The 72089-nt window shown below is 35.8% G+C and overlaps 2 protein-coding genes across 4 annotated transcripts; both read right to left on the bottom strand.

Annotated features, from left to right (window-relative positions):
• Positions 1 to 22567: 22567 nt before the first annotated feature.
• On the bottom strand, positions 22568 to 40904 carry LOC121323958 (neuronal vesicle trafficking-associated protein 2-like). Its single transcript, XM_041265305.1, has 5 exons — positions 40730 to 40904; positions 39611 to 39772; positions 38241 to 38360; positions 24510 to 24620; positions 22568 to 23760 (listed from the first exon to the last, which is right to left on the bottom strand). The coding sequence occupies exons 2-5, from the start codon at positions 39737 to 39739 to the stop codon at positions 23569 to 23571; spliced, it is 552 nt and encodes a 183-aa protein (XP_041121239.1). The 5' UTR covers positions 39740 to 39772; positions 40730 to 40904; the 3' UTR covers positions 22568 to 23568.
• Positions 40905 to 50790: 9886 nt separating this feature from the next.
• On the bottom strand, positions 50791 to 70272 carry LOC121324240 (cytoplasmic polyadenylation element-binding protein 4-like). Of its 3 annotated transcripts, XM_041265908.1 has the most exons (11): positions 69656 to 70272; positions 68091 to 69278; positions 59314 to 59404; positions 57470 to 57520; positions 55957 to 55980; positions 54836 to 55006; positions 54431 to 54520; positions 54175 to 54293; positions 53775 to 53889; positions 51364 to 51545; positions 50791 to 51075 (listed from the first exon to the last, which is right to left on the bottom strand). In XM_041265908.1, exons 2-11 carry the CDS (start codon positions 69213 to 69215, stop codon positions 50848 to 50850), a joined length of 2196 nt encoding a protein of 731 aa, XP_041121842.1. In that variant the 5' UTR covers positions 69216 to 69278; positions 69656 to 70272; the 3' UTR covers positions 50791 to 50847. The 3 variants fall into 3 exon arrangements, with proteins under 3 accessions (XP_041121842.1, XP_041121843.1, XP_041121844.1); XM_041265909.1 differs by lacking the exon at positions 55957 to 55980; XM_041265910.1 differs by lacking the exons at positions 55957 to 55980; positions 57470 to 57520.
• Positions 70273 to 72089: the final 1817 nt, after the last annotated feature.

The following is a 72089-nucleotide window of genomic DNA, read 5'->3' as shown; positions in this document are numbered from 1 at the left end:
AGAGTGTACATTTGCACAATCATTTTGTGGAACTGCCTGTTGTACTATTCCATCAAGATTGCCCGCTTGTGTATAGCTCTGTCCAACCTTTTGCATCACCCAATAGAATGAACTAGTCAGATCATCATGGTAGGTATTCTTGCATGGGGTTGGAAGTTTAATGTTCCTATCATGCACACCCACATGCTCTCAGTTCAGTCTGGGAAGAGAATCAAACATTTCTGTGAACTATTGTATTCCACCAAGCTATTGAAAACTTTATCTTCAAAAGGGATCGGATCAGACTGATGGCCAACACATTGAAATCACTAGAATTTAAACCTAAAACCCAGAGGTAAATATGTAATCCCCCACCACCTCAGGTTAACTACAAATTGACTATGAACTGATACTATGATATATCTATATATATATATATATATATATATATATATATATATATATATATATATATATATATATAACACACACACACACACAACAATGGCTTGCATTAATATTTGGTAGAGCAACCTTTCGCTGCAATAACAGCTTTAAGTCTTTTGGGGTAAGTATGTACCAGCTTTCAGATTTTGGTCCATTTTTCTTGGAAGATTTGCTCCAGGTTGTTCAGGTTGGTTGGACGACGCTTGTGGACCGCAATTTTCAAATAGTGCTACAGATTCTTAATGGAATTGAGATCAGGACTTTGACTGGACCACTGTAGGACATTCACCTTTTTGTCCTTGAGCCACTCCAATGTTGCTTTGGCCTTGTGCTTGGGATCATTGTCCTGCTGAAAGGTGAATTTCCTCCCAAGCTACAGTTTTTTAGCGGACAGAAGCAGATTCTCTTGCAGTATTTTCCTGTATTTTGCTCCATTCATTCTTCCTTCAATTGTAACAAGATGCCTAGTCCCTGCTGATGAGAAGCATCCCCACAGCATGATGTTGCCACCACCATACTTCACTGTAGGGATGGTGTGTCTTGAGGCATGGACAGTGTTAGGTTTGCGCCACACATAGTGCTTTGAGTTTTGGCCAAAAAGCTCTATCTTGGTCTCATCTGACCACAAAACCTTTTCCCACATCGCAGCTGGGTCACTCTCATGCTTTCTGGCAAACCGCAGACGTGCTTTCAGATGGTACTTTTTGAGTAACGGCTTCTTTCTTGCCACCCTCCCATACAGGCCAGTGTTATGCAGAGCTCTTGATATGGTTGACTGGTGCACCATTACTCCACGCCCAGCCACTGAACTCTGTAGCTCCTTCAAAGTGATTGTTGGCCTCTCTGTGGCTTCTCTCACAAGTCTCCTTCTTGTTTGAGTGCTGAGTTTTGAGGGACGACCTTTTTTTGTCAGTGCCTGGGTGGTGTGATGCAGCTTCCACTTCCTGATTATTGATCCAACTGTGCTCACTGGGATATCCAAACACTTGGATATTATTTTGTACCCTTTCGCTAATCTATGCATTTGTATTACTTTATCTCTAACTTCTGTAGAATGCTCTTTGGTTTTCATTTTCCTTCAGATTCACAGCCTTACCAATAATCCTTCAACAGTGGGGTTTTATTCAGAAAATATGACAGCAACTTTAATAGTTCACAGGTGGAGGCCAATGGTAAGGTAATTGTGTCCTCGTTAGGGCAATTTCTTTCATTGGTGCAAACTGGGAGCTTCCACAGCACAGGGGTTGAATACTTAGGCAAGCAAGATATTCCAGTTTTTTATTTTTCTTAAAAATATTTCCCAACATAAAATGTACCATTTGTAATTCAGTAATATGAGAGAATTGGTCAGGGGTCTGAATACTTTTGCAAGCCACTATATATATATATATATATATATATATATATATATATATATATATATATATATATATATATATATATATATATATATATATATATATATATGATGCTTCTCCAAACACAGGCTGTTATATGTAAGCCATCTAAGAAAGCTTTGTGGAAAACTAACTAACTAGTGTTTACTGAACAGTCAGGCTCATTGTGCAGCATCTGTGTGCTTGGATAGTGTGGTCACTAAGCAAGGTAAATGTTGACATCTCTACACTTTAATTTGAGGATGGTGAGAGGCATTCTGGAACAAAACTGCAGGCAGGCTTCCCTGTTGTTCTAGTCATTTGGTCCTCCTTCTCACCTGCCTCTGCTCTGCAGCTAGGCCCACTGCAGATGGCTGGTTGCCAGGCAACCTGCAGGCCTCACTGTTTCTCTGTAGTGTTGAAATATTACACTTACATGTTACAAGTCCACCAGTCATGTTGCTACAGCTTAAATAAATCCATATTTATTAGAAATCTATGAGTTTTAAAATAATGACTTATTATACTGTACAGGAAAGCCTTGATAAAAACAAAGCCTAATGAAACAGGAAAAGAGATATATACTGTATGGAAATATATATTCTTAGCTTCAGAAGAGCATGGTAAACTATAACTTTAACATGGTAAATAATACTAGAAAAAGCCATCTGTTTGTAATAATATTGTAATTACACATGTAGTCATGTTTATGCTGTTGTCACTATTATTACCACAAAAAGTACATCATCATTTTTAAATTAATAGCCGTAACACTTTACATTAAGATTTCTAATTACTGTGTGTTTACATTGTAGTTATGTAGTTTTAATGTACTTAATGTGTAAATTCTTTTGTACAAATATGACCTGGTACATGTGATTACTTAAATAAAAAGATTCATCTCGATTTTTAACCAGAACTATTCATTTATTTCCCAGATACAAAAAAAAAAAAGGCTATTGTTTCACATGTCCATTTCGAGTAATATCCTGTTAGTGGTATATAAAAAATGTCTTTTAAGTTCACTGCACAAAATATATTAATGTAACAGTTTCATTAACTGTTAAGGTTTCTGGCTCATTAAAGGAATTGTTAAATGATTTAACAGAGTCATCATGGCAGCTTTTATAATCAGCTTGTGCAGTGTCAAGGAATAACACCGATCCTCATGATGCTTAGCTGTCGTTCATACAAATTGCCTGCGTTTGTGACAAATGTCAGCCTCTGTTTGATTTACCACTTGTTAGGGTTTTGTTTTTTAATTGAATTAAAGGATTTTGAAATACCCCATGAAAGCCAAGGAAAGGAGCTTTACACCCAAGAAGAGGCACTTTTAATGAGACAAAGAGACGCCCAATCCCATTGCCAGCCTGGATCAGCTGCGTTTATAAGAATGCTCATTGGCTGGACTGCTTATCTTCTGTTTCTAGACTCACAGCATATTTAATAATCTATTTTTCAGTGGGAGAACATCAGAATGCAATGTCTTGAATTATATAGCAACTAAAAATCAAAATGCACTTTACTTGTGAATCAAAATAATGACAATTTCAAAGCCAGTCTGAAGGATTTTTCAGGAATCCTCATGGGAGGAAAAGGTCACTGTGCTTATCCCTGTGAATGATGAACCGAAAGCTATGCTTCCAGTTCCTTCAATCCATCAGCATTCAAATGAGTTAGGTTGGAAACGATGGGGTGCCATGTGTAAAAAAAAAAAAAAGTTAATATTTTAACATGTCTTTTTTTCCAGATTTAGCTTAAATCTTGTATTTCTTCCCAGATTTATAAATATTGTGAATACACACACACACACACACACACACACACACACACACACACACACACACATATTAAAATATGTACATTAAGATATAATTTATAAATCTAGTTACCATATTTAACATTTAGCCAGCAGTGTAGTGCTATATTATGAAGAGAGGTGTCGCTGTTATCTAACTTCTTTCTTCTATATGGGTCTAAAAATAAAAACTGTTCCAATTATTACATCTAAATTTAAAACGCTGACACCTCAGCACAGTTAATACAGGATCCCTTCACCTCGCTACATTATTCACACTTGTTGTTTCTGATCAGGCACGCCATATAACTTTGTTCATTATTTATCTCTCAAGGGCTTCTTACGATTATTGTATTCTTTGTTTATTTGTATGGGTTATACACATGCCAGTTAAATATTTAGCTAAAAGTTAAATCTTGTTAAGAGATTTAAGATTTAGTTAAATATTTAGTTAAATGTTAACTCTCGTTAACTAACAGACGTTAGTTCCACAAAATGTGGCAGAGAATACAACAGATTGTTTACTTTTAATTGCGCTGGAGGTAACTGAGGTTAACAATATGAATTTTAAACAGAAAACATAATTGTACACTCACCAAACATGTTTTCAAAACACCTTTGTACTGGCAAATATACATTAAAAAAAAATTAAATATGAAATAACTAAATGATTCTTTGGGAGGCAACAAAGCATTTTCAGGTGACATCAATAAATAATGAAATATTGAAGTAAATCTGTGAAATGCCCTTAATTACAGAACAAATCAAATTAACTTTTGTTATGTGAATTATCGAATTAAAAAATAACAATGTATGTGTGACAGAAATAATTCTGGTTAGAAATCTCCGACCTGTGAGGGCATAAAATAGCGAAAGGAAAAGTCCTAAAACGGGCTGGCATGACAATTAATTTCCAGGGTCGGGAAGTCGGTCAGCCTGGATGAAGGCAAGACTCCGTTGCAGGAACGTATTGACCTGGAGGGTAAACGAGGTAGCAGCTGCAAGTAATAAAAGCAGCTGCAATCGTTTGCCAAGGGGTCATGTGTGATAGCATGAAGGGGCTGGAGAATCAGTAATCTTTTCCTTCGCTTGGGTTTGCACTTTAACCTGGAAGGACTGAGAGAGCTGCAGTAGTGACTGCCGGAGAAATAAAAAGATAAAAGGAAAACAATATTTGTGAGTGTTGTGTTTATTTGTATTGTCTGTTAGTAAAATTGTCTGTGTTTATTGAACCACCAGACAGCTAAACCTTATCCGGAGCTGTTGCCTTGGACCAGCACAAGTCGGATCATCACTGCACAAATAGTCATGAAATAACATTGTTTATCACCTACCACGAGCACGACCGCATGCACCCAGGACTGGTGACCATGTGCCATATTATTGTGGGACAGATAAGGCCGTGATTATTGTTTAGGACTGTAACCCTGTTTTTTTTTTTTTTATCTCCATGCAATATACACCGTTCTATATTGCCGGTATTTATTAATTGCTCACCAGATCCGGATTATAATTAAAACCCTTTCCTACCAAATTACAATTGTTTGTGGTTACTCCTGTACCACATCACCTTTACGCCTGTTCACAATCACCAGCCACTTTGCCAGAGTGTGTGATTGTATTTGAAAATCTGCATAAACAAAGCCATGCTTGTTTACTTGTTGTGCTTTGTTTGTTGTTGTTTTTTTTTTTTTTTTCTGAGCTGTTAATACATAGTTATCAGTGTCACCGGTGTTCGTTATTAACTGTTCACCATGACAATAATGAACAATCCCTGTATTAATTTAAACCGCAGATCTCCACAAATATTACCCTGCAACTATTCATAGGATCTGTAACCTTCCCCTTTATTTTTTTGTTTTGTTTTGGAAGGCCCATTTGAAAGATTCTACTCTTTTTTTTTTTTCCTTGTGTTGCAGACAGTGTTAGTGTCCAAGTATTTTGTGCTTGCTTCTAGAAAAAAGATAGCTGCTCACAGAAGATTTCGGATTCTTCTTTCATCATGCTGTACATGGATGAGAGAGACAGGGAAATCAGAATTAGCATATTTTAACTCCAAAGGAAAGAAGGTATTGAGCTATCCAACAGACGATGTTTATACTGTAGACAATGTACACAAGGCCATACTTGGAGCTTAGTCCAAAGAATTATCAGGGGTACAAACTGAGGCCCTGTCCACACTGTGCCTTTAAAGCATATTAGTTGCCTTTAAACTGTCTTAAAAGTGCTAAGTATGATTAGCGTCCACACTAGACAAAGTTTAATACCATACTTGAGACCACCTCAGGGGTAGTTAAATCAGTAAGTATTTAAATCTGGACCATTTATGGAAAGAGTTGTTGATAAGAATGTGATAATGCCACTGATAATCGAAATACAGATGAAAGGTGCTGTTTGTGAAAGCTGATTTTTCAATAATCTGTTTAATATTGTTTTCTTGAGTTATAGGTTAGTAATAGAGGAAGTTGCAATTCATGCCATTATATAAGTCTCATTTCAAGAATAGCTCAGTGAGAATAAAAGTTAGAGCAGCGTGATGAATGAAAATATGGTTCATTGCAGAAATTATGTAAAATGTCAACACATTTTAAAATACCACAGACAAAACAGAAGCCTCATTTCGATGCTCAAGTTTGAGGTTTTGTAACATTAATGCTGTGTTTTCATTTTTCTGTCCACTGGAGTAAACAAGGAACATTGTGATTGTTTAGACGAGCAATTTTGTATTAAGCTGAACAATTTTTCAAGGCACAGTCTGTTTGCCTCCTAGCAAATGTACTCACTAACACATTTCAACTAGCATCCTTGGAAGATATCTCTCTTTATCAAGTCTGGAAGATACTTTGCTTTCTAGCCTTGGGTTCAAACTGCCATGTCTCACTTCTTGCAGGATAATTATTTATTCATTTGAAGGACTGTTTTTGATACAATGATGTGGACGCCCTCGAGTTGGTGTCAAAAGGGGACACAATCACAGAATGTGTATTTTTTTCCTTCCTCTCAATCCATTCTGTTGCATTTTCTTTCTTTTAGCAGTGACCACGCATATACTCCAGGTTTCATTTTACTATGCTTTCATTTACAAATTCTCTTTCCTACCATTAAACTCACTTGCACTTGTGTATCAATGTAAAGTAAAAAGGTATGCCTTGTTCCTGTGATTTCCACAGCAATGTAATACATTTAAACTAGATTGCAGCTTTACTGTAGTGTGTGCTTATGTGGGTGCATGTCATTTACATAGATTATCATATCAGATGTTCTATTATTTTTCAGAAACCCGACTAGTATACAGGAATATTGAGGCATAGCGAATCAGAATGATTCAGTCGGTAACTAAGAATGCCATGTGTGATTATATGTGTTCCTTTGTAATTCGGGGACTTTGTACAGCACACTTGTAATGGTGTACGATCATTAAAAAAGACATTCTAAAATGAATAATTATTTTACTGTATTCTTCCTACAGACACAGACATAACAAGAGAGAATCATTGACTCATATTGTTCTTGTGAGTTCACTGAGCAAATTTTCTACACCAAAATTGTTTCTTTGATGTGCCTAGGGCAGTGATACTCAATTCTGGCACCCGAGATCCATACCAGTCCAGGTTTTTACTCCAAGCCGGTTCTAAAATAGTTCATACTAATTTAGGACATGTTTGGAATAAAGACCAGGACTGGAATAGAGTCGAGTTTAATGTGCTAATTCACTAACTTCTTGTGTCTTTGAGATCTGGAAGCCTAGGTTCAATCTGGCTCTGATAACAAGGTAAATTAATTTGGTATCAGTCTCTCTTTAACGCTCACTTGCAGAGCTGTTAAGGGAAGCTCCTGGGGTGCCTATCAGCTTGTTTATGACTGTGCCCAGTCACCTGTCACTGTGGTAAATTCATGAATAAATTCATTAAAAGAAAAGTCCTGTGCCCCAGGGCTGGGCTGCATCATTATTCCCTGTGCCAGTCTCACCTGACGATGTTCTCAAGAATTATTCATTTGAATCGGGTGTAAGGCTGAGTTATTATCTGCGTAGCCTAATCCTGAAAAATGAGTTCTAATTTAAATTCACAGCCAAGCAGTGTTTGTTTTAACAAAGGCCTTATTTGATGTGAGTTCAATGCATGCAAAGTAGTTTTGTATTCTCACAGCGTTTTTCAAGTATGAGCTATGAGTATTAATCAAATTCATACTTTATTTATTTGAAATCACACTTAATGATTTATTTTTCTGTGCATTTTCACACAGCATTAATTTAATTATTGGAGTGACTTACTACACGATAATAACTACTAATAATAAATAAACTTATAAATATTGAAAAAAAATTGAACTTGTCAAGAATAATAATGTTGCTTACATGAAAAAGGCTTCAGTGGTTTATGAATTAGACACATGTATTTCTAAAAGTATCATTAATTTGATTTTCTTTGGTAACATAATTTTTCTGACTTGATTTGTATGTGTGTAAGTCTTGTGTATATTAATGTGTTCAGTTCAATGGCTGCTGGGAATTTTGCTTTTTTTATGGTCAATAAGCATTAAACAACTCACTTCAAAGCTTTTTAACCAGAGAATTGCAATCTTGAGCTGAGAGACCTCAGATCTTCAAAAAAAAAAAAAAAAATCTCTGTTGAATTTTTTTTTTTATTCCCATTACAAAAACAGCGATAAGATAATAATATATTTTGGTTGCCCATTCTGACAGCCATGTATTTGTCATGGACAGAGGTTGAATGCTGGACAATGATGACAACGTCCCAGATATCTCAGATTGAGTACCGTAGATCAATTACACACACAGAGAACTCTTGAAGAGTGACTCAAAAATAGTACAGTCCCACTGTATGGGCACCTTTGGAGGCGATTTCTCAGACGAACCACAAACACCTTCCAGCTTGAGCTTGAGGCTCATTGGCAGGGCAATGTGAAGGGGCTTACTGCTGCTAATCAAAAGAGAATTTCAGCCTCCCGAGCCATCAGTCAAGTACTAAAGTTTTACATTTTAGAAAAAAAACAAACAAACAAAAAAAAAAAACCCTGCAATATCTATCCACCTTGTTGTTACATTATAGATAATCTCATGCTAAGGATCTGAGTACCAGGGACTAAAGCCTACAGTTTGCTATTTTTAGCAGTATCCTCGAAACATCAGGAACTTAGAGATTCCAAAACATGAAAGATATACATATCATGAAAGATAACATATCTGAAAGATTTGGTTAGATCTGGTTTCATTACTGTTATTAGTACATACAGTTCTCTGATTCCCACTGAAAGGAATTATTTTTAATATGTTACAGTCATTAGGTATATTTTACCAACCTTTAAAAAGAGAAAGCAATCTACATTAATAGGGCAGCAAATGTGATATTATCAATCAATATTACAAAAAACACACTCATTCTGATCAGTATACTGTACATGCATTATTATTCTGCAGGTACAAATGATCTAGAAAAAAATCAGCTTGGACTGTACAGAAACACAATATTGACTTTTCCAATACAATAATGGAAAAACAATTACAATGAGCATGTATGGTGACTGCATTATTGACAAGAGATAACATGAATGGTTTTATAAATCACAGTGCAGCACACATTTAAACTAAATATTGTCAAGGCCCAAAAAGTATGTACTTGGGAAATAGATTACAGTTGCATTAATATTCTTCAGAAGCAATTAATTTCTTTCCAAGCTATATACAGACAGTACATGGTTGCTACACAGTAATGTTCTTACTTATAACAAGGTCTCTCACTCTTTTGAGCCCTCAGTAATCAATACATGAATGAATCCATTAATGAATGCCAAGAAAACGAGGCAGGGTAGGTGGTGGGACAGCCTGTTCGAAAGTCATTTTTGTGTATTCTTATTTTTTATAGGTGTCAAACAAATTGTATGAAGCATATTCAGTGTTTTGCCACTTTAGAGTATGTTTGGATTGGATACTATGTAACTACTGTCATATTTTAATCAGACCAGAGCTTACTGTACCAGCCAAAGATTTCAGTCAAGATTGTTCCATATGGCCTCAACTGGATAGACATCCAGCTGTTGTCCATGGTGAGGTTGAGTGGCAGTCATAACTGAATATCAAGGCAGGCCTGAATCCCAAGCGCTACCAGATGGTTCATACTTTAATTCTGCTCACTGCATCTTCTGATTATGACAACAATGATTAATACTTCCATTAACTACACATGTCTGACCAGAAATTGATTACTAAGGGGGATGGGTACTGACAAGATGACGACCCACCTTATCTATGATTCCGCTGGGCTTTGGCTTACATGTATAATACATTACAATGCATGAGGAGTATTCTGCCCTAGATTCTCAAAGTGGTTAATAAGAAATGAAGTTTTCTTCTAGCAACTGGAACTCCCTGCTGACAAACAGCAACTGTAGCTAAAAAAAAAAACAAGCAGTGGTTTCATTAGGTGTCAGATGAGGAGGTAGGTGGGATGCTTGGTTGTGGATGGGAATTTTACACAAAATCTATTGCTTTCTGCTCTTCACCTAACTTGACTTTGTATCAGGTACCACTGCAATAGTGAGTTACAGTTTTACACTGGCTTTTTTCACCACTAAAAAAAAGCTTACATTAGCATTAGTTTGTGCTAACCCTGCATGAGTATAATATAGTTATACAAGAACAGCAAAGACAATATATATAGGAGCTCTTTGTTTCGTACCTATTAACAACCTCTCTTCTGATTGCTTCCTTCGTTCTTTAGGTCTGGTTTAAGTCATGTATGCAGCAAAGAACAATACTGAAAACAAAAAGGTTGCATAGCCTTTACTGGGTCAGGCATTCTCTTAATAAAATGCAATTTCCCAGTGCAATAGCACTACCAGAAGGTATACATTAAAACCTATGAAAATTCATTCAGGCCGAAAATGCCACATGAACCTGACCTTGTCTAAATTCAAAATTCGTGTTCCTTTATTCTAAAGAATTCTCCTGGTAATTTCCATTGAAGGTCTCACTAGAATGTTTCATACTGACTATAAAAAATATTGCAAACGAGTGCTGCAGCAAGACTGATCTTGTAAATTAATATGCATGGGGAATTATTCTCAGTGCTCAGTAATTAACAGACATACCTCTGCATACAAATTGTTCTATTATGGCAAACATGTTCACATTTTGCAGTTTAGCTTCTGAACTATACCAAAATAAATTGAAGCATTCTTATCAATACAAAATTACAATTTTAAGCATATTACACAGTACAGTGTATCAGCATCACACTTGGCTGATAATTAATATGTAAACTTTTAATTGTAATGTTTCACCATCAGATAAAAGAGGCAAGACTTAATAATAATAATAATATAATAATAATAATAATAATAATAATAATAATAATAATAATAATAATAATCTTTATTTTTATATAGCAACTTTCATAGTGGACCACCATCACAAAGCGCTTTACAAGATACGAGACTAGGGTGTGAGAACTGTGCATCAGCTGCAGAGTCACTTACAACAACGACTCACCCGAAAGACAGAGCACAATCTGTATTCATTGAAGCTCATTTGAAACACTACTCAGCAATACATAAACAACCTCTTCAGTAATAGCCTAGACATTAATAATAATAATTTTAAAAATGGTTAGGTAACATAAATCATGTAAAACTGACCATTAAATAAAATGCTGGGGGGTCTCTGAAGCCCTTTTAAACTACTGCCTTTTTATTATTTTAGTATCCATCAAAAGGGCATTTACAGTTATCACTTACAGCATATCTAATATTGTTTTATTATTGTTTGGGGGTCTGTATTGTGTTATTGCAACATATTATTTGTTACATTTTCAATATTTTAAGATCATTTATGTATTGTTTTTTACACTTATGGATAGGTTACTTTTCCTTTGCTGTATGGATTAATATGAACACATAGACAGGGTAATTTAAGTTATATTTATTTTTAAGAAATATTTGTGTTGCATTATATTACATGTACTTACAGTAAGCATTAATGGCCATTTAATTTTGGTAATAATTTATTTACGTGGCATATTCTATAACAATTACACTGTTGTTGGGCTGGCTACACATACAGTGTACTTTCATCTTGCACTCCCTGTAGTTACTACTTACATCTGCAATTACACAATTATGTTTTTGCTTTCAAATTCTTGTTATTCACCAAAAGGGTCAATATTTTTTTTTTTTTAACCAGTAGCATCAATACTGGATTCCATTATTGCAAATGAATAGAAATCTTCTATTGCTTCAAGTGATGTTACACGACATGGCTTTGTGTCTTACTTATTTGAGCTCTTCATCAGTCTCTACCCCCACCCCTCCACCCCCACCTGGTTTTGTAAAAATGATGGTGTGAAAAACAGATGGTTCCTGATGCAGAGAGTCAAATCAATCTTATACAAATTTACTGGTAAAATCCCCCAAGTGCTCATAAATTAGCTACTCAAAATGAGTGCTGTTCTATTGTCTACTGTGTTGAGATATAGCTTCTTTTCATTGTTCTTGGTAATAATATCTCAAAAACATAGCTCTAGTCTCTTCTAAACTGACATATTTCATTTACTCAGGACTGAGGTGTGGTGATTGTTGTCAACATCCTTTTGATGTTTGAATTGTGTAGACAGTTTGTTGATAACACTATGTAACATAATTTTTGTTCCTGGATAGTAAGTGTTATTTACTAATTGCTTATGCCTCAAAAGAATAGAAAATGGCTATTATTCCCCACAAACTTTGCTTTTGTGACCAGGACAGTGATATTTTGAAATGTACCTATTTACAATGAGAAAACGGGAGAATTTGTGTCTTTTCAAAACATCAAAAGCTCGGCATTGGACTTGGTGAGACCAAGATCTCTAATCAAGTCATTGAGGTCTTTTTGGTTGGGGTAGTATGGGTTTCTCTCCTCAGCTCCACCTCTGAAATTGTCATCTGGATCTACAACGTCTTCCTCGCTCTTTGACTTGCTGCTCTCTTCTAAAGATGGCCGCTCTTTCTCCGGAGGAGAGGCTACGGGGAGCTCATGGCAGTGTGGCACCAGGGTGATGGATGAAGGAAGGTCCGGATACGTGATAGCAGGTGCATTCTTGCCAGTCCGACGTTTGGAAGGGTCCACCATGCAGAAGTAGCAGTTGCTTGAGTGGTCAGTGGGTTCCCGCCAAATTCTTGGGAAAGTGAACTTCAGGGCTCTCTTTTCCCCTCTGTACCATCCTACAAAAATACATTTATTTCACCCACGACTAATGTGTAAGAGATTCTTGCAACATTTTTCATATGTGATATATTTTTTCAATAACGTTGAAAATTGTAAAACATTTTAAAATTAAAAACTTTTACAATTTTAAAAATTTTAACAAATTTTATAACATAAAATTCCGAGCAACAATTGTCCATCTTACCTTCCAGAGTTTTTTTGCAGTGCTCGCAGGTGAAATGAGGTGCCCAGGGTTTGTCTTGATCCCCGACAGGCATGCCAAAATATGCCTTGTAGGCCTCAGACATCTTAGCAGATGCTTCCACGGAGTACTTTTTCGCTCTTGTCTTGATAAATTGGCAGACATAGCAAAATGCGTCTGCCGGATGCTTGCAGCCTCTTGATGCCATCTCAGAAAAATGCAGCTATGTATCCACTTAGGCAGTTGGAACTAAACTTAACTGGTGGGCTTAAGGCCCCTGTATTTATACTACTATTTACATTACTGGAAAGTTCTAGAAAGTTCTAGAAGTTACTCCAAGTTTACTCAGCACTGAATCTATCTGGAATGTTCTGGAAAATAGGTACATTTCAAAATACCACTGTCCTGGTCACAAAAGCAAAGTTTGTGGGGACTAATAGCCATTTTCTATACTTTTGAGGCACAAGCAATTAGGAAATAACACTTACTACCCAGGAACAAAAAAAAAAAATAAAAAATTAAAATGTTACACGGTGTAATCTGACAGATGTGTGCGTCAGCAGCATCAATGTTGATAGACGATGTCCCCAGGTAAAAACAGTAAAAGTAATTTGCTTCAAATGAATTCTAAAATCATCATGACTGACAGGTGAGTTAATCAGAGCCTAAACAAACTAAGAAAACATTTCACTTTACCTCCATAACATGCTGCACGGAACTTCAGAATAATATTCTGAAAATATTTCCAGAAACAGAGACAATCTAGTTCTGTTTGTGTGCTCTGTTTTCTTAAATGCCCAAAATATGCCTCCCATTAATATTCTGTAGTTATGTTCACAGGCTCCGACTCTGTGGGTGCTCCAGGGCTCAAGAACCCATAAGGAACAATAAACGGTGCTCAGCACCCACCCTATGGCATCTTTTGTTTTATTAGATAAAGGTGATTAATGATCTGTCATGTTAAAAATATTGCCCTGAAATCAAACTTTAAAAAGATAGCTAGAATTAAAAGGTCCTGCATAGAGCATTTCTCAGTCCGTCAAACTGCAGTGTGGAGAGAACTACTGCAGCTGTCAAAAAGCTGAGCAACTAATGGAGTTTTATGCAAATTACTTTGATGTGCAGAAATGAAAACTGCATTCAGACGAGTTTTTGGATATAATTCAGCAGAAAACATTTCAAAGCACATACTGGCAGAAGCAAAAGTCGATGCCTATGGTTATGTTCAAAGTTTTTTGTTCTAATTATATATTACTTCTGAAGACATACACAAATACACATTTCAAACTGTGGCCTTTTTTTAAATTAAAGTAGCATTAGATAGTCCATGCTCAGTGCAAATTGAGGGCCTGTGAAACCAAACATGAGAGATGCATCGACTTCATGGGCTAAGCTAGCCAGCTAGCTTCAACCATTGCAATGTAATTTTTTAGAAGCAAATTGAAGGTGACTTCTGGCTGGAAATGTGCTTGTTCAAGTCCATATAGAATGTGTTAATAGACTTCAATACCAATTGGTTCTTTAATTTACCAAATTTGAGTGGCACACCTATTAGACAGACAAATGCATGTCATAAAAAAGAATCTTTATGCACTGCATGAGTTTTAAAAAAACGAGCCTGCTTCATTTTGCAACATTGTACAGCTATTTTATCATGTATACTTGCATGCCTTTTTTATGGCATAGAATAAAGCAAAGAAGCTGTGAAAAGAGATTAATTATTGCTTATTCTACAAATATATTCTAAAATGGCCTGGACACATGTGTTGGTACCCTTTAGAAAAGATAATAAATAATTGGATTATAGTGATATTTCAAACTAGTTAGTTTCTTCAATTAGTATCACACATGTCTCCAATCTTGTAATCAGTCATTCAGCCTATTTAAATGGAGAAAAGTAGTCACTGTGCTGTTTGGTATCATTGTGTGCACCACACTGAACATGGACCCAGAGAAAGCAAAGCAGAGAGTTGTCTGAGGAGATCAGAAAGAAAATAATAGACAAGCATGGTAAAGTTAAAGGCTACAAGACCGTCTCCAAACAGCTTGATGTTCCTGTGACAACAGTTGCAAATATTATTAAGAAGCTTAAGGTCCATGGAACTGTAGGCAACCTCCCTGGGCATGGCCGCAAGAGGAAAATCGACCCCAGATTGAACAGAAGGATAGTGCGAGTGGTAGAAAAAGTATCAAGGATAACTGCCAAAAAGATACAAACTGAACTCTAAGGTGAAGGTACGTCAGTTTCTAATCGCACCATCCGTCACTTTCTGAGCGAAAGTGGACTCCATGGAAGAAGACCCAGGAGGACTCCACTTTTGAAAGAAAAACATAAAAAAGGCAGACTGGAATTTGCTAAAATGCATATTGACAAGCCACAATCCTTCCGGGAGAATGTAGTTTGGACAGATTAGTCAAAACTGGAGCTTTTTGGCAAGTCACATCAGTTCTATGTTCACAGACGAAAAAATGAAGCTTTCAAAGAAAAGATATACCTACCATACCTACAGTGAAACACGGAGGAGGCTTGGTTATGTTTTGGTGCAGCTTTGCTGCGCCTGGCACAGGGTGCCTTGAATCTGTGCAGGGCACAATGAAATCTCAAGACTATCAAGGCATTCTGGAGCGAAACGTACTGCCCAGTGTTAGAAAGCTCTGTCTCAGTCGCAGGTCATGGTTCCTCCAACAGGATAATGACCCAAAACACACAGCTAAAAGCACCCAAGATTGGATAAGAACAAAACATTGGACTATTCTGAAGTGGCCTTCTATGAGTCCTGATCTGAATCCTATCGAACATCTATGGAAAGAGCTGAAACGTGCAGTGTGGAGAAGGCACCCATCAAACCTGAGACCGCTGGAGCAGTTTGCAAAGGAAAAGTGGGCCAAACTACCTGTTAACAGGTGCAGAAGTCTCATTGAGAACTACAGAAAACGTTTGATTGCAGTGATTGTCTCTAAAGGGTATGCAACAAAATATTAGGTTAGCGGTCCCATCATTTTTTCATTTGTTTTATTATTTACAATATTATGTTGAATAAAAAATCAAAAGCAAAGTCTGATTTCTATTAAATATGGAATAAACAATGGTGGATGCCAGTTACTTTTGTTAGTTTCAAGTTATTTCAGAGAAAATTGTGCATTCTTTGTTTTTTGTGGAGGGGTACCAACAAATTTGAGCACGTCTGTGTGTGTGTGTGTGTGTGTGTGTGTGTGTGTGTGTATATATATATATATGAACATAATTTCGATTTTATTTTATAACATTATATCGCAAAAGTCTACTGGAAGCCATTATAGTAGTACAGTATTTAATGGTAGATTTTTAAATGTCACAATTTTCAATTTCCGTGTTTTTTATATGGAAAACTACAAATCCAATATGTTAATGTAACATTATGCAACAGGTTTCATTTGACTTCATTAAGCAAAATGAGTTAATTCTATAGGGTGATGCAAAACATTTGGGCGTAGCTGTAGACAACACACAATCCTCAAAATGTAAATGTGCTTTAAATAAACTTTCCTGTAACATAACTCACTATTTTAATAAATGTGCAGCTTAGCGTTCCAAGATAAATTTAGTGGTAACATTGCTGCTGGGTTTCTAACACTTAAATCCATTCTGGTTGTGCTGATTTTATAAATTAATTCAGAAAGAGAATCTGGAATAATGAATAAATCACACTTGTGATTGGAAAAATATCATCTTGAGCATCAAAGCTGCCCTTTCTGAAGTAGCTGTTCCTAACTTGCTCAGTGGAGTGTCTCTGCAACGCTGCATTCGTATTTCATTAAAATTCTTAATACGCTTCAGTCACACTGTATATCATATAGCAACTCTTCACCATGCTACACCATTTCAGAAAACCCAGTGTTCTCATGAGCCTCATTGACATTGTCAGTCGAACAAATGTTGGGCTTTGGGCATGTTGAGAGTCAGATTTATGTAGATTGAGTATGGGTACTATCATCTGAACCTCAAGGAGAACTTATAACACTTCAAAAATCCTTACTCTTAATCCTTAAAGTCATGCTTTATAATAACTTTAATGCTGTTTTAATCAAGGTTAATTTATATGATTACAGTTGACCTTGTCTTATACTATGTAATAATATTACTTCTCACACTGCAAATCAGCTTATACCATGAGACTGGTTCAGCTGGACATATTCATTTATATGACAGTATAGTTCCCCTGTATTTCATCTTTGTAGGCATAAGCAGTCCTCAGGTTGCTGCGTTTTATATACATGAGTTTAGCAAACATACAGCACAATATAAAAATAGTAAACTGTTGAAAATAGACACGCTTTCTGTAGCACCAGAGAAAAAAACTCCAAAAAGCACATGAAATTGGACCAAATACTTAATACATGATTTAAACAATATTTGAGAAAGAATTCTGAACAAAAGGGAAAATGGGAAACGATATACATCACAGCCAATACTATCTCAATACCAAAATAATTATCAATTAAAGAAGGGAAAATTGCTTTCCTGCGAGCGTGCTCCCAGCAAACAAGACAACCCTAATTATTCATTTAAACCATCAGACTGCCATAGTTTTAAGATATAAAATCCATTTAGATTCACATTGTAGAAGTCTTTGCTCAAGATTACTACCCCTACGGTCCTCTGATGTTCTTTCAATAGTACAAAGACTCAAGGCCGAGACTGTGATTTGCAAATGTCTTGCTATGGGAGAATTGGGGTCACATCTTCGGAAAGCACTTTTATGTTCACTTATGCCTCTCTGAAGTTGCCAATTAAGTTTCATCTATACATTGTAATTTGATAAGATAAATAAAATTATTCATAGAGCAAGTAATACATTGTTTAATCTTATACAAACAGAATACTGGGGTGAGAATTGGTCTGGGCTAATGGTCACCCTCTCTGGACAGAATATTGCGGTTAGAATTGGTCTGACGCGGTATGAATTAGCCCAGGCTAATTCTCAAGGGGGTGAGAATTAGGCTTGGATGAGGATAAGCCTGTAAAACTTTGGGATTCTTCAAGCAAGTTCAAATATAGAAACAGAGAAAGAAAATATAAGATAAATAGTGCATCTATTTTGAAAAATAATAAAATTGATTAAAAAAGTAACTTAAAGAATGAATAAGACCCTCACCTTTCCTTTGTTCTTTGATCTGTCAGCACTGCTTTTTCTAAAGGCCCTGCTCAATCAGTGCCGGTTGCCCTTTTAAAAGGTGAATCACATTACCTTCTGAGGAGCTGACCTTGTTCTTTCATCATGGTGACGTCTGTAAAGCTGATGCTGTGTAGCCTGCTGCACAGAGAAAGATTTCCAATCTGGGTGTATGTATAAAAAATTTTAACCATCACCATTACTTTTAAGGATGCCTCTGTCCCCAGTGGTATTAAACATGAAACAGGTCAAAGCAGGGACACAAGCCAGGTTAAGGATGTCTGGTCCAGCGCATATGCCACCACATTTCAAGTTGCCTTGAATACGTTTTTTCTTCCCCACTACCTTAGAGCTGGGTGTTGCTACAAGTAGACCCGGTAGATTACATCATTAGGTTGCTAGGGTCAGTTTGAGTTGGAGCGTGTAGTTTCCTTTAGCTTTAGAAGATGAATAGTCCCTAATAAATGACACAGGCCAACACCTGTCATGGCTGAAGGAAGAGAATCCACTTGAGACTATTTTTTGTTGGAAGGATACTAGGTGCTCTATACATCACACAATGATTTATTCAACATTTGGTCTTGACAAAACCATTAGACTGTAGTGAAACACAGGGAATTGATGGTATGTGTGATGTAAAACAATGCTGTCAATGTCAGGACTTAAGAAGTTAGAACAAGAAGTGCTATAGTTTCCGTTTAACCTTTCACCTCCAAACGTTCCTCAAATAGAACACATTGCATGTTGACCCTTCGTGGTGTTCCAATTCCTACTTCCCGCCAAGCCTGTCTCATTTTATACAATTTTTTTTTCAGGAGCAGTGATGAGTATGTTGAATCAATACAATATAACTTGAGAGGAATTAATCCACTATGTAAATATGATATTTTATGTGAACAACAACGGATTTATTAGATTTGACAGTGTTAACCTATGCCAGCCACAGTTTAAAACATTTCCTGTATTGATGCATAACTGGGAGAGTTAGTGAGCCTGGGCAATGGTTGTTTTTGCTAATTATAACCTGTGTTCTGTATCTGTTTCATGATCCCACAAGCTGACTTGTTAGTCCTGTACCATGCATTTCTACAGAATTGATGACCTGTGAAAAAATCAACAAGATTACTTGTTTTAGTTTAGTTTAGGCTTCTAATATTATTAAGATAAAAGTCAGATCAATGACAGCAGGGCAGCCTGACTCAGTTATCTCCTCTCCAGCACCCCGTTGTTTCCCAGATTGATGATGCATTTCCAGGTTCTGAGGAGCCAGGCAAACAGATGAGGTCATTCAGGAAAGACAACATATTTAAACTAGGAATGAGACTGAGAATTAAGGAATTTCAAACACGCTTCCCTGAGCTTGAACTGAATTCTGGCTCCCAAAGAAAACTTGCTGTTTTTCTCATGGGAAACATAAAACACCTGAATGCTATTCTCTGAAAACAGTAATGAGAACCTTCATGATGAAATAAACCCACCCTCCTTAACTCATACTCATAATAAGCATTTTTATTATGTCTTGTATTTTCACATGCATTTTCCAGTGATTGCCACTGTAGAAGAAACAGTTTTGACAATGTATGTTAAGAAAAGACAGCTGAACATTTTATTAAAACAAATTTAGTACACCACATTGACAGAACTTAAAGCCAGCATGTGACCAGATTGGGCAGCAGGCTGTCTAAATGAAACCAAAATAAAATGGCTTACCATAGTTACCATAGTAACGTCATTACCCTGTCTGTCCAAATCCATTTTAGCAGTTTCATATTTACTCTTTTGGAATCGGGCAAATCGCTAACTAATTAATTCTCTCATTGTAAATATTGCATGCATTGAAATAAAAATGTGTCCCTCGACACACTAAAAAAGATTCAGTACAGAAAAGGCGATATGGAACAGCACAGCCAACCACAATGTAGGATATCTAATGAAGTAAGCACCAAAACATGAGCGTTCCCAAAGTCTGAGAGCCACTGTTACACTCAAACACGGGCATTGGAACTAGGGGTGCTGGGAGTGTGGCAGCAGCCCTTGGCTTTGCATGGCTTCCATCATATAAAGGGGTTACAGTTTTGTTCAATGGCTTACAGCACTCCCACTTTAAAAATTGTTCCAGTGCCACTGCACTCAAAACCTTTGGACAAACCCAGATTGATATTCAAATGGATGAGCAGAAGTACAGGGATACAGTACATCACAATGAGCAAGGAAGAAGTAACTTTCAGAGGCACAATTAAGGCACCAATTCCTCAAATAGAGGTAATTATGTGGCATTACTTTTGCTGCTACTTTCTATGACAGCACGTTAAGCAATCACTTGTCAATAGCCACAGTATTCTCGGATACCTCTAACAAGATTCAGAACGACTTCATCTCTTAGGTGTCTCGGGTTTTACTAGATGTTAAAAAGCAGTACAGGAAGCCAAGTGCGTAGCTGTAATGGGAAACGCAGCTCAGCTGTCTTGTGTTTTCAGGTATGTGACTGACAGTGGCCTGAATGACAGTTGTTCTGTGAAAAAAATAATAAAAATTATTTGGCGTTCAACCCACTCGCTTAATTTTGATTACACAGCCCTGTTGTACATATTGTTGAAAGGAAATGTACAGAGATACAGTACGTGTTGTGTTTATTATCTAAAGGTCTCCTTTCCTTATTCAAGCGTTTTAATATAACAAATCAATATATAGAAGCAAGCTTATTTAATGGGAACCCTGAGATTTTTTTATTTTATTTTATAAAGAAAAGCAAGTGAATGATATTTCTAAAAACCACATATATAAATGGAAGGCAATTTCAGCAAGACACCCCAGGGAAGGTGAAAAAAAAAATAGTATCAGCTTAACTTTTCCTGCCATTTAAACTTTTTTGTAGTGTGCAAGGGTCATTTTGCACGGCTGGTTTTAACTGACGAATTTGCATGGAAGAGCATGTTTATTTGTGAGAAATAAATAGCCTGTCATTAAAATTACTTCCCTCCTCTACTTGTGAACTAAATTGGATCCTCAGAATTGTAACGGTTTGATCTTGTTTATGCTATGAAAGGACATGGAATATAATTGTGACATCTTATGGAAATATATTCCATAAACTGTCATAATATATGTATCCCTTGATTGTTTGCATGCATTGTTTTATTCCCTGCTAATTGCAAATTGATGCGCATTCATTGTGTGTGATCCTGCATTTCAGTGCCTCATTTGATGAACATTATTTGGCTTCTTATGATGAGTAAATACAAATATCTTTTCACAATTCACATGCATGGACACAATTGCTGATCTTGGCGGTCTTGCATTGCAGGCTAACAGAATCTTGATTTATCGAAATTGCAAACGAGCGAGCAGTGTTCAGACCTTACAGAGCAGTGGGGTGTGGTTGTGACAGCAGAGTTATGCTAACCAATGTATCATTCTTTACTGTGTATCATTTTCTGTTCCAGTCGTCACATCCTAATGGCATTTTAAAAGCACCCCAGTGGTCTCAAAATAGATCCCGGAATCATGTGTAACCTCTTCATGCACTGGGTACACTAAAGAAACCATCCTGTGGGTGTAAGGAGGTGAACAAGCTGTATGGTCCAGAGCAATACATAAAGCAGTTACATAGGATAGAGTTTCACTGAGGGCGAGTCTGAAACATGCCTTCAAAAAGAGTTGGAACACCCTGTAGAATTAAATCAATACACTCTTAGGGTAGCTGAGCATGTTAAATGTGAAATATTGCACCCTTTCCCATACTTCTGTTATCACTGGCATGCTCACAGAGTTCTTTATTGATTTGGTATTAAATAAATAGAGCTACCTGAACAATTACAGACTTTTCACACCTTGAATGCATTTTAATTCCTTCACCTTGCCTCAAATTGAACAATGCATTGTGAGCATACTAAAGCAGCTGCTATTAATAGTACTGTAGCTAGCATGAAATACTCAATTAACCAAGCAAGATAGAGAATGGGAACTTCATAATATTCTCAACAGTAAAGGTCTAAATAAGTTCAGTAAGTGTTTCATTAAAGCTAATATGATTTTAACACTTTTTTTAGGCTATGGAGATTCTGCTATGTAACAGTGTAATTGTTCAGTAGCATTCAAACACCCAGGGCTCCTCCACACTCACGAATGGTGTTTAAACATCCAGAGCAATAGCAGCTGTTGTGAGGATTCAAAACAAATGCAGTAGTGCAACATGAAGGCCGGTTTTAGATGAAGTACCTCGTCTGGGAAATAAGGTGCTGTGAAGAATTCTAATTTAACTATAGGTAGATTTTTTCTTTCTTTCTGTCTAATTCAGCTAAGCAAAAACCTCAGTCCATCGCATTTCTGATTCTTCATTTGACTATTTTGAAGACGTTAAAGTGGTTTAAAATATTTAAGATCATCACATTAAAACAAGTTAAGGAAAACCAATGTCAGACACATCTTGCTTTATTTTAGTTTTGTCAAACTAAAGGAAGCGCACTCAAAAAAAATTCAGGCTTTGCTAGATTTTAACAAAATTACACCACAAAGATTTAAAAAGCATATATTTTTTACAATGGATGAAAAAACAAAAAAAAACAATAAATTAGCATGTAAACGTTATAGAACATCTATGGCTTCACCTTAAATATCATAGATTTTGCACTTAACAAACAGTTCGGTTGCACAATAGTCTAAATAAGAGGTGTTTCTGAAATACACAACATAAATAGTGATTTTTTTAGCAACAAATAAGCTGCTTTTAGCTGACCATGTATATTCCAATAAAAGAAAATCATACTGCATAAAAAATGAGATACTGTAACAGATCTGGGACGGATGAACCTCTGGTGTCAATGTATTTATGGTTTATCTATAAAACAAGTTATATACAACTTGGATCAAACTGGAAATCTGTAGTAGGGACAATCCAGATTCACAATATGTAAAAAACTTTTTAAATCCCCACTTCTGAAATTTCTCAAATTTGGGAGTTACTTTTTGTATGGCACTTGTTTTAGGTGTATATAACAGCTTAAGATGTTTTCCTTGCATATCTGTAAAAAAAATAACAGTAAACGATCCTGAAACCATTTTTTTTTCCTGATGACACATTTTATAAATGGATTACTAGCAGGAAAGATTTTATACACTGTGATCTGTGTTCTGTATCCAATATGCACTCTGCCTTTCTTGTACAGTAGAAACATCTAACAATGAGTAAGTTAGAACTGGCCGATTCTAAATTGTATTCAAAATGATTTCACAACATGAATTTCACCAACACTGATCATGCCTTTGTACAAATGCTTGTTCATATCAAATACAAAACAGCAATAACAAGGAACTGAAAAACAAAATGTCAGATGATTACAGGTCATCCTCTTTGCTGCTAGAGCAGTGTGAATTTAAAACGAGAAGCATGTTTTAAAAATACGTGTTTGTGTCATTCAGTGGCCCTCTGTGTTGGGTGCCTTGCCTTCGTGGTCTACTGACCCTGCAGGAAGCCAAGGAGAGACTGAGCGGGAGGTGCTCTGCTTCGCCATGCTGTAGTGGCTGATGACTGTGTAGAACCGGCTCCGTGAACTAGTGTCCTGAGCTGAATAATAAGCTTCAAGTGAGGCTGGGATACAGCGTTTGTGCTGCGGAAACAGAGAGAAAAGGAAGAGTGAAATGCAGGCTGTGTAATTTTGAATGCAGATGTGTTTTCCCAATATGTTGTACCCTACCTCCAATGCCTTCCATACTACATACACATACTGTTAAAAATAAAATAAAAAATAAAAAACACTCACAATAACAGAACATTAGACTACTTAAATAGGACCGTTTATAACTAGAACCACAGATATTTGTCTTCTTTAGTGTAGGCCATGATTTATTTTAAGGGGTGTTCTTGTAGTTTATTAACTGTTAACACACATTGTTAATTTTTAGCTAAGGGTTAGGTTTAAGGTTAGGGTTACGGTCAAGGTTAAAGTTAGGTTTAGGGTTAATAAAAACCTTAATTTGTTAAATATTACTACATTAACAATTTGAACTGATTTCAAGCATATAATCGACTGGGTATTTATCAACCACAAGGCTGTGGTGTTTGATTGATCATCCACAGGGCTGTGGTGTTTGACTGATCATCCACAAGGCTGTGGTGTTTGATTGATCATCCACAGGGCTGTGGTGTTTGACTGATCATCCATAGGACTGTGGTATTTGCAGTTTTAGCTGGTCTATTATATATTATTAACTAACAGTTAACAGAAAATAAATAATGTACATTAACATATTTACTAGCTGTTTGATAACAGTTAAAAAACAAAAAAGGCCCTTAAAATAAAGGGCAACCCATCAATATACACTACTGTAATTCTTTCAGATTTGATTGGCCACTTACCTTGTACACAAATCCATCAGGGCAGCTGTGATCATAGGTGAATGCCTTGTATACCACCAGGAACACTATACATGCAAGGAATGCAAGAGCCAGGAAAATAAGGATAGTAACCTGCAGGTGACAAAAAGGAATAAGTTAACATATCACGAATACAAGAAGGTGGGTTCATCTATCATTAAGTATATTGGGTGCAAGTGTTTGAGCCAAGCCCTGTTTGATTGTTCTTCATTACAGATGTTACAAACACTCATACTTCACGGACATGGATCTGTTTCCACAGAATGCATTCTACACCTGTCTTTGAAACTGTCAGGTAACATCTGCACTCTTGTCAATTCTTCTCACAACATGCACAAATTAGCAAGATACAGAAACATTCCTTATGTGAACAAAATTGAAGCAACCACTGTGTACCTTCGCTGTCATAATATATATATATGTTGTACCCTACCTCCAATGCTCCAGACCTAATACACATACTGTTAATATATATATATATATATATATATATATATATATATATATATATATATATATATATATATATAAGAATCATTGGGAAGTTATCACCATCAGGAAGACGAGCATGGTCAAATATACTATCATTCATGTATACAAAAGAAGCTTTAATAGTTCAGTAAGGTAACCTACTATACAAAACTTAACAACCTCCACTGCCTCCATGATGTCTCTGTCGGGAAGAAAGTGCAGCTTGCAGCAGATTAATGAGCATTTCTTCACATGATATAACTATCGACTAGATTAAAAAATACATTTTAAAAAGCTGGTACCGATTTGTAGAGGTTTGCAAGATTTTTTTTCTAAAAGTAAATAACCAGGTTGTCAGCATTTGAGTCCCAACTAAATCTAATCCGCAGATATCTTTATCAGGGCTGATGACCCATTCAGCTGTTTCAGAGAAAGTGGTACCACAAGCAAAGCGTGCAAGTTGTTGACAGGCAGATATTTTGTATAAGAGATCGAGGACACCTAAAAAAAAAAAAAATAATAATAATCCCCAGTGGTTTAGTGTATACCTGCAAAGTTTAAAGTCTATAAAACAAAAAGTCCCAAAAGATGAAAGCAATTACATGTCCCAGACTTTTGCTTAAATCAAAGGCTGCCATTACTGTCAAAGTTTGTTTTCTCCATTCAGTAAACACAAGCTTGGTGCATAAATATTAAAGCGCTCTCTAAAGGAAAAGGAGAGGGAAATCTTTTGCTGCTGATGTGTGGTTTCCAATAGAGAACACAAATCAGCACGTCAGAGCTGTTCTAATCCGTTATTTTCCTTGAATCTAGAAACAGCAGGGAAGCGCCCGAGAAAAGCATGTCATGGTACAGTATTAGCAAAAAACATTTTAGGGATAAGAAACATCCCTTTTTCATGGGAAAAACATATAAATTGGGTGAAAGCAAATTGGGACAACCAGTGGTAACAGTCTGATCAATTTTAGGTACATTTCTAGCACACTAGATCAACTACAGAGAACATGGTATCCCTGTGCAATAAATTTTGATCAAAATGACCAAGAGACCCCTTTGTCTTGCTCTTTTTACTTTTGTACTGTGTCATTGCTGTACTCACCAAAAAGTATGTGGTGTCATTGAATGCTGCAACGGAGCAGTTAGATTTAAGGTGACAACATATACATGTGTGATAATTAAAAACAGTATTGGTGTTGTAAATACCTGGCATAAATATTTACCAAATGATGTTACAAAAACTGTATGCAGCCACCAAATGTACCTTGCTTATTTCTAGTTCTCTCAATTTAGTGTATTAGAAGTTCAATGTTTTGGGGATCTGACACTTATTATTATTTGATTTAGAACAACTTTTGCAACTGTTTGTCTTGTTATTGAAAGTTGAGTTCGCCACCTGACAGCAAAAAATTAAAAGCTACTTTTGCCCTTAGTTATTGCATAATGTCTTTCCCTTTTTATATCTCAGTGAAAAGCTGTTTTAGCAACAGATGGTCTCTGCAAAATGTAGAAGATCAGCTTAAAAAATAATGATCTGTTTCAAATTCACATACCCTACTCTCACTTCTCTGGCTGTTCTGCTGGTGTTTAAACACATTTGAGGTTCTAAATTGGATTTAAAAACACTTCTCAAATTTAAAATTCCAGGCATACAATTAAGTCCTTATTAATTATATACAAAGCAATCCACTACCCCAAAAGGTAAAAATCAGCAGTATTTGTTAACACGCACCATTAAACCATCAGACTGCTTCCATCAGATTAAGAAGATAAGTAGAGCAGTATCATCTTTAATGACATTCTTTTATTCAAATTACCTTCACCTACATGCCTTAATTTGAAGCGCAATTGACCAATTAAATCTGTTGGGAAGAACTTGGTTACAAAACACAAGCTGTTTCAAAAATACCTGCTTGGTCTTGGCTTACTATTCAGAGATATTGTTTGTAAGCATGTATTAAGGGGATGCTTAGACAGGTCTTCCCATGTTGAAATACTTGTTTCAGGTCAGGATTCAAGTTCAGATTAGGGATATTATTGTTCTCATTAGAATGAGTATTCTGAATTCACACCACGCTTTTAAGAGCTCTCTGTGCATGTGGAGTGTTTTAAGTGACCCAGAGTCCCATATTTTAACATCCAGGTTTCCCCAAAGCTTTCACCATTAAATCACATTAAATATAGGTGTTGTTCATCAGAAACAATTCTTAGATGCCGAGACATTTCAATGGCAATATGGTTGTAAACCTATATTGATTGATTGATTTTTTGATTTCACAACTTATTGTGTGTGTCATTTTAATTGTATTCAATTTCGGAAAACTACTTGTGCTCTCAGAATAACGCTCCAGACCCAGTACTATGAAACATGTATTTATTTTCATACAGCTCATCGCGTGCACGCAAATGAAATCTGTGACAACCAGAATTTACGCATTATTTGAAGATGCCCTTTCTTCCTTTTCTCTCTCAGAGACCTATACTGCACACACAGAAAGAGAACAGACAACTCCACGCCACCCCTTTTCTCTTTTTATTTTCTCCATGGTGGTTTGAGTCTGTTATGTGTACAGAAGCTAGCTAGTTGTTGTTTTTCCAGTTGGGGTACTGGCAGCAAGCATCTGTCAGGGCATCTGCGTACTGTTTAGTCTGTGTGTCTCAACATCACATGAGATTAGGAGCATAATTCATATTTAATAACGCTGAATACCCAAGAGAACAGCAAATCTAATGTACTGTAGTACATTATGCCATCTTCATTGGAAATCTCTGTTGTGATTTAATTGGTCTGGACATTAATCACATTTTGTTTAAAATTGGTGAGGGGAGCAATAACAAGAAAGGGAGAATTGACAAGAGCTGATCTTGTACATATTATTTATAACTGCAGGGTTAACTGTTTTATTAGAATAATATGATAAACATCCCTTCTTTGACTTGCCAGAGTCTAATAACAAACACATATCATCAGTTTCTAATAAAATCTCTTTGCAATCTACAGCTTCTGCATTACCTAGAACTTGGCGATTGAGACATAATTATGAACATCATTTAGATCTTTTATTTAAAATCATGAACAGTAATCAAAGAAACTACAAAATTATATCACACATGTCTACAGGAAGCCATAATAGTAGTACAACATTTCAGGTTAGATTTCGAAATGTCACATTTTGCACTTTTTGTGAGTTTTTTGTTACTTATCTAGAAAACGACAAAGCGGTACATAATTCAATATGTTAACGTAACATTATTGAGCAGGTGTTACACAACTTTATAAAGCAACATTTTTTCAATTCCATAGGGTGATGCAAAACTTTTGGCCATAACTGAATGTACAATACTGTTTGATTTAGTGCTAGGTCTTGCTGAAAGTTTTTATGTACGCAAACCATACATTCTGAGTACTGCAAGTACATTCATTGACTGTAGTACATGATGTGTGATCACTAGCAATAACTACTTTAATAACTACCAATTGCTGTGTCTGCTATGAGTAACATCAGTGATTTGAATTGTCACTTCATGCTGATGATACATGCGTTTCTCCTTCCTTATATATATAAATCAAATGAATTTATTAGACTATAAACCATTTATAAATTGCACAAAGAATAGGTAACTTTATTAATGAGCACATATGCATATGAAGGGGGGGGGGGGATCCTCCATATGTTTGCTGAGGTTTTTTGACCCGAGACTTGTCTTCTTCCCAGCACCCCTTTTTGAACCACAGGTCATACGTACAGCTGATCTGTTTTTTGCTCACTGGGTTGATACTAGGAGTTCTGTTCAAAATTCAAAAACAGTATGCGTCTAAGTAAATGATTTCTAAGTGGGTGCTCCAAGGATACAAAGAGAAATACTTTAAGCAGCACCCTGTTACCATTTTCCTTTTTTTATGTAATACAGTTTAAGGCGCAAATTCCATGCATACCGTAAGATCAAATCTTAATGAGTTATGCTAATATAGTACAAATCTAGCCCAGAAATGAAAGGTAGGTTAATTAAAAAAAAGGCTTTCTCAAGCCAAATCTGTCCTTTATTCTTAATAAGTTGCCATTGTGTTTTACACCAAGGGGCATGTTGCAAAACGCTTCACATGGCAATGGAAGAATTAATTAAATTACCTATTTCACTGGTAACAGACAGCTGTTGAAATTCAAATGTGTTCTGTGATTGTTAAGCCTTAGCATTACTAGCATACAGCAAACACAATGTACTGAGATTAATTTTATTACTGGGTGATGAGAGGTAACCTAGCAAGCCACTGAAAATGAAAACGTCACATGCATGTTATGTATATTTTTAAAAAATCTAATAGATTCTACTACGAAAAGCCTGTTGCTACATGTAATATTAAACTTGAATATGTATTATGGCATCTGTATTTTCAAATTATGCTAAATCGACCTAATTAGGCCATGCTTATCTGGAAATCACAAACTAAGCATGTGCAAAATAAATTTTCACTTATAATTAAGAATCCATGAGTCTGATCTTCGTGAAACTGTGGGGACAGATTCAGGCATCTAATTACCGAGAAGATAAAAGACTTATGGTAATAAGGTCTAACATTAACAGAAAGAAAAACCTACAGAATTTGAAGAATTTTAAACACTGGCTTTTACATCACAATTTCAACTACAACTCGCTTACATTGTTTCAACTGTAAATGTCATAGGTTTGGGTTTGACAGTTACAGTTTTACCTGTCCATTTTTAAAAATGCATTGAAAGATGCAGACACTGCTTAGTGTAGTGTTGGGTACATAAAGTATGGCAATAATCTACAGTAATTTAACTTGAAATAAAAAATATAGTTTATTTTCCAAATCCTTGCTTGTGTTCCAGATTCAAATTTACAGTTTGTCACTTTCAGATATTTAAGTCTTTACACCAAAATGCAATTTGCACCATTTTTGTGAAAGTAAAATAAAATTGATAATGCTACAAAACTGTATCAACAACATTATTACCTATACTACCTATTCTTTTAAATATTGCTTGGCTCAATAACATTCCGTGATTTGTTATTACAGCACAAAGGTTCAGTCAGGAAAACTCATGCGATAGAGAGTACAATATTTATTACAGCTTATACAAGACAATACTACATTATACATATTTTCATTAGAACTTTGGCCATTGGCCTCACCTTTCGAGGTAACCCCTGCCCATAATTTAGTTTGCTGATAATGGAGAAGCTGACTGTAGGGAAGCCATGAACAGAGGCCAGGATAGCTGCCCTCCCCCGTTAGACAAAGCTGTAAAACAGGAGGAGGCTGGGGAAGAGAAAGCAAACTCTGACACACAACAGGGACAAGAGGTAAGATGTAAGCTCTTTGTAGCTGATCATTGGATGTGTTGTTAATGACGAATGACGAATGAGATACTAGATATTTGACCGATGAAGGTCTGGTAATGGAAGTGCCTAATATGTTTGTTTTTATTTTAATCCACTTTAATAGTGTTTTCCCTGCTTGAACCTCCGCTTTGCAGAATTTTCGAAAAATTATTATTTTTTTAGATGTTTAAAAATAATTTATAAAGTGGAAAGTGCTTGACTGAACAGATGGTTTTATAATGTTTTTTTTTTTCTTTCATTTCGCCCTTGCTTTTTTCCGAGATACACAACAATAAACATTCTTCCATACCTTGCACAGCAAAAAGAAAAAACACAGCTTTGTTGCTTTTAAATGAACAAAAAAAAAACGACAGCAATATATTTTCAGATATTGCAGTTTACCCTTTTAGCACAGCAGCTGAAATACTTTGCATTCTTTACTAAAAGCCTATTCCTCTTGTGTGCTGGAGACCTTTCACACAAAGGGGATCCTTTTTGTTCCTTTTTTCTTAAAGCAGTCATCTTAATGATTTGGAGAAGAAGAAGAAACAATTAATGCTTTTACAGCTCCCTGAGGAAAGCAGTGGTTTACAGTTGTTCCAGCAGGCCAACAATGAGGAGAGTGTAGGCTAGACACTGGGGCCTGAATTAAACCAATATTATGACGTCACTATAGCCACAAACATTGATTTGATTCAGGTCTGGGTACACTGTTACCCCTTTTCCACCTGCACACCCGAGCCGAGCCGAGCCGAGCCGAGCCGGTGCCGAGTCAAACCAGCCTGGTTCGGTCAGCTTGAGTTGCTTTTACACTAGAGAAAGGCAAGCCGAGCTGAGAGAAGTCATGCATAAGCAATGTGCAGAGAGTCGATTAAATTAAATGTAACAGACTGCAAAAATAGAAATAAGCATTAATTTAATAAAAAAAAAAAAAAAAAGTTATCATAGATTTATCAATTTTTTTATTGAGGAAAAGTACTGAAAATGTGTGTGTGTGTGTGTGTGTGTGTGTGTGTGTGTGTGTGGGGGGGGTGTGTGTGTGTGGGTGTGTGTGTGTGTGTGTGTGTGGGGGGGGGGGGGGGGGGGGGGGGGGTACCTAATAACTAAAAAACAAAGACGGGGGACTGTATTACACGTGTACATAATTTAATATAATCCTTATAAAATGAAACATGTGGTTTAATAGTTCTATTTTTATTTACTTTTTATGCATCGATCAATTGTGCTAGCACTAATATCTATACAGTGCTCCCTCGCTAGAAGGCTCTCGGTTATAACGCACCTCGGATATAACGCTCCTACAGCATGTCCCCCAATTCCTTATACTAGTGATTCATGCAATATGTCTACAGTAAATACAGTACCAGTTTTATTCAAACAATAAACAACTTATCAGTCTGACTTCTGTTTCTGTCTCTCCCTTTTGATACAGTATCTGAACTGAATAAAAGCTGCATTACTTTATAGCACAGACATCTTATGGAGCAATCATTTTATAACTAAATGCAGTGCCTCTCAAAAGTATTCACGCCCCCTTGGACTTTTCCACATTTTATTGTGTTACAACATGGAATCGCAATGGTTTTAATTAGGAGTTTTTGCCACTGATAAACACAAAAAAAGTCCATACTGTCAAAGTGAAAAATAAAATCTACAAATTGTTCTAAATTAATGACCATACTTCACGACAGGGATAGTGTTCTCAGGATGATGTGCGGTGTTAGGCTTGCTCCAAACATAGCGCTTAGCGTTGAGGCCAAAAAGCTCTATTTTGGTCTCATCAGACCATAGAATCTTCTTCCACTTGGTCTCAGTCTCCCACATGCCTTCTGGCAAACATTAGCCAAGATTTGATGTTTTTTTCAACAATGGCTTTCTTTTTGCCACTCTCCCATAAAGGCCAGTTTTGTGTCTCGCAGCTCAGCCGTGGAAGACTGTAACTCCTTTAGAGTTGGTGGCCGCCGTGACTAGTGCCCTTATCAACGGATACTCAGTTTTTGAGGACGGCCAGTTCTAGACAGATTCACAGTTGTACCTTATTCTCTCCATTTCTTAATAGTGGACTTTACTGTGCTCTGGGGGATATCTAATGCCTTGGAAATGTCTTTATACCCTACCCCTGCTTTTTGAAGAACCTTATTCTGAATTTGCTTTGAATGTTCCTTTCTCATCATAATGCAGTTTTTGTTAGGAAATGTACTAACCAACTGTGACAGAGAGACAGGTCTATTTAACCTGAAATCATGTGAAACACCTTAACTGTATACAGGTGGACTCCATTCAAATAATTATGTTCCTTCTAAAGACAGTTGGTTGCACCATAACTTATTTAGGTGTGTCATAGCAAAGGGGGTGAATACTTACGCAATCAATTATTTTCTGTTTTCTATTTGTAATTAATTTAGAACAATTTGTCGATTTTATTTTTCACTTTGACATTATGGCCTTTTTTTTTCAGTGGCAAAAACTCCTCATTAAATCCATTTTGATTCCATGTTGTAACACAATAAAATGTGGAAAAATCCAAGGGGGGTGAATACTTTTGAGAGCCACTGCAAATACTAGGTCTATTACATGGTTATCTTTTCTAATATTAACTTCTAATATTAACGCTTCAATCCGCTCTGGCAGCCGAACCTGAGATGAGTCCATTCAGATATGTTACAAGGCTGGAGTTTCACAGTATGGGTCGGCTCTGGTATCTTGCTATTGGAAAACCACTCGATCCGTGAGGGCCTGGAAACTGAGAGGAAACAGGATCCTGCTGGCAACCTGAAGTTGCATTTTCAGTATATAAAATGTACATGTAGGTCAACCAGGTGTTCCCAATTTTATCAACCTAAAGCTCTCTATCTAACCATTCAACCATTAACTTTCATTTTCAGGAACTATTCTCTGTCCGGAAATCATTGTGGACCCACAAATACACGTCAACGTCAGCTAAAGATAGCAGCTAGTTGCCTTTTTATATCCTTAAATACCCGTCTATCCATTCAACCGTGACGGTGGTTTCGAGAGAGATTTAGCCGCCCCTTTACCATTTTTTTCATACTCCCGCACCAAGATACAAACTGATGTAGCTCCTTTTATAACATGATTTGTGGGTGTACCATTTTCTTCAGACTCTTTGAGGAGTTAGGCCCTGGGGATATTTGACAACTGACTGTGTTCTGTGGTGTATAATATGTATATATATATATAGCTCTGGAAAACATTAAGAGACCACTGCAAAATTATCAGTTTCTCTGGTTTTACTATTTATAGGTATGTGTTTGGGTAAAATGAACATTTTTGTTTTATTCTATAAACTACCGACAACATTTCTCCCAAATTCCAAATAAAAATGTTGTCATTTAGAGCATTTATTTGCAGAAAAGGACAACTGGTCAAAATAACAAAAAAGATGCTGTGTTGTCAGATCTCGAATAATGCAAAGAAAATAAGTTCAGATTCATTTTTAAACAACACAATACTAATGTTTTAACTTAGGAAGAGTTCAGAAATTTATATTTGGTGGAATAACCCTGATTTTCAAGCACAGCTTTCATGTGTCAAGGTTGCAAGGTTGTCCTGGAAGAAAACTTGCTTCCTTCTGCTCTGACAATGCTCCCCAACTCTGAGTATTGGTTTTTCCAGCAAGACAATGCTCCATGCCACACAGCCAGGTCAATCAAGGTGTGGATGGAGCCTGGATGGACCCTGTCATGGCCAGCCCAATCTCCAGACCGGAACCCCATTGAAAACCTCTGGAATGTGATCAAGAGGAAGATGGATGGTCACAAGCCATCAAACAAAGCCAAGCTGCTTGAATTTTTGCACCAGGAGTGGCTTAAAGTCACCCAACATCAGTGTGAAAGACTGGTGGAGAGCATGCCAAGACGCATGAAAGCTGTGATTGAAAATCAGGGTTATTCCACCAAATATTGATTTCTGAACTCTTCCTAAGTTAAAACATTAGTATTGTGTTGTTTAAAAATGAATATGAATTTATTTTATTCAAGGTCTGACAACACTGCATCTTTTTTGTTATTTTGACCAGTTGTCATTTTCTGCAAATAAATGTTCTAAATGACAATATTTTTATTTGGAATTTGGGAGAAATGTTATCAGTAGTTTATAGAATAAAACAAAAATGTTAATTTTACCCAAACACATACCTATAAATAGTAAAACCAGAGAAACTGATAATTTTGCAGAGGTCTCAATTTTTTCCAGAGATGTGTGTATATATATATATATAATATATATATATATATATATATATCAAATATATATATATATATATATATATATATATATATATATATATATCGATCTAGCCATATATGCTAAGCTCCATTACCCAGAACCATTGATTAGCATTTTTAGTGGGTGGCTTAGAGGTGGGTTGTACCAAATGCAAAGCAATAAAGATGAATCATTCAGAACCACGACTCTCATGAAGAAAACACCCAGACTTATCACAGCTGACACAGGATTTATACGTATTAAAGGAGCTGAGGCATAGTGGCATTGCAGTCAAGGCTGACCAGCAATAGACTCTTACGGCACACAGGCAGGGAGCACAACCTGCTGTTCACTCTCTTCTGCCTAAACTAATCTCTCCTTAAACAAAGGAGTTGGCTTTTCTTTTAAAGCATGTGGCTGGGCTTCACTGACTCTCAATTAATCAGTTACGCTGCAGCCACACTCAAAATACATAAATTTATCCACACAAGCCAAACAAACACATTATCTACACGTACTATGCTTTTCATTAAGTTATTGTTTAGTATAATCTATATTTTACTCAACTGAAGAGTTACTTTATAAATATCGCAATCATTTTCTACTAGAAAATAAAAACATAAGGTTATTTTGGTCTTTTTATAAATTCCCTTGTCATTCACCCAAAATGTAGACCAGTGGTACTCAACTCTGGCCGTCGAGAGTGATTCCAATCCTGGTCTTTATTCCAGCCAGGTCCTAATTTTAGTTAATTGCCTCTTAGCAGCTTCAGTTAACTACATTAGAACCTGCTTGGAGTAAAAAACTGGACTGGATTAGATCTTGAGGACCACTGTTAAGTACCACTGATGTAGAAAGTAATAGCAACACAGACATTACTATACAATTAATTAATTAAGCTCTAAGGAACCTTTTTGGACTATAAATCTCATTTTCATGTCACTGCAGCTTTTTTTTAAATCAATAATTAATTATAATACGGTAGCTTAAATATTACAAATTATGAAGAGTAAAACTTGAAAATTATCCTTGCCACGCTTTTGAAAATCATTAACACCTAGCATGCAAGGATGCTACATTATTTGAGAAGAGCAGAAATATTAATTTAAAGCTTAGTTTGCTGTTATTTCCACTATTCCACTAAATGGTATCTCCTAATAGCATCAGCTTTTGCTTGTAAAAACTGAAATGTTAAGAATTGGGATTTAAACATGAAATCAGCTATCCATTCACGCTATAAACATCCTATAAATATGATTTGTGTGTGCACAGACATTTAAGATTCCATCGTATCTCTTCCTATAAGAAATTGTCTGCAAGCTCAATCTCCAAATATAACTATTGCCAAAAATCAGCATGTGCTTTCCATTAAAAGTCTGCAAACACAAATCTATGGCACACACTGCTTAGCAAATAGCCCTTTTGACTTTTAGCATTTTGATCTGAAAATCCAGTCTCACATCCTTGCTGCTTTTCAGTTTGATCTGACAGTTGAAAAGGTTGCAGCGCAGATGAGGTGAGCCGAGTTCTATTAAATATACAAAAACAAAAGAAGATTAAAAAATATATATATATCCCAAATAAAGACGTAAACACAGAGGGATGCGCTACCCTTCCCTGGCAAACTGATGGAGCTTTCCACAGAGATCTGGCTCAGTTGCATGGTTCATGTTCAAACCCCCCCCCCACCCCCCCCACACTCCTGCAGCTCCCAGCACCTTCCACTGTTTCTGTGCCTTCCAGTTAGCTCGAAATAGTTACTGACAACAAGGAATATTTTCTTCCACTGAGAAATAATGTATAATCCTGATGTATAATCCCATCACATTATCTGAATATAGGATTGAGTTCTATATTCAACAAATCCGTTTTCATTGAACTAATGTTTGAATAATGGAAGTTAATGAGGCAGAAACATCTACATTTTACTATTATTTTATGAGTGCATTATAGTCTATGTGAGCTGGCTGTCAGGTTTAACAGTAGTATGCCACAATAGCAAAAATATCAGGAGCCAACATACCAGTACAAAAATGCAAACATTCCTTTGGGAAACTACAACATCAACGGCATGTATTTTTCCATAATGCTTTATGATGACCCCCACCTACAGCATACCGCTCTTCACAATTATGTGTTAAAAAGCCGTGCTTTATAATCTCAGTATTTAATTCTTGATGAGTGTGTTTTGCCCTCGAGACAGCAGCCGGCTATTGGCCTAATTTCTTGTCATATTAATAATAGACCTGAATGCCATTTATCTTCAGGCTCCAATCTGCATGGTTAATAAAACTTTATTAAAAGAACCCTCCCAGCTGCACTAATATTGAATCCTTCTTTTTTATTTAGTATGCTAGTTAGCACACCTTTGAAAATAAGAGCATGTGATCTGGTTTTGAAAGCAGAGGATTTTGGATCTGGAAAAGCTTATTCCTATAGACAGGCATGCACAAGGGGACCACAATATTTCCCCACTGTGTTGAAGTGCTGGGTTTCAACATCAATTCATCAATATGGGAGTTTATTTAGCTAACACAGTAAAATTGTGCATTATAAAGCACTCCACCATGACAATAATTCTTTGTTCAATCCTCAGGTTCAAGCACAGTCTCCTCTGGAAACCTTTTGGAGCCTATGGGCTAATTGATGACTGAACAATGGGAGCGGGAAGAAGGACAGCAAGCATGAACTGACAGCAGAGAAGATTCTGAGAGGTAAAAAATAACAACAATGTACCTTTCCCTTTCCTAACATGGCACCCTGGCCAAAAACCTCTTCCAGAAGGTTTTAGAAAAACATTATATAAAATTACGTTTAAAAAAACGCAAAGAGCAACTGCACTTACAAAGCCCTCGAAAGATTTTGTTGTTGTTTACCCTGAAGGTACACCTCCTACAAAGCATCCTTAAAGCTAAGCCCATGATAACAAACAGTAAACATCTGAACTAGAAGTCATTTTCAGTGTCTTCAATAAACTGCAGTATACCATTGAAAAGCAAAGCTCATTGAAGTAAAGCAGCATTAGACACAGACATCCAGGGTAAAACACACCAAAAACCCAGGTTGACTATAGAATAGCATGGGTTGTATACAAGCATGGAAACAGCATGGTAAACTGTAAAACCACTTTGCCAAATACAGCAGGTCATGAAAAGCATTCAATCCAGCATTTGATTCACTTGGATTGCGAGTAGTACAAACGCAGATGCTTCTTTCTCAGATAACACTGCATGATTTCACCGTGCAAAATCTTCTGCAGTGTGCTTTTATGTCTTGAAGGAAGAGGACAGTGTTTCTTCATTTCCATTTTCTATATCATTTTCTTTTTCCTTCCAATAGTTTTAGATTTGATGTAATCCTAGTTTTAAAGCCATGGGTGAGTTTAGCTTTATATTTCTTTGTAATTGACTTACAGGCTTAATTACCAGATATAAAAAGCTCACACAAAGATCACAATTCTATTCTATTCCTTCTTACATTCAGATTACAAAGAAAGATTTGCCAGAAGTAATTTCCAAGTTCTTAGTCTTGTGTTTATACAGAATTGTTTAACTGGCATTGCAAAAAGTATTTTATACTTTCACGAAATTATTTTCATACATATTATAAAACACTAACACTGTAGAGTTAAATGGAATACTTGCTGAATTTATGGTAATAAAAATGCCTTACCTTCAGTCTTTCTGAAACTCCATCATTGAAGCTAATAGTAAATTCCTCAATTTTTGGCACTTTCAGCTTTCCTTTGTTTTTCTGATCAGACTGATATTCAGTTTTTGTTTTAACAACAACCTAAAAAAATAAAATGTCACATTGAAACACACCAGCATGAATTTTCTAAACAGCAAAGTATGTTACACTACATTACACAATACAAATAAGCCAAAATAAATCTGAATAAAACACACCTCACTGTACAAATCTACAAAGCAGGTGACAGGGGTTAATAGTAATTGAAATGAAAGCCGACGAGGTGATCCTCTCTGTTGTATGACTATACTATAACAAATTCAACACCGTAGTAAATCAGTTTCTTCCCTGTTCTATGACTCACAGATACTTTAGTATTTCAACATATATATAAACCAAAAAATTGGTTTGTGAAAAACCAAGATACCAAACCTTTGGGTGGCGATTATTTAAACTGACCGCATTTTAGATCATTAACAGACCCAGCAGTGGACTGAACCACTGGTAAGATGATAAGATAATAATTTATAGCTAGAATTCTCACTGCACATCAACAATGAAATACCTACAAAAAATCTGCTTCAGTAGGCTTGGTATACCAAATAATACTACAGATCAGGGAGCTGAAATACAATAAAGCCCCTCATGAGTTATCTTGAATTCTCTTTTAATCAGATTTAGTGCTGCAAGCTCTATACAGAAGAGAGGTTATTAGAAATACAAATAAAAAATGGGCAGGGGTAATTTGGTTATATCCTTAAGAAGTGATAGGGTATTGGTATGGGCTTCTGGTTCATGCCCCTAACAACTGAATATAAAATGAATATACTGTACACCTTATCCAAAAGGTATACTTGCACCTGGATCTGTCCAATTCATTCATTAAAACAGTACTCTGTTGTTCTGGTGAGGGAGGTGGTGGTGGGAGTTAGCCTTGTAATCCTGCAACCTCCAGCTACATCCAGTTGCCGGTTATGCCAATCAAGTGAAAAACTGCAATGATACTGACTGCTCTCCACTAGGGATCTGAGACCCTCCTGTTTTTTTTTTTTTTTTTTTTTTTTTCCAGTGCATTTACTTTCTGTGGTGTTCTGATTTATCATGCCACAGACAAAAAGCAATAATGCTGTAAACAGTAATACAGCACACGTTGTGGTAGTTGTGAATACAGTGTGTATTTTCCCCCTTGCCCAATTCGTAAGTATTATCTGTACAGTCGTGTTTAATACATTGAATTATTGATTAGTGAAGGGAGTGCAAACATTTTGAGGATGTGCTCTGTATTAACACATTTGCATATGCCTATTCTATTATCCAGTAAATGACAAAGGAAGCCCCACGGCCTGGTTTACCTTGTCTGGAGCGGGATACTGCAGATGGTTTACGTCCAAGGGTGCAATCAGGGGAGCACTTTGAAACCCATCCTCCACACTACGCGGTTGGGTGCTTTTGTCTTGTAAATTACTCCCCAGTTTCACCATCTTCAGCAAATCCCAAATGTTTCGATCTTCAACCTTGATGAGAAGAATTTTTTTTTTTTTTTTTTTTAATGATCACTAACGAAACAGATGGTAGAGATGGTAAATTGTGCAATCAGATTCTGCGCGTAGTCCGTTTGCTTTAATTTACATTGATTACTTTTGCAGCTGTTTTATTTGTAGGATTTGCACCAACAAACCATGCATATTAATGATGTTCTTCTGTCGGCCCAGAAATATATAAGCACAATGGCAGTTGTAACTATAATTAATCTTATAGTACATATAAATTAAAAAAAGAAAAAAAAAACTTTGCACAGCGAATCATAAAATGTATAGATGTCAAACGTATCAGCCACACACACACACACACACACACACACACAATACACACACACATATATATATATATATATATATATATATATAAAGAAATATAGAAAAAAAAAGTTCTGGTTATATAGCACTTTATCAAAGCCCAGGCAATGAACAGGATATTACGCTACTAACAAAATTTACATCATGTCACGTTCATAAATCTGCAGAAAGTTCTTTTAATTGTTTATTTTAAATCTAAACGTAAAAACAGAATAATACATAATAGACATCAATATAGAAACTGCAAAAATTAAAAAAACATATATGTAATAAATTGCTAATATTACTTAGTTGTTTTAAGTATTATATTGTAATACATTAAAACACAAATCCACAAGTGAACGCAGTTAAGACTAACGCAATATATATATATATATATATATATATATATATATATATATATATATATATATATATATATAATTTATAAAATATATTTAAAAATGTAATAAGCGAATACATTTACAGACTCTTTTTTTGTGGTATATTACAAACAGTTAACTTGTAGCAACATCCAAGAGCATCGTTTTGTTTTTCTCAAGAACTCTACGTACTACGCCCAAAATAAAACAATGGGGGGAAAAAAACGGTACATGTAAGGGAAGATATACTCACTGAAAATGTAAATCTTTGCAGTATCCTCTAAGCTTTTTTTAAACAGAACCAAGGGAATGAACAACGAGCCTGCAGTCTGAAAAACAGTAGTGCTAACCCTAAAAGAAGGGAACTATCAGTTGATGAAAGGAAGGCAGAGAGAATGGTAGTGAAGGCAGTTCACGTATTCCCTCCAGGCAAACCTAACGCTCTACCAGTTTTTTTTTTTTTTTTTTTTTTTTTTTTGCTTTTGCTTTTGCATCCAGCGCCACCGGGGGGTTTATAATCTGTCTTGCTCCCAGTGAAATTGAAAGTTTATTGCAATTTTATCGGGCATGTTGTGAACGCCGCCTAGTGGTTTATTAATATATACATCATTTTACAACTGGTTGAATCACATGCAAAGAAAGTATTAGGCATCCATCCTAGTGTAGACCACAAACACTATTTATACAGATTAAATGATTAACAATCTAAATTTTGATAGTTACACTAACTTCTGATTATTATATCTCCCTAATATTTACTTCAATGAGCCCCTTCACTAAACCCTTCTGTCTGACCAATTATAAAAAGGCCTTTGCAGCTACAGCTCCCATCCAAGATGCAGTTGATCCTCCATCACTCATACCTTGTTGATGTCTGACCAATGGACTTAAGGCGGTTTCATTGGATCCAGGTTCAAAATGTCTAATCATTCTGGTTAAAAGGCTTGATACCAGGTTTCCAGTTCAAATCCTGGCTCAGCCATTGGCTCACTGTGTGTGACCCTAAGCAAGTCACTTAACCTCCTTGTGCTGTCCTGATGTAAAACTGAGGTCCTACTGTAAAGTGATTGCAGCAGCAGTGTATTTTTTATGCATAGTTCAACCCCTAGTCTCTGTAAGTCGCTTTAGATAAAAGTGTCTGCAAAATGACTAACTAATAAATAATAATGATAGACTATTACATATGAAAGCTGTTTTTTTTCAGTTATTTAAGGAGTTTGAGACATTTTGAACTGGAACTCAATTAAAAACGCTACGCAGGGGCTGGATTCCTGAAAAGCTAGCAATGACTGATATTCAAGAATGACAGGTCACTCAAAATAGTAAATTACATCTGTAATACAATAATACATAGGAATTTAATTATAATCTGCACTAGACTCTTTTAACAGCCTGATCTTCCCAGCAATGCAGGTTTCTGAGAGTGTTAGCTACATTATTATACAGAAGACCAGATGGCAAGACAGCACACAAACCTGACCTCAACACCTCCTGCCATTTAGTCCTGGGCTTCTCTCTTGAGAAGTCTTGACAGCTGTAATGAAAGGAATTGTGGTCACTGAGGCTAAAATGAGCCCACAAATCACACTTGCTTGTGACATAATCCATATTCAAACCACAGAATCCAGAGGTGAAAGCCACAAAAGGCTAGTGAATTATTCCAATCCACAGTGTTCCCCCTTTCGCATTTTCAGTGCCAATAACGAGAGTCTTGTCTTTTCATAGTAAATCACTCTGAATGCACAGCTATTCCAACAGTCAACATATTTATTTGTACAGTTGACATACAACAGCATACTGGACTGAATTAACTATTATAAAGGGATCTCTAAAATACAATTGAATTAACATACAAACAATAAACAACATTTAAAAAATGTCCCTGGGATTCTATATTTTTACACCATACAGACATTGTACAACAGTATAACATTATAGATTAAAAATATAAATTTAAACCAATATAGTATTTCTCTTATTTAGAATACATTATCTAACACAATTTTTGTTCCTGGGTAGTAAGTGTTATTTCCTAATTGCTTATGCCTCAAAAGTATAGAAAATGGCTATTATTCCCCACAGACTTTGCTTTTGTGACCAGGACAGTGATATTTCAAAATATCACTATTTCCAATGGGAAAACGGGCAAATGTGTGCCTTTTCGTTCACATAAAGTCAGAAAAAACAACATATGAATCCAAATTAATATGTATTTATACTAAAGTAATACAAAAATGACTACAAAAGATTTAGAAGTGAGTAGTTTTTCGAGATTTACGATTATACTGTATTTACAGTATAATCGTAAATCTCGAAAAACTACTCACTTCTAAATCTTTTGTAGTCATTTTTGTATATACCACTTGCTGCATATTTGTTCTTGTTGATATGCAAGCTGCTCTCTATGGAGCTTGCAAGAGAAGCAGCTTTGCTGTATTGATCGATCTTTTTTCTCTCTGGACTTACACTTTGGGTTATGGCATTTCCTGTTCATTTCATGGCACAGAGTAAACTTCCATCTCAGTTTATTAATAGCTATTAAAAGCTAATTTGAGAATAAATAGACTGAAATATAATTTCAATATTTTTCTGTTTTGAACCTTTTCTGTTTTTTTTTTTTTGTTTTTTTTTTTTTTTGTTTGTTTTTTTTTGTTTTTTTTTTTTTTTTTTGTTTTTTTGCAGGAGAAATATGTTTTGGGAAATGTCTCTTATATTGCCACCAGGTGGCATATGCATACCATTCTTGATGCTAGAAATGGGGGCCTTTTGTAGTCAATATATCGGATTTATTATAATATTAATATATATTATTATTATTTATTATTACAATAATAATAATAATAATAGTATATGTGTGTTGTAAAATTAGCTTGGATTTTATATTAATTCAAAATTGAATTAAACATTCATTTTCTAGTTAGGAAATATAGTTAATCATTAAAACAATACACTGTGACTGGAGCACAGTCTTCTTAACTGGACAAACCTGAGAGCTTTGCTGTGTAATTAACCCTTACCTCTGCAGCAGACAGCCAGTGCTTGCCATGCAGTTTCAGGTTCTAAATAGACTTTAATACCTGCTATTAACTATTCTCAGCTGTTTTGTTTTATAAGACAACAATTTATATGACTTTTAATCAGTATGCTGTAAAAGTGCATGCAAGGTACCTGCCACAGAGAAAAAAAGTATGCATTCAGTTCTGAATACTCATCATGGAAAAGCAAGCTACGTCACTTTCAAAACTCACGGTTCCATCTTTGTCTATTGAACAATTTACAGTACAATTGAGATACAACTCTGAATGTCAGCACTATAAATAGAACGAGCAGTTATATCACACTGTCAATATGAATAGTTTCCAAAGACACGCTTTAGTACTGTCTACCCTTCAGCTGTCCAGCTGAAAATTATCTGCACAGTGTTCACAGCTGAGTCTGACTGTTATCACTGAGGCAGCAGATTGCTGCTGCCCATGTTAGGGGAATGCACTTATGTGGCTCATATACCAAATGAGATGGTATAACATCTGTATATCTGTCTTATTTACTGGTATGTGAATATAAACACATAACAATACAGAAAGGAGTGCTAATCAATGACAATCTGTTATTACCTTGTAGTGTCACCAGCACTATTATCAGTGACCCTCATCCTTTTACCTGTGATTTTGTGGTTCTATACTTCAATTTAGATTATGCAGATCTTACAAAGGTTTCTGCTACTTCCTGATATAAAATCCTCCACAGAACTGTAGCAATGTTTCCCTTTTTTTATCTACAGAGTTGTATCCCCCCACCTCCAAAACAAAAACAACTTCAAGACAAGAAAAAGGGGGACCTACCTAGCAGCCTACCAGCTTTAAAAAAAATGTTATTTTAAAGAACATGACATGACTAAAATTAATCTGTTATAGATCACGGAATAAGAACATCCAAGATTAAACTGAAAGGTTGATTTGCTCAAAAACTGAACTGTTACATAACAGATTTCTGATTAGGTTCAACAAAATTATACTTTCTGGCTACAAAGGGGATCCAAAGCACACACTAACACACACACATACTTCTGTAGCATGAGAGAATGTCACAAGTTTAGTCTAAAAATACAAATTCTATTTATTAACTGTGACATTTTCTTCCAGCAGACTGAGGCCATTTTCCCCAGAGGCTGCCACACACTGTCAAACTGGATTTGCTCAGCGGAATCTTTGTCTTTCTGACAGAGGCAGGGATGATGTCATCAGAGCTTTTCATCTCCCTGCCCTATGGAGGCTATTATTCTCTGTTAATTTCCTGTAGAAGAGCAGCAAGCCTGCAGTAAGCCCTCAGCATATCCTTTCATTCTATCATAAAAACAACATGGAGCAAAGGGAGCATCATGTAGCAAATAGTTACAAGGTTAATGAAGGGTTTTGCTTTATTTTTACTATCCATGGGGTAACAAAAGAATAGGTTTGCCTTCGCTGGATGTGTGAGCATGATTGTCTATTCACTGCACCCCATCTTTGAAAGTTCATCTACATATTCTGCATGTAAGAAAAATATTAAAGAGTGGGTCAGTTTATTTCCTTTTGATACTTTTCCCCTTTCTGAGTGGTTCTGGGCTCTGTTGTTCCAGTATAGAGTTATTATCTGGCTTGGAGCTTGCCTGAAGAACCGTAAGTGCTGGGACTATCAGCCTTCCTAATTCCATTCAAAACAAGTGACAGTGGTCAATATTCATAGAGCTACCACCATGCTAAAAAAAAAAAAAACTATTAATTTAACAGTTAACAGAGGTAAATGCTTTATGAATATGGCCCAATGTCATTTTTAAGTTATGTCATCCCTACTAGCATAGTTGAAAAGTCACATGGTAATACGATTTGAATTGAATGAGGAGGCCTGTTCAGTCCTGGTACTTGGGGGGGGAAAGGCAATTTCAATGCCATTTGAAGCTACTTACTTTTTAAATATATTTTACTGTAGTTTAAATACCTTTAAGACCTTCCTCATAACTAAGCAACAATAGAAGGCCCAGGCCTTGGGCAAGGAGCAAAATAATTTCTGAATCCAACATAGAGTAAATTATTCATGCATTGCATGTTTTGGAAACAATTTAGCCAAATATTTAAGAAATTTACCAAACTAACACTAGGTGGCATTGTTTAACTGAGTTATAATGCATCAATTTGATATCCTTATGTCATAATTCTCTCATAAACCCTACACATGTACTGTATTTGCCTATTTAAACCTCATAGCAAGACATCACTTTGAAAACCAAACAAGAAAGACACATAACATAGGTACAAATTACATCTTCTGTGTTGCCAAGACTACTACAGAATATCTAGTGTGTGTGTACCAACATGTTGAAACAAGATCGGGAATGAACAGGCTTCATAAATATCTTCTGACTATACCTCAGTTTACCACAGATCCTGTTATTTTTATTTTCCTTGAACTAATAGACTTGCAAATGTGCATTGTTTGTGTAATGAGGCTTAACGATTAATCTCTTAACATAATTTCCAGCTGCGTGCTGTTCTCTTTGCAAACTTATAGCAACCTAGAGATCCCTAATTACTATGCCCTGCTGTGGTCCTAAAGGGTTAAGAAACAGTATGATATTGTATTCTTTACTATATGGCATGTGTACTATACAGTACGTTAAACTGAAGTTGCTTACAGAAAAAACTGTACAAATAAAAATATTCAGACAATTTAAATGCCTTGGATGCCTTAAATTCTCTTGAGATTTAACAGCTGGAAGCAAGGGCTGGCAAACCACATGATGCTGTTATATTTCAGGTTGTGCTTCACTGTATTTCAGAGATCATGGTGGTTATTATTTTTGACATAAAATTGATTAGTAACATAGCCTGCAGAAGCTGTAGCAAATGATTTACTATGTGGTATTATCTTTAACAAGTTACAAATCATTTCAGTGATTCTTTTGAATCGCTTTGTGTAAAGACACTCTGGCTAAATATTTCCTTCAAAGAGTAACCAAAAAGAAACTGCCCGGAAGGAACAAGGGCCCATATTGTCAAAATGTAGAAGTATTTTTCAGAGATTGACAGATATTCCTGCATGTTAAATCCAGTATATTACAGTGGCTCTGTTATTTGGCATTTTGTATAGCATACAGGGCTTTGTACAGCATAAATAGTTGTGCTCATGGCTGTTACCTGCATTTAAAACAACAATTTCTTTTTTTTTTTTTTGAAGCAACCATACTGCAGATGTATAACATGTGATGGCACTGAAGACAAACTCCATCTTCCTTTCACAATTACGTTTTATTCATTCAACATTTCACATTACAAATATTCAAAAAGTATGCATACTGTTATAAATAGTTGGCTGCAAACAATTTAATAACATTAGATTTTCTTTTCACTAGCACTTTTACAGACCAACTCTAGAAAAAAGGACATTTGTATTATATAACTTAATTAGAAAGAAAAATACAAAAATAAGAACTTATAAATGTGAAATGACATAATAAAAATTAATGTGATATCTTAAGTAAAAAATGCTATTAATAAATACAACAACCTTCCCATACACAGTTAAAAACTACTGAAATGTTGCCATCAAGTAACATCATTAACAGACAAATATTTAAATATCTTTTCCTTCTGAAAATGTGAACCATATATTGTTGAGCACAATATAGCAATTAGTAAAAACTAGACACTAACATATTAAAAGCTTCACCTCAAAAATAGAACAAATTCTGATCAAAATTATAAAAATTAATTACATTCCAATTAAAAATATACCAATAAAACTGCTAAATACATTATTGACCTAATAATTACAATGCTATCAATCACAGTAGCTTAAAATAAAGTAACAAAATAAGCAAATGAGCACAAAACTTTTAATGTTTTAAAAATAACTTCAATTTATATTAGTACAAATATTTAGATTTTTTACAAACACCAGCATGAAAAGGATTACACTAACAGTAGAAAATGACTGTGAAAAACATATTAACATCTTTTTTAAATGTCTGCAATTAAATGGCATTAAAGAATTACATTGCAAAGATTATTTTCTGAAAAAGTTAAAAAAAAGTATTGCACATAACAACTCGAAGGTTAACTTGCAACATTTACCACATTCAAGTCTTAAGTCCCCTATCGTGAAAGGTTTAGTTTTTCAAAACAAAGGGGACAATGATCAAGTCTTTCCAACAGTGTCCTTTAAAATGCTCAATTTCTGCACTGCAAAATTTTTTAGCGTTTTATTTGTGCATTCCACAGAGGTCTGTGTATGGAGAAGGCATATAGATTAACACATGGAGGGGTCCTTAAGAAATTAAAGGTTTATAAACACGTCTGTATCACAACCACGACAATTCATTTTAAAAGCTAATCTTTTGTTGTATTTTTTTCATGCATGCTAAGGATTACAATATCAGCTAATTGGCAGTTCAAGAATATATATTAATCATATATATATATAACTATATTATCTATATATATCTATATATTATATATATATATATATATATATATATATATATATATATATATATATATATATATATATATATATATATATATATTATATTTAGCTATATTTATATTTTGTGGATTTAAAATATTTTTAACTATGTTCCATTCGGATTGTGAAATGGTACAGCCAAACATTACCAATTTTTTCTTTATTTAAACCACTTTAAAATTTCGCCTGTGTCGGTTACGTGAAATGTCTATTATATATATATATATTATAATATATGATATATTTATATATATATAATATATTTTGTAAAGTCGAAGGTTTCACTCCCATTAGGTGACATGGGAACCAAAAAATGGGTACTTTAATATAGCCACGTGCTGAATACATGTTTAGAAAATACATGTTAAGAAATATTAGTTTAAAACAGCAACTTATTCTTGTCATGCTTTAAGACCAGATATTTTTTCAGTTTATATAGCAACATCTAGTGAAAAAGATATAGGATTTTCTATAACGATACACGTTCGATCTCTCCTCTGTAAATTTTAAAACGGCACAGCCAATGCACGTTTATTAGTTAAAAAAGTTTCCTCAGCACTGAAATGTATAAAAAGCGGAATTGAAAATAATATATATTAAAATTATTCAATTTTTTTAAATGAAGTTTACCATATATGCAGATCTCTCCATAACAAAAGTACAAAAGCTACCCTTCACAATGTGAAAAATTGAGGTATTGCAAAAAGGGTTTTCCCATTTGTGAAAAAAAAAAAAAAAAAAAAGCCTAAAATGACTGTTGGAAAAAAAAAGATATAGAAAAGTAGTGCATAATAAATGTATCTATGTGCATGACAAAATAATTGCTAGAAAACACTGTACCAAAAAATCAGCAGGCCATGTATAAAATGTCTTTTTTTTTCATTAACAGAAAATTGTTATAAAGTGTTATACTACTATAATGTTAACCCACCACACCACAAACTTATGTTAAAAATTGTATAACTGCACACCACCAAGCCAACAGAAGGATAATATTTTACTATATTAATATGTTATATCAGCAATATAATCCCTGATAAGTTATATGTAAGCACGTTGCAGATCCTACGGTACTACTGCAATACCAACACTAGTATAAGCAATTCTTTTCCATCACATCTGTTCAGCTAATGCAGATTTTTTTTTCCTAATACACCTAACTGTCTAGCAAGACCTTTGAAACTTTGTGGATTTATTCTGAAAATGCCTCTGCTTTAAAATTATTAGTTATACTGCAATGTTTAAGGTCTTAGACTGTTCTTTAACAATTTGAGGCAATCTTTGGTTTGCTGGATTCCATCACAACATCATAAGAAAAACAGTTATGATGTCTGTCTTGCTGCTGCACAACCATCTTTGGTTGGAGTTCCCTAAAGTCACTAGGTATTACCTCTTTATTGCAGTCTTACTTTGAGTGAATAACTTACAAGTGGCTATAAATATTACAAGCCAACCTGCAAAGCATGCAACAACAGAAATACTTACTCTGCATCACATGCTATACATTAGTTATACTAAAGCATGCAATAATCTCAAGAATGTTGGCACTAGAAAATTATGAAGGTGGCGGGTTTCATTTTTTTTTTTTTTTTAATCTGTATTTTTTTCACTTAATATTTTTTTTTTCTGTCAGTGTATTTCCTGCATTAAATAAATTATATAAAAAAATAATTTAACTAGCATAACAAGGGTGGGAAATCTGCACAAATAGACACAGACAAGGGCCTAAAATTAGCAGTTACTGAATAACACCACAGTAAAAAAAAAAAAAAAAAAAAAAAAAATACTGGGAGCTAACATATTATTTTCTTTTTTTCCTGAACACATTAATGTTCTTAACTTTAATTTTGGTAGGTAATCTTTGTAGCTAGTATATTTCTTATTCCTTTTTTTCTTTTAAAAAAGGTCAGTGTACAACCTGTAGAAACTGTTAATTTCTAACCCCGCCTGCAATTCTATCCATACAAAAGATGTAACTGGAAATGCATTTTTAAAAGTACAGCTTTGTGCTGATTCCTTTTCCCTTTTTTATTGTGTTAATTTGCGGGGAAATAGACAGTCGTTCACATCATACTCAATACATTAGCAGCAAAGCTCGAGGTATTAGGTTTTGCATGTAAAAATTGAGAACAAAAGCTAAACAGCTAGTACACCAAGTAAGCTCTAGCATTAGGATGGTTTAAAGAAAATGCATTAATTGTACTGCAGGAAAGAAAACACCAGTCTGCATTTTTTTTTCTCAAGCTTTGGTTAACTACTAGGGCAATTATTCTCAAATCTGCATCCTAAAAGTACAAAAATAAGTGCACCCATCTCTAGCATGAAACCTTTATACTTCTATGCCAAGTCAAGAACTACCTTTTTCATTAATATTTTTATTAAATTTGTTGGGGTTTATTTATTTATGTTTTAAATGTCTTTCCAATAAATGTCAAATTAATCATTTTGTCGTCATCCGTTGTCCGTCCTCAAGTATATTTAGAGACATATTTGACAAGTTCCTGGAATAAATGACAGTGGCAACCTAATACATCATAAGTGGAAAAAAGCCCTTGCCTTATGAGGAAATTATTTCACAGGTATAAAAGTGCCTCTATTTATCATGCTTAAAGCATGCCAGATCGGTTTCTGTAAGGTTCATTACACAGAGATCTAAAGTCTCAAAAAGGGAGTATGATTTTTTAATGTATTGAACTATCCATGTGTATGATTATATCTCACATTGAGTAAAAGGTAAACAGGATTACTTGACATGTACTCACTTCAATATAGAATTCCAGTTTCAAGAAACGGGACATGTAAAAAGGAACCAGCAACAGAAAAGTGCATTTATTTGTATGACATTTGCAGCTCAAGACGACAGTGCACCTTTCAATTCCAACGGAATGAAATATGCCGAGGGCGATCCCCTCCCTCCTTTACCAATGGCTTGTGGAACTCCCTGCCAGCACGTGAGTGAATAGCAGCCCAGCAATATTCACAGTAATACTGAAGACAGGTAACATTGGCACAGAAGAATGGGGCAAACTTCCCACCACAGCGGGTCCCCTGACATTCGTCACAAAGCTGATCATCAAGGACATATGGCTTCACTTCCACCTGGAGAAGCAAAATACTACATTTTATCTTCCAGTCGAATGTAATGAATGGGTTGTACTTCTGAGTAAACTTAATTATAAGTCATACAGTGGTACAAAAAAGAAACTTAATACAATAAAATAGACTGTAGTATGGTCATGCTGTTTATCGTGTATTTAAGTAAATTGAAATATATATTTTTGTAGCTGTATTTCCATTTTGTCTACTGTATTTAAAACTGAAGGTTTTTTTGGTTTGTTTTGTATTTTTCTTTGAATAAAAAAAAAAAAAAAAACACAGTAAACTTACCCGTTTATCAATTTCTCCATGCTGCAGCTGCACAAACCGAGCACTGATAGCAGCAATGTAACTCTGTTGATTAGAAAAGGCGACCCGCCCAGCTCCTTTGGGGTACTTCAGCTCTGGATCTGTGTCAATGCCAGCATAGCAGACCCCTCCATACAGCCTGTCCATTATCATGGCAAGTTCCACTGCATAAAAAACAAACACATTAACTAAGTAATAGACACACCTTTGAGAATAAATTTAAAAGCAGAATTACTGAAACCTTCCATGTTATTTACCTAAAAGCTAAACATTTTATTACAGTACAGTTAAAAAAGTAAATGTGTGTGTGTGTGTGTGTGTGTGTGTGTGTGTGTGTGTGTGTGTATGTATATATATATATATATATATATATATATATATATATATATATATATATATACACACAGTGCTGTGAAAAAGTATTTGCCCCATGTCTGATTTTCTGCATTTTTGCTAATTTTTCACACTGAATTTGTTAAAATCTTTGTGGGTTGTAGAAGTATAGGGAGGGAGTCTGAGAGAAAAAATGACACCGGTTTGGTTCTTCTTGGTTCTTTGCTAGGTAATCAAACATGCAATCTTCAGGTATGAAAAGGTTATTGCCCCCCCCCTTTAACTCAACCCAATTAAAGGGATAATTAGGGTCAGCTGTTTGAATACTTTGGTTAACAATTAGGCCTGATTTGGGCCAGCCCTGCCCAATATAAATGACTAACTTTGGCCCTTACCATCAGAATGAAGTTGTCAGCACACATGTTTTAAAGGCACATCACGCCACAGTTAAAAGAAATTCCTGAATACCTCTGGAAAAAAAGTTGTTGATGCCTATCAGTCTAGAAAGGGTTACAAAGCCATTTCTAAGGCTCTGGGGCTCCACCAAACCACAGTCAGAGCCATATTGTCTAAATTGAGAGAGTTTGGGACAGTAGTGAATCTTCCCAGGAGTGGCCCTCCTGCCAAAATCTCTCCAAGAGCAAGGCGTAAAATCATCCAGTAGGTCACAAAGAATCCTAGAACAACATCCAGGGACCTGCAGGCCTCTCTCACCTCGGCTAAGGCCAGTGTTCATGACTCCACCATCAGAAAGACACTGGGCAAAAATGGGATTCATGGCAGAGTAGCAAGGCAGAAACCACTGCTCACTAAAAACATGAATGCTTGTCTCAAGTTTGCCAAAAAGCACCTGGATGATCCTCAAGAGTTCCTGAACAATATTCTATGGACAGAGGAGTCAAATGTGGAACTTTTTGGCCAACATGGGCCCCATTATGTCTGGCGAAAACCAAACACTGCAATCCACAGCAAGAACCTCATACCAACAGTCAAGCATGGTGGTGGTAGTGTCATGATTTGGGGATGCTTTGCTGTATCAGGACCTGGACGACTTGCCATCATTGAAGGAACCATGAATTCTGCTCTGTATCAGAGAATTCTACAGGAGAATGTCAGTCCATTAGTCCTTAGGCTGAAGCTGACGTGCAGCTGGGTCATGCAGCAAGACAATGATCCGAAACAAACAATCAAGTCTACATCAGAACGTTTGAAGAACAAAAAATGTTAAGTTTTGTTAAGGCCTAGTCAAAGTCCAGACCTAAACCCCATTGAGATGTTGTGGCAGGATCTGAAATGAGCAGTTTATGCTCGAAAACCCACAAATGTCACCGAGTTGAAGCAGTTCTGCATGAAGGAGCAGGCCAAAATTCCTCCAAGGCTCTGTAAGAGACTGATCAATAACTACAGTAAGCATTTGATTGCAGTTATTGCTGCTAAAGGTGGCGTAACCAGTTATTGAGTCTAAGGGGGTGATTACTTTTTCACACAGGGGCATTGGGTGTTGCATAACTTTCTTTAATAAATAAATTAAATAAGTATCAACATTTTGTGTTATTTGTTCACTCAGTGTCCCTTTTATGTAATATTAGATTTTGTCTGAAGATCTGATAACATTCAGTGTAAGAAATATGCAAAAATGCAGAAAATCAGACAGGGGGCGAGAGAGAGAGCAAGAGAGAGAGAGAGAAAGAGAGAGAGAGAAATAAGACATGTTACCATGTTTGTTCGATTATATATTAAGCTTAATTATACAACTTTTATCTAACCAAGTACCATAATTACTAAAATTCTATTTACTGTACATTACATATGCTAGTTGGATTTTCTGCGTTTTCAGATACATTGCATAAAACAGATAAAACAGCTGCTTTGACAGATGTTAGTTTCCAATTAAGCCTGGCTCAAATTTAATATCACTTTGTCAAAAGATTCATCCTAAATATAATTTCACAAAAAAAACTTAAGTACTTTAAAACACAAGGAAAACCAACTATATACAACAGCTTATTTAAAAGAGGTTTGAAGGCTTTTAGTCTATTTTGACTGAAACAGCACTTTACCAGCACGCAATGGGCGTGGAACACCACCAACAAAAATAGTCTTCCTTGGGTCCAGAGGCTGGGAGCCATCCATCACAAAATCACTATCATTAAGATTCCATGGGCGAATCTGAACCTACAGTTAAACACAATGTGAAGGAAAATTAGAAAACAAAAATACTGTGAGGTATTTCTGAGAAGTCAATTGAAAATTTGCAAGACCTACGTTTATAAAAATAAATAAATAAATAAAATAAGTGCTGAAGCTGCTTGTGTTAATATTTATTAAAAAAAAAAAAAATAGCAAACCTCAAGCCTGTATCACATTCCTAAACAATTAATTCTATTATCAGTTTTAGTAATAAAAAACAATAAAAGCTGAAAATACACTGTGTTATGGAGCAGCAATTTAAATACATACTGGTTTATCTTTAATGGTTGGACTGGAAACACAAAGGTAGAGCTTTCCATCTTCTTCAATACAGGCATCGATCAGAGCTTGCACAGAGCTCTCATCTTGGAAAAGGAGGAATGCATAACCTGAGGAGAAAGTGACAAGCATGAAATCAGTTGTACATACTTAAATGGGTCAATGTCTTCTTTTTATTTATATTCAAAGGTCTGAATACCTGAATAAATCCAGGTAATTTTAGGCAGCTCTAAAAAGATTAACCTACCTTTAGGAGGAAAATAAGACTTGCTTTCCGCTTTATGAGGCCAATCCACAAAAAGATGGCCAAATCTTCTGAAACTAGCTGTAATTTCATCTACAAGATCATAATGAAAATAAAAATCAGTATTAAAACTAAAACTAAAATCGTGTGATGTGTTTCTAAAATATAATAATAAATACATCAACTTTATTAATACAGCCACTACCCGACTTGTGCAATTTAGTTCTTAAAGGTGCAGTTTCAAGATATATATATATATATATATATATAGACCAGCACTACCTACTACTCTTCTTATCTTGTAAAGCTGGTTAAAGTTTCAATAACAATTGATTAGGTATACCACAGGCAGGGCAGCACCGGATGTAAGTGAAAGAAAACAAAAACAGCAGTTCTTATTGCAATTACCTTCATCAATATCGGGAGGAAGGCCTCCAACAAATACTTTGCGTGAATAACGTTCGACTCGCTCTCCATTCTGGTGGGGAAAGCAGTGCGGAGAGCCTAACCCAGTAAGACCTTGTTCAGCACGATCATCATCAGGAAAGCCATCTTCTATCGGAAACAAGGATGAATGACCTAAAAAAGAAAAGGAGTAGATACAGCATATTAGTATTCGAAGGAAAAACTCAAACAAATGCTAGAACGCTGTCAATAGGGTGGAGAGCCACTACTGGCTGTTAGATGGGCACTAATACAATGCAACAGCCCAAAACTTTTGAAACTACAATGCTTTTTGTGCACATTCTAGATAAAAATCATGTTTAGACAGCAACATATTGTTCCCCCATCATGGTTTGAATGCAATAGAATTTCGCAAGGCATTTCAACTGCAGTAGTCATCCTGAAAGAGTCGGTTAAGTGATACTGCCTTAGGGAAGCATTATGTAACATAACTTCTTCCGGGATATTAATTTAATATACATAAGCTTTGGAACAAGAAAAGAAAAATAACTGAAATCTCAGGCTTGAATTAGAATATTTATTGTCATTGTCGAAACAGCAAACACTGTGGTAAAGCTACACAAATTAAACATGTTATATACAGCCCACGTGTTTTTAATTTTTATAACGACTCCAAACTTGCATTCAGCAAGTTATAAAAGGCAGACACACAACATCGGTTGCGCAAGAATACACTTACTATAGTTAATTTCAGCTTACTGATCTTGCATTTCCTTAAAACACAATTATCAGCAAAACTGGGACTTCTAGTGCCATATAAAAAGGATTTAAGGACAAAACAATTCTGAAATATAAAAATAATTTTGACATTTTCTTGTATGGATGGATTATTAAACAAAACATATATGTGTGTGTGTGTGTGTGTGTGTGTGTGTGTGTGTGTGTGTATTCTCTTTCTTATTTAGTTACTTATTAAAGATAGCCACAGTAGATGATTAGATTTTTAAATATAGCTCAATTACATTTAAATTGCTGTTAAAAGAAATGCTGTACATTGATTTTTATTATTATTAACACATATGCACACACAACAATGATTATACTATCTTTCTTTTTGTTTTTACCTCGCCGTCTCCCATATGTCCTTGCTGCATGTAAACAAGAAAAAAAACAACTTTTCAAAAAAAAAAAAAGCACGTTTTTTTTTTTTTTTTTAAAACAGATGACTACATATCGGACAACTTATTTGGACAAAATAAAGTACTGAAAATGTATCCTTAACATTTTAAAATGAAGCATGATTCAAAATTATGATAACACTGATTACACCGTGTAACAAATTTTTATTTATTTTTTGTTCCTGTTTTTATTTATGTTCTGTTACGATTATACTGTAAATTTACAGTATAACCGTAAATCTCGAAAAACTACTCACTTCTAAATCTTTTGTAGTCATTTTTTTTATTACTTTAGTATAAATACATGTTAATTTGGATTCATATGTTGTTTTTTTCTGACTTTATGTGAACGAAAAGACACACATTTTCCCATTGAAAATAGTGATATTTTGAAATATCACTGTCCTGGTCACAAAAGCAAAGTTTGTGGGGAATAATAGCCATTTGCTATACTTTTGAGGCATAAGCAATTAGGAAATAACACTTACTACCCAGGGACAAAAATTGTGTTACATAGTGTTATAAAACCAGCTATTAGTAAGTACTACCTTCAGATAAATGATTTCCATTACATAAGAGTAGATGCTGAGCTTCATGCTGATTTGAACTCGGCTCTCGCCAAGATAAGCACCAACTAAGACGTAGCTTTGCACTAAACTAATGTGATCCATCTGCATCTCCATCCATTTGCACTGTTTTCCATCTGATGATGTAGATATCCTTCTGTCTGGTGTTGATTGCTGAAGTATATTGCTGGCTCCAGGAATCAGCTCATTTTGCCTCCCCAGCGCATCAACACACACAACGGCTGTGATGCTGGCTCCGGGGATCAACCCAGTGCAGTCTCCCCAGTGCATCAGTATGACAACTGCCTGGATTGAGTTAAGTAGGGTACATCTCTGGGGTCTTCAATTGGGCACCTTCCACCCTTGGTGTTTCGTTGACCAGCCCACGACACCTCAAGAAGGCTCAACAGTGACTCTGGCGTCCCAGCATCACCCCCCTCCATCCCCCACTCACCTCAGCTTACTTACCTGTACATCAGCGTTGCTTTCTTTCTATTGTTTCTATTCTATTATATATATATATATATATTCTGATTATAGCTCATGAGTTGACCACAAAAAGAAAAGAAAATGTGGGATGCCTCTTAGCTTTTGTAACATCTGTCTGCAGATCATTAGCACTACTGTATGACAATTGAATAAAGCAATGTTTCCATCTACACCATAAACCAAAATGAAAAATATGAAAAAATAAATAAATCAAACTCATGTCATTGCAATATCCAACGGGGGCTGCCAGAGTTACAACTGAAATAGGCTTGATCTCAATCTGCTGCTGATGGAAATAAACACAACTGATTTCAAACAGCTGTAAAGACTGTCATTTTTTCCTACTGAGACTCTAAAACTACACTGCACAAAAATAAAATACAACAATCAACACATTTGCTTACCATTAATCGGCAAAGGACTGTCTGCTCCCGGGTGCGAGAAGCCTAAGCGACCTAATTGGGGGGGGGGGATTTATTAGTAATTAAAATATGACTTGAGGTGCACCACTCAACACATACACACAGTTTACTGTAAATATTTGCAGCTGTAAACACATATGTATGGTTTTGCTTAACTAACTGATGTGCAGTATCGATAGTTTTCCTGATTAAGAGAAACACATTTGCATGTAAACCAGAATAACCAAGAAAAAAGAGTCTACATTAACTTTTATGGTGTCCCTTTCTACTGCAATAAGCCCAGACAAGGCTTCGCTTATTTCGAACTCCCGAAGATGACATTGCTAGTCACATGAGCAAAAGCATGTTTAGGAGCTGAATATCCAGTGACAATGATGCCATGTGACAAGACACCCTCTTGTTCCTAATATCAGACCTGCACATCTTTGACAGTTTAAATGATTAAGCAACATTACAAAACGTTTGATACTTTACTGGCGTTTAAACTCGAAATCATTAACACCCCTGTATCAAATGCTGTTTCAGTTAAAAGTTGTCTATGTACAGGAACTTTGTGAACACCTTGCACAATTCTGTCTTAGGGCAAGCTCGGTTGAGTTTCCTTATAGAATTAACTGTTGGTGGTTATAGCATCCTGAGTAACAGTACAAGAGTGTGGCCTGTTTTAGCACTGTTCTGATTTTCAAAGCATGGCTGGGGAAAGAAGGGCTGCTGTAATACTAGCAATCTGCAATATGAATAGGAAATGACAAGCGTGTAACTCCAAAAGTATGCCAAGTATTGTTGGTTGAATAAAAGTTAATATTTTGTAAATGTTATCCTACAATAATGACGCATTTTATTGATACAGCAGGTATCTTTTAGGGTCTTTTACCACCTCTAGTAAAAACCAATACATTTTTAAACTTCAGTATTTCCTATGTGTTATTTTGAGAATTGTCTAACTTTGAAGGAAATTCCCTCCTATGAAATAGATCAGATAAGAGTTCACAAACACCCTATTTCAGAATATTATACTCAGCTCTGTGAGTATTAAAGTTGTTCTCACCGTTCTGTTAACTTATTCTGCTATTACCCTTGCCCATGTTCCTGCATTCAGTGAATATGTGTTAAGATCAAAACATATAAACTACTTGAGAGATGACTGATTAATCATTTGTATATACTCTAGCTTTTCAAAGTGACTGTCACAGGTTAAATACAGTCCGTTTCATTTTGTTTATATCAATCATGTTCCTGCTGCTACAAGTAATTAACTTTTACTAGCAATCATTTTGTAAAAATGTTCAGTGGTTGCCAATTAGGTAACGTCTATGTTAGGCAACCTAGGCAACGTCTAGGTTGTTATAGCAATTATCTTTTGATGAGCAAGAATGATGATAAACCAATCATTAGAGAACTCAAAAGTAAACTTCAGCTTAAAAAGGACACTGCTAAGACAACAACCTCTAAAAGAAAAGTTTCCGACTAGATATGTATACTTACAGGTGACCCAGCCCAAATGTCAAAAGCAGCAAAAAAAAAAGGGCTTGTTACTATAGGAATCACTTACAAAAAAAAAAAAAGTTTTAGAAGTTTCTTGGGACAAAATAATCAATTTCTGAGTAAAAGTGACAAAAAAAGCAATTTAAAATATAAATTAGTGGGTTTTTTTTTTTATTTATTGTTTTTAGATGTGTGAATTTGACCTTGTAAAAAACACACCGAAAAACAAACTTGCATATACAGTAATTGTAGCAAAGATAAATAAACATTACTAAAAGAGGTGTACCCATTGCACTGCATCCAACACCACACATGATGCTGTGTACAGAAAAAAAACATACCTTTTAACGAGTCTTGTTCAGCCCTCATAATGTCAATCAAGGAATTTTCCAAAGAGTGCATGTTGAAACCATCAAATGACCTTGTACGCTCCTGTGGGTAAATACACAGAAACACTGTTTAAACAAACATAACTTTGAGTAATTATTCTCGGACGAGACAACCAATCTGCACAGTATTTGACCTACTGAATATCAGAGACACAGGACATTAGCATTCCTGTTCTATATTTAGAAAAACAAAATGAAACCAGGCAAATCAAAGAGGGTATAAAGTAATTTGTCTTTGGAAAGTCAGCCACATTTAAGAAAAAAAAAAAAAAAAAAAAACAAAAAGTCACAGAAATGATACGGTATAATTATTTTATATTATATCTATCTATCTATCTATCTATCTATCTATCTATCTATCTATATATATGACACACAGTGCCTATAGAAAGTCTACACCCCCTTTCAAAATTTTCACCTTTTGTTGCCTTATAGCCTGGAATTAAAATGCATAAAAAAAAAAAAAAAAAAAAAGGTTTTTCATTTATCTACACATCCTACCGCCACAACTTCCAAGTGAAACAAAATATTCTAGAAATTTGTTAAAAATAAAAACTTAAATAGTGTGGTTGGATAAGTGTCCATCCCCCTTGTAATAGCAATCCTAAATTAGGATGTAACCAATCGCCTTCAAAATCACACACCAGTTAAATGACCTCCACCTGTGTTAAACTGTAGTGATTCACATGATTTCCGGATAAATTCAGCAGTTCCTGTAGGTTCCCTCTCCTGGGTAGTGCATTTCAAAGCAAAGACTCAACTATGAGCACCAAGACGTTTTCAAAAGCACTCCTGGACAAACTTGTTGAAAGGCACAGATCAGGGTATAAAACACATATCTAAGGCCTTGAATATCCCTTGGACTATGGTCAAGATGATTATTAAGAAGTGGCTCCACCAAGAGCCTGCACAGATCAGGCCATCACTCCAGACTAGATGACCGAGCAAGGAGACTGATCAGAGTGGCTATCAAGAGGCCAATGGCAACTTTGCAAGACCTACAGGCTTTTATGACCAAGACTGATCAAAGTGTGCATGTGACAACGATATCCCAAGCACTCCACCAATCTGGCCTGTATGATAGGATGGCAAGAAGGAAGCCATTACTGAAGAAAGCCCACCTTGAATCCCATTTGAAGTATGCAATAAAACACTCAGGAGATTCTGTAGCCATGTGGCAAAAAGTTTTGTGGTCTGACGAAACTAAAATGGAACTTTTTGGCCTAAATGCAAAGCGTTGTTTGGCACAAACCCAACAGAGCACTTCACCCAAAGAACACCATCCCTACTGTGAAGCATGGTGGTGGCAGCATCATGTTATGGGGATGTTTCTCATTGGCAGGGACTGGGGAACGTGTCAGGATAGAAGGGAAAATGAATGGAGCAAAGTACAGAGAAGTCCTTGAGAAAAACGTGCTGCCCTCTGCAAGAAAGCTGAAACTGAGACGGAAGTTCACCTTTTAGCATGACAGCAACCCAAAGCACACAGCCAAATCTACACTGGAGTGGTTAAGGAACAAAAAGGTAAATGTCCTTGAGTGGCCCAGTCAGAGATCTGACCTAAATCCAATAGAAAATTTGTGGCATGACTTGAAGATTGCTGTCCATCAACGCTCCCCTAGGAACTTGAGAGAGCTTGAACAGTTTCGTAAATAAGAATGGTCAAATATCGCCAAATCTAGGTGTGCAAAGGTGCTTCAACCAAGCATTAACTCAGGGGGGTGGAGACTTATCCAATTATATTTCAGTTTTGTATTTTTAATATATAATTTTTTCTCAATAAAAACTTTTTTTCTCCTTAACATTGTGGAGTACGGTATGTAGATAAGTGGAAAAAAACCCTCACTTAAATGCATGTAACTCTGAAGTGCTGACACAACAAAATGTGAAAAAAAAGGCATAATGACTTTCTATAGGCACTGTATATATATACAGTGCCGTGAAAAAGTATTTGCCCCATCTGATTTTCTGCATTTTTGTATATTTTTCACACTGAATTTGTTCAGATCTTTTTGGGGGTTGTAGTAGTATACAGAGGGAGTCAGAGTCAGAACTTATTCACAAGTTATTGTCCACTCTAGTTAACTCAACCCAATTAAAGGGATAATTAGGGTCAGTTGTTTGAATACTTTGGTTAATGATTAGGCCTGATTTGGGCCAGCCCTGCCCAATATAAATCTGACTAACTTTGGCCCTTACCATCAGAATTAAGTTGTCAGCACCCTGGTTCTAGAGGCACATCATGCCACAATCAAAAGAAATTCCTGAAGACCTCTGGAGAAAAAGTTCTTGATGCCTATCAGTCTGAAAAGGGTTACAAACCCATTTTTAAGGCTCTGGGGCACCAACAAGCCACAGTCAGAGCCATATTGTCCAAATGGAGAAAGTTTGGGACAGTAGTGAATCTTCCCAGGAGTGGCTGTCATGCCAAAATCTCTCAAAGAGCAAGGCATAAAATTGTCCAGGAAGTCAAAGAACCCTAGAACAACATCAAGGATCTGCAGACCTCTCTTGCCTCAGCTAAGGTCGGTGTTCATGACTCCACCGTCAGAAAGACACTGGGCAAAAATGAGATTCATGGTGGAAATCACTGCTCACTAAGAACAACATGAATGCTCATCTCAAGTTTGCCAAAAAGCACCTGGATGATCCTCAAGAGTTTTGGAACAATGTTCTATAGACAGATGAGTCAAAAGTGGAACTTTTTGGCCAACACGGGCCTCATTATGTCTGGCGAAAACCAAACACTGCATTCTACAGTAAGAACCTCATACTAACAGTCAAGCATGGAGGGGGTAGTCTCATGATTTGGGGATGCTTTGCTGCTTCAGGACCTGGACGACTTGCCATCATTGAACGAACCACGAATTCTGCTCTGTATCAGGGAATTCTACAGGAGAATATCAGGCCATCCGTCCATGAGCTGTAGCTGAAGCGCAGCTGGGTCATGCAGCAAGACAATGACTCAAAACACATAAGCAAGTCTACATCAAAATGGTTGAAGAACAAGAAATTTAAAGTTTTGGAATGGCCTAGTCAAAGTCCAGACCTAAACCCCATTGAGATGTTGTGGCAGGACCTGAAACGAGCAGTTTATGCTCAAAAACCCACAAACGTCACTGAGTTGAAGCAGTTCTGCATGAAGGAGTGGGCCAAAATTCCTCCACGGCGCTGTGAGAGACTGATCAATAACTACAGGAAGCGTTTTTGCAGTTACTGCTGCTAAATGTGGTGTAACCAGTTATTGAGTCTAAGGGAGTGAATACTTTTTTTACACTGGGGCATTGGGTGTTGCATAACTTTCTTTAATGAAATAAGTATCCACATTTTGTGTTATTTGTTCACTCAGGGTCCCTTTTATCTAACATTAGATCTTGGTTGCAGATCTGATAACATTGAGTATCAAAAATATGCAAAAATGCAGAAAATCAGACAGGGGGCAAATACTTGTTCACAGTACTATATATATTTTTGTCCACTGTTCCGGGCAACAATCTATCTACGAAATGAGTCGACAGCAAGGTTGCCACGAACGTAGAATTAAATATTTAATATTTCATGACATTTAAGCTGTGTAAATGTTGGGTAGATGCCTACACAAATTCCATCAAGTACTTCTTTAAGGTTTACACTGAAAAACGAAAGCAGTACCAAGTACAAGGTCAGATGAAATGTAAAAGTGTCTTATTACTGTTTGCACTGCCAGATACTGTAACAATATATTGAGGCTTGCACAAATACTGCTACAGTACTTTCTCATCAGCCTATCTATACTTATTTTTGTAATGGTTTGCTTTTCTATGACCTCTTTATGTTTCATGCCCCTTTTCTTTGTTACAAGTTCTCTCTCATCAATTCATTGTACTCCTCCTTCCTGTGACCTGTTCCCTGAGGTCTAGAGACTCACAAGTACCATCTCTAGTACCTAAGCTTCTGGCCTATAAAGAAATGATACTGCCTACAACTGTGACTTCAGTACTAGCCAGCACTAAAAATGAGGAGCAAGGCTGATTATGCAGTCGCAGAGTGCAACTTTGACATCCGTTTAGATTCGCACATGTAAGACAGCACCATATAGGAATAATAAAAAAAAATAAAATAAATTGTTAGTTTAAAATAACTTGTACAAGGACATACAGTAGGGGAATGCTGAAACACCAAGGGAAACAGCAGCAGCTTTGGATTCTAATAAGTGCCTTTAAGTTTATGAACATTTAACAGGTAAAGTATGTAAATGAAACAGTAAACTAGGCTGGGTGGGGAACAACAAAAATCAATCAATAAGTAAGTTCATGTGTAGCAGGACAGAACCTGGGCACGAACAGGACACCTGCTAGTGTCTTTCCCACAATGGAAGATGGGCTCGTCTGCATTCGTGATTTCAGAGCTTTTAACCTCAACCTCATCGACAGGGGGAAGGTCAGAATTTGTAACGGCAGCCTGTCGGCATGCAACACAGTAAACACACTTTTTGAATCCTAGTACTACATATTGCTTTTACATTCCACTGTTTAGTGCACGTAATATGAAGGGAATCGTGGTACTGAAATTAAATTAACATGTTATGCAAGTGTTAGTAAAAAAATAAATAAATAAATAAAACAAATCGCAAATAGACTACATACTGTACAAAAAACATATTTTTATATATTTTTGTTGTTTTAAACAAATCAATGCATCTGTGGCACTAAAGATACAACATACAGCCACAAGTACTGTAAAATGCACATCCTCTGTCACAGGACCAAGAATGACCTTTTCAATAAGCAGGTATTTTTGTAACCAAAGCTACTTCATAATGGTTCTCGTGTCAAAACACCTATCTTTTCTTTTTTTTTTTTTTCTGTACACACACATAGGACTATGAACTAAAACTTAAACGGTCAACTTTTTTGTGCATTTAGATATGAAAAGCCGGAAGCTTTGAAGACACCATGCATATTCTGCAGCATTTCAATTACTTATTAAACCTCTGGCTTACAAGTTCAGTGAATAAAAAACAAAAGCAGCAAAGGAGGAACAAATATGCTAAGCACACCCTTCAAAAGCAAAGCAAGTCCCCTTTAATATTATACAGGGTGACCAGAAAGTAAGTTTACCACACCAGTGTGTCACATCATTGGTGTGGTAAACTTAATTTCTAATCACCCTTTATTTTAAAAAGTGATAGTGATGGACCTTGCAAATAGTAACCAATGAAAAGACTGGCAGTACAGAAACAAACATTACTTAAAACTATTATACATTAAAGATGACAACATTGTTTGCTGGGTGTACTAATGCAGTTAATTTCAATAAACCCATGTGAGAAATTAAGTTGTAATAGGATCAGCTGCAGGAGATACATATTTTATGTGCTGATCCGAACATGAAGGAAGCTGCATACATAATTTAACTAATTTATATATTTTGTTTTAGACCTACACATTGGTATTCAGAGTTAGAAACTAATAAAATAATGGTACTAATACCTTTTGAAACTTATTAGTCCTTATGTGAAGTTCCTGAGTCTGAATCAACAACAGCTGATGCGGGCCCTAAAATATTAGGCTTAAGTGTTATTTTCCTAAGAAAATAACATTTTGATCTGTTTTCTATTTGATTAAAACAGAAAAAATACACACATATACAATAAACATTAATGCTCATTCCCAGAAACACTGACTGGGTTTCCCTGCCTCAGTAATGAATCTGTTGAACAACCAGAGAAAAGACAAATAAATATTTAGCTTAAAATCAACTATCTTAAAAGGTAGATGACCACCACAAATATGCCACTCAGGCTTTTGTCACAATAGACAAAAACTTTGCAGTACGTCTTATTTTCTAAAGGCATAGACTTACTGCAACCAGTCAAATTGAGAAAAGCCAGGTTATTTGAAAAAGTGTGCCACCTCTTCTCTGCCATATTCCTTGTGTTGTTTCCAAATCATTGTCTTCTTCGTTTGTGGTGGGGAGGGGGGCGTGGTCGCAACCTGGTATAAATCTTCAGGATTTTTGTAAAATTACTTTACTCTTACTTCAAAGATGCAATACACTACTAATTTATACATCACTGTGGTTTAAATATAAACTTTCGATATTATAAACCAAATGTACTTTTATACATCAAAACACAAAGCAGCTCAAGTGACTAGCCATTTCCTCACATTACGTTTCATTGAAACCGGCCATATGAAATTGTTATTCTAATATTTTACACTAAATCTTGTCAAACAAATACATTAGTTATAAGGCATAGTTAAGCAATCATCCTTTAAATCTATAGTTTTAAATACTTTAATATTTTACACTGATTAAAGATCGACCCACCAAATAAATGTTTTGTTTTCAGGCAATTGGGCGGTTTCAAAAAATAAATATATAATTGAAAAATTTAACGTAATGTGAGGAAATGGATGTTTTTATACTGTTTTGATGTCTAAAAAGTACATTTTGTTTACACCGAGAGTTCACATTTAAACCACGACAATGAATGAATGAATATCATAAGTAATCACACGCATTCGCATATCTCAAAATAATGCTAAATTCGGCATGACTAGGGGCGATGAAAGGAGGTTTCAGTTCTGAGTTTTGTATGCATTTTGAATGTTTGTTCACCACTGCTACACCCTGTTAGAAAATTGATTTTTAAACACAAGCCTGTGAACGTGAGAGTGTATCTGTACACTTTAAGCACAGGATTACCAAGACACAGACATCAACTAGTACTCATCAGTTTTAATTCGCTTTGTGCAAATGTTATTACTAACCCCGGTATTTGTTAGTCAACTTAATGTCAGGTTCCAAATAAATTATACTATGTTTAAGATGTTTATGACAGTAACTCCATTTTGTACAAAAAAAATTTGATTAACTATTGATCCAGATTTCTTTCCATTTAGACGGTACAAACATACTGTAAGTGCGACAAGGCAGAAACGGACGAATGTTGGAACAATTTTAGCCGAAATAGTAAAAAGTAAAAAAAAAAAAAAGTAACTGATAATATACTGTTGACTTTCTATATGATATTGTACCATGGGACTCCCTACCTTTGGTGTCCAACAGTGAAACATCAAATAAACATATTGGAATACACAGAGCTACTGTATCTCAGTGTGCAGTTTTTTTTTTTTTTTTTTTTTTTTTTTTTTTTAAATAAACAAGTCCAGATCAATATGGCCACTAGCCATTTTGTTGGTTTTTAGCTGCACTGCAGTTTTTGTTGGCTCTGTCAAGAACCGTCTAGCTAATTTATATACAGTTAGTTTCCCAGCCCCAGAAAAAAACATTATCCATGCACATTACCTTCACACCTGATCAACCACTGCTCTGCAATACCCCTGAATAACAAGCATATCCTTGTTACTGTATATGCCAAACTAACCAAATCTAGAATGATATTCTGTACAGTGCAAAACTTAATTTTTGTAAGCTAGATATTATTGTATTTTTACAGCATGCATGTGGATCCAGATGTGCTTGAATGTTGTGTAACAATTCTAGGTATGGTAACAGTATTTAGACTGATGTTGCATTTACTTGATTTGACAGATTGTATGCAGTTAGGACATCCTTGATTTCCACACCGGCAATGACAAACCTTCCTCTGTTTAGTCGTGAACATTCTACGGAGGAGCTATTTTCTGTTATACCTTGAACTCGTTACCCTTTCGCAAGAAACTAGGATAACATTTTAACTCATTCTATCATCCTCCAGACACACCTGATAGAGAGATAGACAGATGTGAGATTTTTTAGAACGGACAGATTATAAGATGCCTGTATCACAGTACCAAAAATAAAATTGCCTCTAAAGCAGAGGACTGTCTACGACATTCTTTGTGAAATGAGTTTGACATTCATCAAAGGATATTTCAACCCTTAAAAAAAAAAAAAAAAAAAAAAAAAAACAAGTGCTCCTGCTGGGAGTTCTGGCTTTGGGTTAATATGGATAGAGGCCTCTCACCAATAATGGTTTTGCTGAGTACATACTTGAAGCTGCTGGTTAAAATGATATTTCCTGGTGGCAGAGCTGCAAACTACATATTATCTCAACAAAACCTGACAATTTATTTTTATAACATTTAAAATGTTATCATCCTGACGCTATGATAAGATTGCTTTTAAAAACTTGGATTATCAAACTTTATACTATGTAACCAAATCAATGCCAGATTATTTTCGTAGCAATCACTTATTGAGCAGATCTCGTTCTCTGGCACTGCAAGGAAATCTGTTATCACCAATTAAAAGGTGAACTTCCAAATCCTTCTCAGATAGGGCATTATAGATTATGCATTTTGATTCTACTTATAACATCCAAAAGGCTGACACTGCAAAAAAAAAAAGTTAAACCTTTACTAATCACCTTTATTGTATGAGAAATGTAAATCTGCCCTTTTCATGTCCATGACTTGCTGGTAAAAAGATAAAAAAATAAACACGTTTAGACTACAGTAATATAGGTGCATATAGTATATTTGCCTATTTTCCTGAAATAATCAGCTTTCTTACTTTATAGATCAAAAACTCTGTTTTTGACTCACTTATTCTTTGTATTTTATTACCTATAAGGAGCATCTTACAGTACAGAGTGGTAGAGCTACATTAGTCATCTGGGCCTGTGGCATTTAAAGTTACAGCTTTGAACAGCCAGCCTTCCTTTTGCTAAACAGATTAAGTTTTCTTTTTAAAACAGGGGAAAGGAATAATTCACAAAAAGGGTAGCTTCTCAGCCTCACCTGAAATGGGAATATGTTATCACTCCGGCTCATGCTCTCCTCCATCCAGGATTTCGGGGTAAAGCCTGGGCTTGTCCTGGAATACTTCTGCGATGGCATGTGGCTGTTTGGGAATGTCTTCTTTAAGGGGGAGATGGAGTTAATGGGTGTCATCCCACCATTGAGGCCCCTGCGGTAATCCCGACCCTGGGAACCTCCCCAGCCACCATACCCACCACCAGGGCTCCATGAAGTGGAGGACGGGGTAGGTGAGGGGCTTTGGTAGCTGCCCCAGGGAGAGGGCGGCTTACTGAGATTGTTGCCCAAATGTGGCAACTGGTTAAAAGCAGCATTCCTGTGTGGAAAAGGGGGAGGGTGGGGGCTAGCTGGAGACCTCCTGTGCTGTTGATGTTGGTTGTGAGGGTGCTGGAAATGCGGGTGGGGTGGGTGATGCTGTGAAAGGGGTCCGATCTGTGGGGAAAAATTGCCTCCGAAGCCGGGGCTGACATGGTGTGGGAAATTCTGAAAAAGCAGAGGCCCATTATTAGCAGAGGCAGCAGGGTTAAAGAAACTAACATCTTCATTAATGATTGTGGAAGGGGAGGGCTGTATGGCCGCTGACCAGTTATTAAAACCGGTCAGAGAGGAAGCAGAAGAGGTGGTGGACTGTGCAGCAGTCCCGAGCTCTGAAGTCTCTTGATAATCAAATCCTGTTAAAATTGGGGACTCAATTCTTAATTTCTCCTTTCCATTACTGTTTTCTGGGGAGCCATTTTCCCCTTTATTTTCCTCTGATCTTGCCTTTTCAAGATCAGATATGATACCTGTTTCCTGATGGCTGGGAGACAGCTGCTGTTTTTCTTGTGTTTCTTGTATTTCCTGTTGCTGCTGTTGGGCTTTGGATTTTTCGGAACACAGAATTTCATCTTGCATGTTGCTGTGGGTGGTTGCTGCAGGAAAAAGCCAAGCTGATCCACCATTACTGCCATTGGCAGCTGTATTATTATTTATGAAAGCAGCCTGACTTGCTGATGCATTTTGATGATGATGATGTGGAGGTTGCAGATGTGGATGAAATCTTACTGGGAAAGCTGATTTATTACCAGTGTTATTTTGTACTAAGACTCCAAACCCGTAATCCCCCATTTATCTTTTCCAAAATATTATTCCCCCAAGACAGTATTTTTTGTTCAGTTTCTATTTTCCCCCCTAGAAGAAAAACCAAAAAGATTATTTAATTATGAGGAGCTCCAAATTCAATTAGGTGCATGCTATTTTATTTGTTACCGGTAAGAAAATATCTAGCAATAACGAATTAAATCCGGTATCTTTTCTATCCACTTGTTATTTAAACATAACAGTTGTTGTCACACAGAAACGCAGTTTTACTATCCTAATTATAGCCTTGTTACTTTTACATAGAATGAGATACAGAATTTACAATAATAATAATAATAATAATAATAATAATAATAATAATAATAATAATAATAATAAATTGCATTTACATACATTTACACAACTAGATTTTCTTGGCTACAATTCTGTGTACAAGTCTTTAATCAATATTAAGAAATAATCAGTACCTTTTCGTGTTTTCTTTATTTTTAAGCAAACACCTTATCCTGACACGCCATTTAAATGCAGGAAATTTTTTGATGACGTCTTCTGTTTGCAGAGGATTTGGGCCAGTTTTTCTCCACAGAAATAAATAACAAAAACACTTACATAAATATGTTATTAAACTGTTGGTTTTAAAAACCCAACTCAAGGTTTCTGTAAAAGACACTTCTTTCACCTCCTTTGACTCCCTTTTTTCTATAAATACGACGTCTCGGACGAGTCCGTTCCAATTGAAAACTAGAAACCCGTGATATTTTTTTGCTGTTGTGCTGTTTTCTTATAATACAGTATTTATTTAAATATTTCCGTCTTCCCTAGTGCTGAATGACGCAGCCTTATCTTATCGTATTTTTTAACTATTTTAAAAACACCAATTACGTCATCGGCCGGTCCCTGGGTTCACTAATATATAGTGTTGACATAGAAATATTAATGTACAGACTTTATGCTACTCTATTAGTTTCATTTTTTATTTGTATCTTTTTCTATATATTTTTTTCTTTCTTTATACTCCTTTACCGCTGTCCTTCTCCTTAGAACCGACCGAAGCTAAATGACAGCCAGACGAGTCGCGAGACACTTCCGGCTAAAGCTTTCTCCTCCTCAAACCACACCCACCAAGGTCACTCGGTAATCCCCCTCCCTCCCTACGCCCGCCTCAACGCTTTTACAGCAATTCATTGGTTAGCTAAAAGTAGCCACGCCTATTTTCCTATAACACCCCCCTTCCCCTCCTTCACAACGAGCTGTATAGTGCACGCCCATTGAGGTCGCGGACACAAATTACAACCCCATTCCCCTTGTAGTCCCGCCTATTTAAAAAACAGAATCCCGAGTGATCGTGGGGAGTGGCTTAAGGAGAATCTATTTGCTGTAACAGCAACAATCAATGACAAACGTCTTAGGAAAGCTCCACCTAGTTGCGACGTTACAGCAATTACCTCTTTTTAAAGGACAAACACAGTATGGGACCTATTTGTTTAGTTTTTTTTTTATCTTCTGTTTGTACAGTAAGCAAATAAAAGCTTGCCAGATATAACTTAACAGCATATTTCATTTTTTGAAGGTCCATCCATATGAAATGAATGTGTAATATAAAAGTTTCAAACCTTATTTAGCACTTCTAGAACTGCAAATGAGAAACATGACAAGAAACCTGACGACAAGGCCTTGCTGTGTATTTGCTTTTGCTTGGTCACATCCATTCCTCTTGTTTTTTAAATAACAAAACTAAAAGCAGACTATTAACACGTTATGTGATAAACACATAGTGTAGTGATTGCATGTGTGTACCCACCTGCTAAGGGGTATATTTAAGTATATTTAAGGTATAACACTAGGCCTTGACCATGCCCTGCTGTAAGTGCCTCCCAGCTTTATTATAATGTACATGTGAAGCTGCATATTACAGCCAGGAAGCAAAGGAAGAACTTTGCAATACTGATTCTGTTATTGCCATGTTTTCAGCTTTTAATGCAGACTGTCTCTGTTAACAGACACCCCACCCCCCCACTCCTCTTTCTGGCTAAACAGCTTTTAAAGGGGATTTCTCCCACAAGGAAATAGCCATCAAATCTTAATGATATCAATAGTAAGCCCATACACATTGGTTTGATTAAATGCAGATTCTTTTTGCATTACTCCTCAATAAAGCAAAGTTTAATAATTAGTTGGAATTATTTGTAAATGTAAGCTTCATTCAAGCTAATTTGCACATGTCACTTCCCTGGAATGCATTTTGAATGCCAAAATAATTATTTTTTGTATTAATTTTGACTCCTTTTTAAATACAAAATTAATTTAATTTTTTAATGTATTTTTATCTAAAGAAATGACATAAGCATACCTGTGAGATCCTATGCTTATTTACAGATGTTATCAAAATGTTTCCAGCTTTACATTCACAGCTGTATTTTTTAAACACTGCTGTTATAATATAGTGATATATGTTGCTGCACATGAATGTTGGCTATAATGTTTAATGATGACACTGCATCACAAATACTGCCTCTTTGACAATGCAAGTCATTGTGTGCAAATCCAGCTCCAACAAATTCAATTCTGTGAGATCCACTTGATCATTATATCTTTTTGTTTTCAAAGACAATATTCGATTACAAACATGGAGATGTTAACTTAGGTTTGCAAACCAACACAGAGTCATTTGTGAGTACATTTATGGGCATGTCAAGTATCGTAGATTGCAGTGAGGTATGAGGTGCTGATGTGAGCCCAGTATCTCCCTGGGTCTTGGTTCTCATTTGTGCTGGTCCATTTTTAAACAATTAGTGGAGTTCTGTTAATACAGATGAAAGAACTGGGCCAGTGTTTACCCTCTAAGTGTTGTGGATTATTACAACATAAAAATGTCATTTTATTCTAGCACAGTCAAGCTAA

Source organism: Polyodon spathula, chromosome 12 (genome assembly GCF_017654505.1).
Source record: "Polyodon spathula isolate WHYD16114869_AA chromosome 12, ASM1765450v1, whole genome shotgun sequence".
Lineage (NCBI taxonomy): Eukaryota > Metazoa > Chordata > Actinopteri > Acipenseriformes > Polyodontidae > Polyodon > Polyodon spathula.
This window is presented reverse-complemented; position numbering and strand designations above follow the sequence as displayed.

What these genes read in the sequence shown, in the direction of transcription:
- LOC121324240 (XM_041265908.1), bottom strand. Translation starts at nt 69,215, where the DNA reads ATGGGGGATTACGGGTTTGGAGTCTTAGTACAAAATAACACTGGTAAT. An exon ending in TGAACAAGACTCGTTAAAAG is followed by an intron (nt 57,521 to 59,313) that starts GTATGTTTTTTT and finishes CCCCCCAATTAG; the next exon opens with GTCGCTTAGGCTTCTCGCAC. An exon ending in CAGTCCTTTGCCGATTAATG is followed by an intron (nt 55,981 to 57,469) that starts GTAAGCAAATGT and finishes GTTTACATGCAG; the next exon opens with CAAGGACATATGGGAGACGG.
- LOC121323958 (XM_041265305.1), bottom strand. Translation starts at nt 39,739, where the DNA reads ATGGTGAAACTGGGGAGTAATTTACAAGACAAAAGCACCCAACCGCGT. An exon ending in GAGTTTCAGAAAGACTGAAG is followed by an intron (nt 24,621 to 38,240) that starts GTAAGGCATTTT and finishes TGTCACCTGCAG; the next exon opens with GTTACTATCCTTATTTTCCT. An exon ending in CTGATGGATTTGTGTACAAG is followed by an intron (nt 23,761 to 24,509) that starts GTAAGTGGCCAA and finishes CTGTTTCCGCAG; the next exon opens with CACAAACGCTGTATCCCAGC.